This window comes from Pinus tabuliformis, chromosome 7, assembly GCF_031772625.1.
Source record: "Pinus tabuliformis cultivar Carrire ecotype Pingquan chromosome 7, CPIR1, whole genome shotgun sequence".
Classification (NCBI taxonomy): Eukaryota; Viridiplantae; Streptophyta; class Pinopsida; order Pinales; family Pinaceae; genus Pinus; species Pinus tabuliformis.
The window spans coordinates 561,065,574-561,137,662 of NC_142293.1; positions in this window are offsets into that span (position 1 = coordinate 561,065,574).

Sequence of the window (72,089 nt, forward strand, 5' to 3'; positions counted from 1 at the left end):
TTTGAGTATCAAATGCTGCTCCGAATCCTTGATACCCAACTTTGTGCGAAGGGTATGGAAAAGATTGGTGAACTATGGCATGTCTTGGTCCCTTCCCTGCCGCAGCGTGGTCCACTTTATGTATTCATCCTCATAGCTTCCGACAGGGTAGTACTGCTCCTTGATGGCATCCCGGAATGAATTCCAGGTGGGTACGGCCGAAAATAGTGAGCTGGTACTTTCATCCTTCTACTCGAAGTAGGTTTCCCACTAGTCCGTGACATGGGGAGCTGCTTTGAGAAGAGCAAAAACAATCTTTTCCCGACTTGAAAATTCATGAACAGAAAAATAACCCTCTAGCAGATTTAACCATTTATCTACAGCATCTGCGTCTATCTAACCCTCGAATATGGGGATTTCAAAATTAACCTGTACCTTAAAGGGCATGGCGTTTCTAGAGTAGCTGTTGGAAGCCAATGCGTTGCTTCTGGGTAGCTGCTGAAGGATCTGGGCAAAGTTGTCCATCATCGCATTCTGTTGTCGCTCAAGGGCTTCTTCGAGCAAGATTTTGATAGGCTCTCCTACCCCCTCGTCTTTCTTCTCATCCGCCATGGGAGGCCATCGAGATTTGCAAGGCTGGTCTTGCAAAGGTTCGACTAGTTCAAGCCCTAACTCCTTATATCCCGACCTCGTTGGGGACATGTAAAGAAAAAAAAAAAAAAAGTAGACTACTTTGATACCACTAATCCATACTTAAAGAGGAACGTAACAAATTACAGAGATAACCATAAACACAGATATGTAGCGAAAATAATACTTCATTTCATTAATGTAAGATGCTAAAATATGCTTACAAACAGTAATGGAAATAAACCAGCTAGGGTGATGGTAGCTTATCTCTGAGAAGAGATGTGGTGGCTACATGCCTCTGAACTGTGTTACAATGAGGCTCGAAGGCCTATTTGTTGTTGAGAAACAATGGAAAACCCTTAACATTCCAAAACCTAACCCTAGAAGATGAAACACCAAACTGTCGGCCCCGTTTGGGTAAATTAGTACATCAACTTCCCGGGGTCGTAACTTTGGCATACGATCTCCATTTGACATGCACAATAGCTTGCTAGAAAGATCTATCCGAACACTACCACTTTGGGAAGGGAAACATCGGTCCATGGACCCATGTTGCCCCCAGATTTCCCAAAAAACGTCGTTTAGGGCCTTAAAATGGCTCCGGAAGTTCAGGACCCGAAAAACTACTAAAAATAATAAGTTGTGCTACAATTAAGGAAACTTAAAATACTGAGAGAAACAATGGTGGGGATCTATATGGACTTGGAAGATGGCCACCAATATCCACCTGGATCATGATGCATGGGTTCGCAAGGCCCCCACAAAACAACTGGAATTTTATTTGGAGCACGCGAAGGAAACATTTATGGAGGCCAAGAAGAACTTCGCAGAAGCTTCTACTTCAAGTAGCAAGGATCAAACAGAGTCGAAGAGGGATACATCTATGCTAACTACCTTCTTAGATATATGCATGAAGCTAATACAGGATACCAAAGCGGTGCAGGGATTGCAAGAGTTAATAACTCGATACGCAGGATCGGATGAACCTCGAATGATCCGGAATTTGGGCAAGCATGCATTTCAAACCGGGCGGGAAATGCGCTTGACTGCCTAGATTGGGGACTATGAGATTGATTAGGTTGTTCTAGACTTAGAGTCAGAAGCGAATGTCCTACCTAAACAAACCTGGGAATGCATGGGCAGACCCAAACTGCAATGGTCCCCTATCCAACTGTGAATGGTGAACTAACAAAAGATCTTGCCTATGGGGAGACTGCAAGGAGTTACAGTAGACATCGATGGTGTAAGCAAACTAATCGATTTTGAGGTTATAGAAAATGTGGATGGCAGTAACCCATATCCTACATTTTTAGGGATAGACTAGGCAACAGACATGAATGGAGTCATCAACCTCAAGAAACGAAAAATGATATTCGAGAAAAAATCTCTCCGCATAGTGGTTCCACTGGACCCAACCGAAGGGGCACGTTATATCGAACTCGTGCACGATGACAACAGTGATGATGAATTGGACTGTATCTACTAGATCATAATGCAGGATCAGGACCGAGTGAATCTGACAGCGAACGGAAGAATCTCATGGGACCGTGAAAATTCCTGCACCTCGGACTCTAATGAAGAGATTGAGCGATGGCAGAATCAACTGCATGAGGTAACAACGCTGAATTGTAACAACATGGTTGGGGAGCGACCAGTTGTTGAGGATGCCACGAAGGAGGAGCCAGTCGACCCATGCGAAATGACGAGTCTGATACGAAAGTCACCGAATGGACCCACAAAGACACCGTGCGCGACAACAGTCCACGAATGGAATACATGCCCAAAGATTTGGCATGGATGTCAAAGGCAGGTGCGCGTATGGGTTAGAGGGAAATCCAGTTCGCCAGTAGTCCATGATAACATCAGGAGGGGAACAGGGGGAAGCACGCTCTGTGACCATTCGAAAAAATGACCCACTAGAAAGTTGCGGATACCATGGGTGCGATGGGCCTATAGTAAAAAAAGGCACAGATAAGAGTGTCAATAATTAACTAGGAGGGAGCCCAGAATAAGTGGGGTAGGAGCAAGCCTCATGAAATTAAAGCACTATGGGCCCAGCTAAGAAAGAAAAGTGCACTAGGTGGGGAAGGAAACAACAAGATGAAAAGTAGCGATGCCCATAGAGGTCTCACAGATCTACACCTAAGGAAATCAGGCCTGGTCAGGTATGCCGCATAACGGGAACGTGCCACGACCCTGCTATCATGGCTGCGCCCACACCTAGGAAGTGTACACCCCACATAATGGCACGCAAAGAAAAAATGGCTATAAATACACTCGAAAGGTGCTCGTAGCTAGGGCTAGTAGGCAAAAATCACACCAGGGGTGCGACCACCTAACCAGCTGTAGACAGAAAGTCTCAATGCCCCAAGCAATTGAAAGGAGGCACGAGACTCTAAACAAGTCTGTAGGAGGACGGCGCAGAAAAAGGGTTCGGTACAGAGTCATGTGATCCACAAATTCATGGCTACGACCGACAAATGGCGCTACTGCACGGAAAGGTCGAGAGGTGACCATTAACACCACTATTCCTGACAAGAAAGTTGAGTTATGTAAAAGAGGAGTAGGCGGCAGGCCATTAAGATGAAAATTCTGAGCTAGATACGAAAAGATCTGCCATCTAGACATTGTTAATAAGTGGGAAGGGTAGGGGCAGGATCCATTCAAAACTACATGTTCCCCTAACAACCTGTGGATGGCACCAAGATCTCGAAGCTTTGAACCAGTAATGACCAGCAAGCAGTCGGTTACCAGGTATTCCATGAGTACCATGGCGAGAACCTGAGCACGATTCATGGAAGAACTATACTCCACCCAGCAGGAGCTAGATAAAGTCGCCACGATCCCTGAACTCCCAAAATCCCCACGCACTCCGTAGCCTTGGAAAAACAAGCAGCCAATGGGGCCAGTGAGGATATCGCAGAGATTCAATAAGTAATCAAGAGCTGAAAAGGGCAAAGCAATCACCACCGAGCCAAAGGAGGACAACAAACATTTGCAAGCTTTGATCAATCAGATTGATGCACAAGATGAGGAAGAAGAAGATGCTTTCCAAATCCCTTCATGACCCCCATATATCTCCCCATGGACCGGGACGACCAAGATACTGAAGGACTTGGACACAGTAAAGAATACACTCCAGACCTCACTTCTTCTGGATGAAATACAGTTCGATGGGTTGTTGCTAGGCCGAGTGCCGAGCATCAAGTTCAAAGATTGGGACCTTGGAGACAGTGACAAGTTCCCCAAATTGATAGAAGACATATTACTACCGCAGAAGTGGTTACTAGGTGTGGAGAAGGCGGGATTACTTAATCTAAGGTGGATACCTCACTATCACTGCGTGGCCATCACCATATTTGTTATCCAACAGTTACTATGTCTAGTACATGATGGGCATCTCTGGTTGGAGGAGTTGATTCCTATCAGAGTTGATTTAGTACACCGGATTACCCACTTGCCTGTAAAAGGGAATGACCCCACAAACATAGCTAGAACAAGTAGCGATGTGGGTCTCGCAAGGGAGCTCCATCAAGATTATGATAATGTGAGAGGGACCACACAGATGGTTTCTATTACGCAGTGCTTAGCCACGATGAGGGAGGCCCAAGCCCTGAAAATACAAGTTGATGCTACCCGATAGAAGGAATTGTGATTAAATAACATCTCCAATCGTGGCTTGATGAGGCATTCACGGTTTCCACAGCCATCAAATGCAAGATGGCACACATGCAGGCAGAATATGCAACCAGTGAAGTAGCTGAGGCAAAGGTTGATGTGTCGGCGCCACGCATTGCATAAGTACAGCAGATGACGGAAGAGTTTGCTGCAAGTACCAGTGAAGCAAAGAAGCTACTAACCAACTTCCGCGCGAAGATTGTCACACCAACCGAGTGACTCGGGATGAGTCACGATGATTGTGTTGGGGGACTATTGGGTAGCAGTCGGCCCGTGAAACAGTTTTGGGGCTAAAAGCCTGTAATTTTGGGAAAAGGTATGGAAAGGACTCCCCGAAGTGCGCAGAGTGTGAATTGTAGAGTCAAGTCAAAGGGTTGTCCACCCAATAATAATGTAAAATAATAGCAAGTGAGTCAGCCTGCCCATGGTCTGCGGACCATGGAAATGTATAAATAAAGCAAGGCTCTAGAGTTAGAAGTCAATTTTTTTGGTATGTACTTTTGGATCTAGAATGTAATGGGTTTTTGAAAAGAGAAGTCTTAGAGCATCTATAAGTTTGAGTCAAGGATTTTGGTAGGTAGATAGAGGCTCTGTAATTGTGTGCGCAGAGGCCTGGTAGAGTCCACAGGTGTGTGCGTGGACCCCTGCAGCAGAGTGCGTAGGGAGGATCTGGATGTATTGGTGAGAAGGTAGAATAAAGATAAGTTGGTTCTGGAATATTGTGTTGAATCTAGAATATTGTGGATCTGGTTAATTTATGATTGATATATCTTTTTTATCTATGTGCTTATGCTTATGTTATGAGTTTATGAAAATCTATAACTTTTTTGGGTGTGCAAATTGGTTATCTCTATTAAATGTTTGCTTAAAGACTGTAAAAGGTAGATCTGATCTATAACAACTCATTAGTAATAAGTATCAAGGAATTGCCATGTCCAGAATCTATGCAGAAGCAAAGTAGCAGGAGGCCACAAAATGGCTCGCGAATCCTGCAGACCACATCAATACATCCCAAGGGTGCGGAAACCTAGTTCCAGCACCCTCCTCTGCTACCTCGAGTGAGGCCTCAGTCCACTCTCTGCGGGTTGTTACCTAAAGGGCCAGTAGTTGCGGGATTTGTTTGGCTAAATAACTCTTCTGAACCTAGGTCAAGCCCATATAATCTAACACAGAGGGAAGATATAATAGGGAATATTGGATTCCCAGAGTCCAATTTCATCAATTTTTTCTGCATGCTTGTCTTCACACCTGTAGTATAGCTCTAAAAACTCACAATCACACTAGGTTTCACTGATCCGATAATCCATGTCGGCTAAAGGAATGTTATCTAAATCTATGGAGAGAGGGATCAATGGATTGATAGGTTTCTCTTAGGTTTTGCTCTTTAGAGGCATGGTGTATCAATGAATAATTAAAGTGAGAGAAAGGAAGGCTTACCAGGAATAGTTTAAGGTTATAAGCCACCAAGGGAAAAGAATAGAGCGTTGAGAATTCAATCAGGTCAAGTTCAACGAGTGTTTGAAAATGGTCGTTGTGTAAAAGCTGTGAATTACAGAGAATGAGCAGTGAAAGGGAGAAATGTGATGTTTCAAAATTGTAGAATTTTCTCTACAAATCAGCTAGCTCACTGATATCATGTAGAAATTTCACATGCAGATCCAACTGATATATGCAATGTACTAAAGCATAATACTAGATCTACATCTACCATAAACTCAGCGGAAGCTTAATTGAACATGAGCAACATCAAGCATGAACACATATAATTGATAAGAAGGAATCAATCACACATAACATAGAATATATCACTGGGGAAAGCACCAACACAAAATACCAACACTATATTATTAATCAAGTGGAAATCCTCAACAACATACAAAAAGAATCAGCTCAAAAGCTATCCTGCTCTCTCTGTACTCTGATGATAAAGCTCATGGACTACCTAGCCCTTTATATAAAGGTTGCACCTCAGGTCCAAGATCCTATTTCTTTGCGCAGTTTTGATTGGGGTCCAATTACAAAACACATGTAAATTGGCCTGATCATACCTGCTATCACCTCAGGCCCAACTACGCAGTCATAGAAGGAAGAAGCTTCCTTCCCCATGCAAGGAATACTTACTAGAAATATCCTAGCATCTGATAGTACACTGTCCCACATCTAATCTCAACTGGGTCTCTGACAAAACTAACATGCATCAGTTATCCATGAGTGAATACATAGTTATCTGAAAATAATAGTTGTCACATGCATGCAAGCATCAACAAACTGTATCTCCTTAATTTAAAAACTTGTTAAATTAATCTAATTGAACTTGACTAAGTTAAACTAAGTCAACTGATCCTCTCAATATAGAACTCATCCTTAATTCCTTAATCAGTGGAGCAAATCAAGGACACATTCCCCAATCAATGGAGAAATCATTGCATGTTCTCACTAAGACTTCAAGTTTACTTTTCCTTAACTAATTAACTCATGCAAAATTAATTAATTAATATTCCAAACTGCTGGTAAGACCAAATTTGAATTTTACTTCCTATTTCTAGTACAGGGACTGACTAAAATAGGAATCCACACTGCACTACTAAAAATAGAACTTCTATTTTTAGCACTTCCATTTTTCATTCCTTGTTGCCCAATCCAACACTTATGCCCAAACTACTATTTTTAGCAGTGTTATTTTTAGCAATTTCTTGTTGCCAATTTTCAACAGAAAGCTCTTAAAGGAAAAGAGGTGAAATTCGTTCGAGGTTTGGCATGGGACCATTAAGTTTGAACAGTCACTCAGGAAGGTGAATTGAATACTGAATGGTAAAGTTTTTGTTGAGAGAGAAATTAATTGGGTAACGACTAGGCGACATGGCGTGAGGTTAGTGGTGAAGGTGTTGTGGTAGGGACATGATCACAGGGATGAGGGGAAGGCAGTTTCGGAGGGGGTAGAGAGTGGTATGTAGTATCACAAGGGGGGGTGTGAAATAAAGAGAGGGCGACATGTAGGGATGGGGCCCATTGGGAGAAACTGCCTTTTCGAACACCCCCCACCCCCTCTGACAGTAAAGGTAGGATTAAGGAGGGGGGTCAAAAGTGAATGAGGGTTGTGGATTGTGAGGGACGGGTGATCCCGATGTTCTGACATTGGTGTCCTTTAACCAAATATGACAAAGAAACCTTCATCCATATGCACCTTTATTTTTTTCTTTTGAAATTAGGATAAAGGTGAAATATGAAATATATAAAAACACTTTATCCATTTGTGCCTTTTTTCTTTTTGAATTGTCACTAAAAATTAGGATAAAGGGACATAGGCATATATTTATAAAACCAACTATTTTACGTACCCTTTAACTAAACTAACATTTTTATTCTACTAAGGGGTGCACTTACACTAGCAAACACACATTATTTTCTTTTATAAAAAATGAAAAACTATCTAAATCCTATCACTTATTTCTCCTATTGATTCAGATTAAACAGTTCAATCAATGTCATTTTCTACCTAACTACTGATTTACCAAGATTAAACTAGTTCGAAAATATTTCTGGATTTAAGATATCTATGGTATATATCTTTAGACTTAGTTACCGAAGAATCCACAGTAAAAACCATTTTTTGTCAACGTTTCAAATCCCAACCGGGATCCATCATCAGGACTTTATGAATGCTGATAGTAGAAGAGCTTAATTGAGGGATTTAAATAGTTATGAGGAGAGTAGATTTAATGATGAGATGAATGTTGACTTTGTTTAAAAATATTAATTGTAGATTTTGAATAATTTTTTATTAATCACTTATGAGTTAATTTATTAATTTAAGTTATTATTATAATGTTTAATCTTAATGTCACTAAACATTAATAATAATCTTAATAATTAATATTAATAATTAAGGTAGTAATCTTTATTATAATTATTAGTAATTATTAAACTAATATTTCAAATAAGCATTTAATATTTAATATATGTTAGTATAATATTATTAATTACATATTAGAATGTGAAATATTTATTTTTATATATATTAGTATCTAATGAATAGTGATATTAGTATATCGTATTACTATTAAAAAAAATTAATTTTATTAATATTAATAATAATTAATATATTAAAATTAATTGATATTAATAATATTAAAAATCAATATTAACAATTAATAATAATTAATTAATTAATTAATAATAAATAATCAATTAATTAATAATAAATAATTAATTAATTAATAATTGATGATGGATCCCGATTGGGATTTGAAACGTTGACAGAAAATAGTTTTTACTGTGGATTCTCCAGTAACTAAGTCGAAAATATTTATTCTCTAGTCTAATTTACAGAAATTTAAACATTTTTAACCATGATTATACTGTATGATTAAACGAATAACTAGTCATTGTGACATCTTAAACAAGCTACACACAACCTTTATTTATCAATGATGAAGAAAACTATCTATCAGTAGTGACACTTAGACTTGCAACACTTTCAATATTATTTCTTTTTTGTTTTTCTTCTGATGGGGTTCTATCTTTCATTCTTTTTCAATATTTTTATTTTTCCTCTTTTTTTCTTATACCCTCCTTTCATTTCTTTTTATTCTATTTTTCTTTTATTTGGAAATCATTTGCAGATTGAAAATTATTTACAATATGAGATTTCTGAGATAAAATACTCAATCACCTTGAGATCCTATAAATTATAGGACCCTAACAGTTTCTCCAACCGGGGATGGCACTCTCCCTATGAGGTTCCAAGAACATTTGATCAGTGGCCTTGAGTGTTCTATTTCAGCAATATCCACACCCGATTTCTTTTGTTGTAGTACTTATGTTAACATATGAATTGAAGCTTAGGGCCTTCTCTGTGGGCTTCAACTTCTGTCAATAGGTCACCCAATTAAAATAATAAAAACAATGATATTTACAATGATTTGATGTTAGAAATCTTCTATTGCTAAGAGAAATAACGCTTCAACATTTTGTCATTCACGGGTCCAATAGGCATTTCTGTTCCATCTAGATGTTTGAGAAAAAATGCATTGTGTCCTCTGAAAGCATGAATGATATAAGGTCATGTCCATAGATTGTCAAATTTTCTATGCTTTCCTTTGTCCTCACTTCTGGAATCCCACTTTAAAATCTATCACCCAAAGTGAAACCATCTGCTTTAGTTCTTCTATCAAAAATCTTTTTGATATTCTCCTAGATGACCTGAGCTTTATTATAGACTTCTTTCCCGGATTGTTGCAATTGAATAGTCTGGTCAATCCTCCTATGGATGTTATTTGGCTCAACTTACAATTCCTGAATTATCTTCATAACTCAAACTCCTAAAGAGGATGGGGAAACAACATCCATTCCATAAACCAATTTGTATGGTGTCTATCAACCCAAAGTGCATTTATTAACTTGTTGTGCCATGACTTTTTGTTCTCTTCTAACAGCTTTTTAATAATGTTTACCAAACTCTTATTTGAATATTTGGCCAACCCAGTACCCTGTGGGTAATAAGCAGTTGAATGTCCCAGAGTAATATGGTATTTTCTGTAGAAATCTATCATTTTATTGGATTTAAAAGTTGCATCATTATCTGTAATGAGCTTGTTTAGACAACCGAATCTAGAAAATATATTAGTTTCTAGAAATTTGATAATAATAGCATCAATAGCCAATCTAGAAGGTGTGGCTTCAATCCATTTGGTGAAGTAATCAGTAGCTATGAGGATCCATTTTTTTGGGGCATAGGATGGTGGATGGATTTCTCCAATGAAATCCAACCCCCATTGTTGGAAAGGACTTTCAACAGATATGGGTTTCAAAGGCAGAGGTAATAGTTTTCTTTTCCCCTCAAATATTTGGCATGTGTGGAAAGAGGTTACCTTCTTATAAGCAACAGGGAAAAGGGTAGGCTAATAAAAACTAGCTCTAAGGATCTTATTAGCAGTGGTTTTCCAGTATATATGTCCACCGCAACCACCTTCATGGAATTCGTGCATTGTTCTTTTTGCATCATCTTTTAATAGACACTTTAGTAAAATACCACTAGCATATTTCAAATATAAAACACTATCTATGATGCAAAATTTCATTGCTTTCAATTTTAGGAATCTATCCTTTGTCTTAGTTAAATGAGGGGGAGCATTTAAATTGAATAAAATAAAAATGAGGTCTTCATACTAGGGTGAGGTCATAAAAGCCTCATTTAATTATGGAGTTGCCTGCTCCTCTTGATCATCTAATGTAGCTACCAAGTTGATATCCAATGCATTAAATTTAGATTCAGCCATCAATTTGGCTAACCCTTGTCCTTTGATAAGCTTGGTGGGATTTATTTCCATGTCATACTCAAGAATGATGGCAATCCATTTGCCTCTTTTACCATCTGGTCGATTTTGGGTTAAAATATCCTTAACCACAACATTTTGTACATAAGCAATTATGTGAGAATGGAGGATGTACATCCTGAAATCTTTGATTGTTTTTATTAGTGCAAAGGCTTGTTTTTCCATTATATTATATTTAAATGCAACATCCATTAAAGCCTTTCTAAAGAAAGCAATGGGATGTTCAAATCCACCATTGTCTTTCTGTAAAAGGACAATTGCAACAATATGTTCAGAAGAAAATGAAAAGATTATAAAATCCTCAGTGAAATCTAGACTAATTAGGACTGGTGCTTTTGTTAGTGCTTGTTTAGCTTGATCAAATGATTTTATAACTTCAATGTTCCATCTGATTTTTGAATCTCTTTTTATCATATTCATTATATTTATGAGACGTTATACAAGGTTGGGGATGACTCTCCTTAGGAAGTTTATTCTACCAATAAATGATTAAAGTTCCTTAATGTTTCTAGGATGGTTGATTTTCAAAATAGCTTCAATCTTTTTGGGATCAATTTTAATACCTTCCTTAGAGATGATATGACCTTGAAGTTTTCCCTCTTCAAGGCCAAACATTGTTTTCTTAGGATTTAATGAAATCCCAAACCTTCTGCATTTCCCAAATACTCTTCTAAGATGTAACAAATGTTCTTCATCAATTTTAGAATAACAATAATGTCATCTATATAGATCATAATAAACCTGCCAATTTCATCCACAAAAGCAATATCCATTTCTCTTTGAAATGTGGCTCCAGCATCCATTAACCCAAAAGGCATCTTCACATACATGAAGGTACCCCATGGAGTAGTAAAGGTTGTTTTATCTTGATCATCAGGGTGAACTAAAACCTGATTATAGACTAAGAAACCATCTAATAAAAAAATCCTAGAAGATCCAGCTACCTTCTATAGAATATCATCCATTTTTGGTAAAGGGTAGTTGTCCTTTAGGGAAACTTTATTAAGGTTTCTAAAATCTATACATAATCTGATTTCACCAGTTTTATTCCTAGTTGGAACTATATTGGAAACCCATTTAGAGTACCTAAGAGGAACTATGATTTTAGAGTCATATATTCTTTTAATTTCTTTCTCAATTAAAGGCATCAACACTAGATTTATTCTTTGAATTTTTTGTTTAAATGGTTTCTGATCCTCTTTAATTGGAATTTTATGTTGTATAATATCTATATCATAAGTTTTTAGATCTTCATAGCTCCAAGCAAAACATCGCTAAATTCCTTGAATAAATCAATGTATTTTTAAATAGAGGAGGAATGACCTGTTATAGACTTTTATGAACCCAACGTTTCGGACTACCAAGTGAGTCCATCATCAGGGTCTGTGACAATAGATATTCTAGAGATATTAATGATGTATCCATGAGCTATATTTAAGGTTATATATATAGGTTGTGAAAGAAAGTAATCTAAGAAATTAGGTCTTACAATCTCCAATTTTGTTAATTTAATTTATTTATTTTTAATTTGTTTACTTAATTAATTAATTTGTTTAATTAATCAATTAATTTGTTTTAATTAATTAATTAATTGTTAAATTAATTAATTAATTGTTTAATTAATTAATTAATTTGTTTTAATTAATTCCCTAATTAATTAATTAAACCAATTAACTAATTAATTTGTTTAACTAATTAATTATTTGTTTAATAATTAATTTAATTGATTTGTTTACTTAATTAATTAAGATCTTTAATTAATCAATTAATTTGTTTAATTAATTAATTAATTGTTAAATTAATTAATTAATTTGTTAAATTAACTAATTAATTAATTTGTTTAATAATTAATTTGTTTAGTTGATTAACTAATTTGTTTAATTGATTCACTATAATTTCATACATAACTATATGCTTAATTTAAATACAAGTGTTAACATGCTATTGTAATTAATAAGTTATGATTTTAATTTATTTTAATGTTATCAAATGATTAGATATGAAATAACCAATTATTTGATTTATATGTTTATTTATGTTTATGTTTTATGTTTATATGTTTATTTATCACTAAATTCCTTGAATAAATCAATGTATTTTTGTTTTTCAGCAGTTGGGAGTGATTTGGATAGCTTTATGATTTTGGGATCTTTTTCACTACCTATATTGCATTCTTAAACCACTGCTCCTGTGGGCTCAATCTTAGGCTTTTTAGCCACATCATTGAAATCAAATAATTATTCCAGTGGAACTAGAACTATAGGTAAAACATTATCCTTTAATTGAAGCGTTTCAAACTCTTCGTTTTCTGGATCTATCTCAAACAATCCTAATTTATTTACAACTTTATTTATGTGTATATTTACATCTATTTTTTTCTAATTGTCATTCTAGATTAGAATGTACAACTATTTGATTTTCTAATTAAGATTCCAAATCTATACAATCATCTTGAAATTCATGTTTAGATTGCAGAAAACTTTCAATTTGTTTATCACTACCAAACACCTGCCAATAATTCATGTTATCTAGTACAATTGGTCGATGTTTCACTTCCACTGTGTATTCTCAATTAGGGTAAGGCATTTTACAAGAGCTAGCTAAAAAAGACAGACTATTTGGAATGCTATTTTGTTTTCTAGGAATTGCAGAAAGGTCATATTCCAGAAAATTCTCTAGAAAATCGAGCACAACATTTTTGTATGCTCTCATTCTAGGGTGTTTAGCTGAATACTCTCCTTTAATTTGTTTTATAATTAACTCAACATCCCCTTGAATGGAGATTCTCTTGGCACCTAATTTTTTAAACAATTGCAGTCCTAATATAAGGGCTTCATACTCAACTATATTATCGGTACATTAAAAATTGACTTGTATGAATGACTTCAACATGATTGTTTCTTGTGTTTACCACCCACACTCTTGCTCCAAAGCCATCTTTTCTACAAGAGCCATCAAAATCATGTTCCAAAGAGGTTCAGGAAGTGTGTTTTGTTCTATTGTTTGTGTTTGGTTTGGATTTGTTTTAGAAATATTAGTTTCTACTTTGATCACCTGAGTGTTGATGTCTCCATCATTAGAAAGAATGAAAGAGTCTAAATTTGAGTGGACGGAGTAAAGAGGATAGTTGTGAGGCTTCTTTTGACTACTCACCATGAATTTCATCAATGTTTCCCCATATAATCTTCTTTGCTGCCCAAAAACTTGTATGGTGGCAAAGTTCATATCCATCTGTAGGGTTCCTTGTAATTTTGCTCCCCATGAGCATGACAACAACATGCCATACTTAGGGGGGATATTTGCAACCACTATGTCCATTACCAGAATTTTGATCAGGATTTAACCTAAAGTAACACATGGGTCTTTGATGAGACCTAGACATCTTACTTTACTGGAATCAAAGGAATATAGGTCTTTGTAAATTCTGGTAATATTAAGTCCTAGCTTCTCCATAACAGCTTTAGGCATTAAATTGTGGGAAGCCCCTGAATCTAACATAGCATTATGGAGGATCTTGTCAAGAATATTTAGGCTAACATAGAATGGAGGAACACCCCCTTCCTATGGCTTTCCCTCAACTTCCAACCCAAGTAATAGTTCAGGCTAGACATCATTCAAATTAATAGAATCTATGTTTTCCCCTATGTTTAAAGCTTTCATTACTTGAGGTCTGTACATATTTTTGTTCATTAACTCTGTTAGGGGAATAGGGATTTTCAGTTTTGATAACTCATTCTCAATGTTGAACGATGTTTGAATCTTAATCGGGTTGCGAAGATTAGATTGATCTATAATTTCTTTTCATATAGGCTCTTTTCACTGACTTGTGGTTGGAATATCAGTTTGAGTAGTTTTGGAAACACTATCAAATATATTTTTGACATGAGCTTCTACTTTATTATTTCCAGAATTATCAACAGTCTTCTTAGGAAAACTATCTATGATTTTATTAGCATCAATGTCAGAGGATTTCTTAGCAAGATACTCAAAGTTCTTACTGTTGAGATTATATTAATTATTTTTCCTTCTAAGGTTATACTACCTATGGACTTCCATGATGGCATCTTCAAAACCTTGTTTATATTCATCTGATTCCTCATAATCAAGTTTAGTTTGAGCTAGGAGGAAAAGTTCTTGCTCCTCTTGAGTGAGAAAAATAGTTTCATCATCATTTATTCCCATCAGATTTATTTGACTGTCATCTAAATCTTCAATAATATTACCCTCGTCATCAGTATAGTTTTCCTAAATAGGAGGTTGGACCTACTAGTTTGACCCCTTTTGTTCTCGTTGTTTGATTTGGGGAACATTCCTTTTGAAGTTTTGGTTCCTATTTTGAGGAGTATTTTGGTTTTCTCTCATTTGAACTTGATCATTTATGTTTACTCTTTGCATCATATTTTCCACTACCCTCACTAGGTTATCAATTTTGTGATCAAAGGTAGAAGTGGAAGGCTCTTCTTTAATGGTAACCCTGCGTTTAGATTTTAGTTTGGCCTTCTTGGCTAAGATGTTAGCTTCAACTTTTATAGCATTGGCTTTCATTTCTTCCAAAGTTGTTGGGTCTCTCTCTATCTCTAAGTTGATATTCCATGTCTACATCAAAACCATCAGGATAATCAATCAAAGCTAGACCAAGGGAGGGTTTGATGTCTTGAGGAATTCCATTGTAAATAGTATTAAACTGTTCACAGTATTCCTCGATAGTTTCATTTGGATTTCTTTATATTATTTTGTATTCATTCAGGAGTTGGAGTGGTTTTTTCTTGATTTCCATTTAGGTAAGAAAGTTTGATGGAAAACATCAAGGTTGGCTATACTTCGTGTAGGTAAACTCCTAAAGCCAACATCATCTGATTTATGGATTGTGCAGTAATGGTAAATAGTATGTCATCAGATTGGGCCATAATAGCTCTTTGGGCAGGGACATAGCATGCCTGACATTTTCTGGTGACTTTAGGGGCTTGGAAAGTCAGAGGGAAGATATAATGGGGAATATTGAACTCCCAGAGTCCAATTTCATTAGTTTTTTCTACATGCTTATCTTCCAACCAACAATATATCTCTAAAAACTCACACTCACATTGAGTTTCAATGATCCGATAATCCCTGTCGGCTAAAAGAATGTGATCTAAATATATGGAGGGAGGGATCAATGGATTGACAGGTTTCTCCTGGGTTTTTCTCTTCAGAGGCATGATTGTATCAGTGAATAATTATAGTGAGAGAAAGGAAGGCTTACCAAGAACACTTTAAGGTTATAAGCCGCCAAGGGAAAAACATAGAGCGTTGAGAATTCGATCAGGTCGGGTTCAACGAGTGTAAGAAAATGGTTGTTGTGTAAAAGCTGTGAATTACAGAGAATGAAAAGTGAAAGGGAGAAAGGCGATCTTTCGAAATATCTTAAAGGCATAGAGGTGAAATCCATTGGAGGTTTGGTGCAGGAATGTTAAGTTTGAACGATCACCCAGGAAGGCAAATTAAATGCCAAACAATAATTTTTTTGTCAGGAGAGCCATTAATTTGGTAATGGCTAAGCGACATGGTGGGAGGTGAGTGGCAGAGGTGTCGTGGTAGGGACATGATCACAGGGATGAGGGGAAATTGGTTTCGAAGGGGGTAGAGGGTGGTAAGCTTTATCGCAAAGGGGGTGTGAAATAAGGGGAGGGCGCCATGTAGGGATGGGGCCCAGTGGGAGAAACCACCTTTTCGGACCCCCCCAGTAAAGGTAGATGGAGAGGGGGGGGGGGGGGCCAAAAGTGAATGAGGGTCGTGGATCATGAGGAACGGATGATCCCGATGCTTTGACAATGGTGTCCTTTAACCAAGTACGATAAAGAAACCTTCGTCCATATGCGCCTGTATTTGTTTCCTTTTGAACTTAGGATAAAGGTGAAATATAAAATATATAAAAACACTTTATCCATTTGTGCCTTTTTGCTTTTTTCATTGTCACTAAAACTTAGGATAAAGGGACATAGGCATATATTTAGAAAACCAACTATTTTACCTACCCTTTAACTAAAGTAACATTTTTATTCTACTAAGGGGTGCACTTAGACTAGCAAACCCACATTGTTTTCTTTTATACAAAATGAGAAAATATCTAAATCCTATCACTTATTTATCCTATTGATTCAGATTAAATAGTTGAATCAATGTCATTTTCTACCTAACTACTATTTTACCAAGATTAAATTGTTTGGAAAATCTTTATTCTCTAGTCTAATTTACAAAAATTTAAACATGTTTAACCATGATTAGAGTCTATGATGAACTGAATAACTAGTCATTGTGGCATTTTAAACAAGCTGCACACAACCTTTATTTATCAATGATGAAGAAAATTATCTATTAGTAGTGGCATTTAGACATGCAACACTTTCAGTATTATTTCTTTCTTGTTTTTCTTCTGATAGGGTTCTATCTTTTATTCTTTTTCAATATTTTTGTTTTTCCTCTTTTTTTCCTATACGCTATTTTCATTTTTTTTTATTCTATTTTTCTTTTATTTGGAAATCATTTGTAGATTGACAATTATTTACAATATGAAATTTCTAAGATAAAATACTCAATCGCCTTGAGATCCTATAAATTATACAATCCTAACAAGATGAATAACAAAAGGAAGTAGATTATTGATGCGGAACCCAGCGTCGTTGTTGCCACCGCCAAGGTCCAGAAGAAGGAGCCCGATGATCCAGAGGAGGGGGAGCGTCTTTTCCATTCACAAATGTGGGTGAAGGGTTCACCACTACAATTCAATGTCGACAATGGCAACCAAAAGAACCTCATTTCAGCAGATGTCATGAAGCGGCTAGACCTACTTATGATACCACACCCGCAGCCATACAGCATCGGATGGCTTCACCAAGGACGAGTTCTCCAATTCATCCAGCAATGTCGCCTTCCCTACAACATAAAACCCTTCACAGATGACGTATTGTGTGATGTTTCTCCTCTCGACATTTGTGACGTGTTATTAGGACAACCATACTTGTGGAAGTGACATGCTTTATATGAGTCTAGACCTCGCTTTGTGATTATTTATTTGGGTGATACGTTATATAGAATACCGTAGGTAGCCCCACCTACCACCACCTCTTTGATCACTGCCAAGAAATGCAGTAACAACATCTCCTAGATTAAGAAATTTATTTTCTTTCTGGTTCACTCTCAAAGTAAGGGGAAGATCGTAGCCACATCCATAGCCCTCGAGAAGGGTTCCTCCACGTAGCATAAGTACGTGGATACGGTTATGAAATAATACAGGAACATCTTCTCCTCACCCATAGGGGTACCATTGCACTATCAAGTCAAGCATTCATTCGATCTGAATCCTAGAGCACCTCTACCCAACGGGTCGATATATCATCGCTCCATTGTGGAAAATGCCAAGTACAAGCAGTGAAATGATCAACATCAGGTGCCACATAAGTTTCAGGTGGGCGATAAAGTATGGTTACATTTGCATAAATAATGCCTTACAAGAGCCCATTGGAAATTCATACCACTCTCATATGGTCCTCACACCATTACCAAGGTTGTGGGAAACAATGATTTGGAGCACAAGATCCATTCCTTGGCTTGCACTGAGTGTTCAATGTGGACCGCCCTCGACCATGCTTCCCACCATTATTGAACACATCAAAGATTGCAGGACATCTCACCAAGGACCAGGTTCAACAGAAATTTGCTCACCTCATGGAGCCTATGCATGCAATGGGGACCGTTGCTTCCTAAGCGGGGAGGGATGATCCAGGTGGATATTGGTGACCACCTGTCTATTCCACTTGGAACCCTAAGACTGTCTCTTTCAGTTTTTTTGTTTCCTTCATTGTAACACAATTTACTATTTTTGACAATTTTTCAAGTCCTAAACTTCTGCATCCGTTTTGAGGCTCTAAATGAGGTTTTTAGGGAAAAAAGGGAGTCCAAAAACGACCCAAACTACAATTTTATTTTTTTTTCAACCTTCTCTTCAGGATCTTCGAAACGAGGTATTATGATAGCCAAACGGAGATCATATGCCAAAGTTACGACCCAAGAAGTTGATGTACAAATTTACCCAAAGAGGGCCTGTTACACTGTAATTTGTCACTGCCTTCATCCCAATCTTCCTACTATGTCATGAATCCAAATCATTCATGCTCATGCTCTCTGATGTTGCCAAATGACCCACTTTGCCAAAGTTTCTGCATCATCGCGACTGTTGTCAAAATAAACGCGCTGATGAGCGCTCCAAAACAGACCATACGCGTTGCCATCGTGGAAGTACACGTGATTCCCGCGATGGTCGGATTTCATGATACAATGCGACTGTTGCTTATATTTGATCGCGATGACATGACCTTCTCCATTATGCAATAGCGATGTCAGTGCTCCAGTACAGTTATGTACCTGCGATGATCCAGTCTGGGCGAGTTTGTTCTAACAGCCGGCCTTCCAGATGACTCTAGACCTGGTTGTTGGCCTTGTTTATGTCGCCCTCCCTTCTCTGGCATTTCTGTTACGTCATTTGAGATACATTCCTTGGAGATAAGCTCATCTTCCCACCATTCATGGAGACTCCCTCTCCTATTTAAGCTTTCACCATTGCTATGAGATGCTAGTTTGGAATTCTTAGTCTTTGGAGTGTTGCTAATAGTGTTGTGAGCTTGATAGGTAGTTGGTGTGACAAGTGTGGGATTGTTTGAGAGCTTGAGGAAGGTTGTGAAGTGTTTTTGATCTTGTGTGAAACTTGTGAGTGAGAGAGTTTTGTCTTGGGAGATCTATCTTCAAGGGTGAATGCTTGAGGAACTTGCTGGCTGGACCCTCTTGAGAAGGATTTGATGTCAGAACTATGGTTGTATTCTTCTTTGTTTGTCAATAATAGATGACTATCATTATGGTTCCACTCTTATTGTCTTTGTAATGGTGATTGAGTTATATCCTTTCTGACTGATATATAGTTACATCTATTGGATTTTATGCTTGTGTTTGTGTCATTCTTTGCATGTGCAGGTGTTTGTTCACGAGGATCATGGGGATTGTGACCAGCCGAAGCAAAGGAACGGGAGTGACGACTCTTCTACAAGTACTAGCATTGGAATCTAGGTAGGCCCTCATCATCGGTCTTTAATTTGCAATTAGGAACCTGCGTGTTAGCATTTTTTGATTGTTGCTAGACCCCATTTGGGCTAGTAGGGATCGCCTCTGTCCGTAGAGGGGATTTACCTCCACAACAATTTGGCGACCACAGTGGGAGATTAGCTTTTTGTTTGATTTGTAAACTTTAGAAGGAGCCTGAAGTACGGCCAGATAGCCTTCAAAACGCTATTGCTCTGCATTAGCGAAGTAGATCAATGCCACTTCAGTCAATCTCCGGTTTGGTTTACGAACTAAATAGCTTGGAGCTGGCCTTTGTCCCTTTTTGTTCATTCTTCCCTTGAGTTTTTGTTTCGGTCTCTTTTCAAAAATTTGGGGATTAGTTCTCTGTTTCTTGGTTTCCTGGTTTGGTCTGGGAGATGCTTTGTTTGTTTAAAGATTGACTGTCTTGGTTTGGGAGTTTTTTGGCTTGATTGTGGCTATCTTTGAACATCATCGCGTTTTATAATTAAACAGTCGTGTTGTCATCGCGCAACCCTTTCTGTGATCTCTTGTTCATCGCGTAACCGCACCTAATAGACACGACGGTTCTGTGAATCGGACCATCGCGAGAAAGGCGTGTACTTTTGCACTGTCATCGCATTGTTGCTAGGCGTAGTTCTTTATCAGTGCATTGTTGCTATGTATCACCCGCGTTGATTCCTGTAGAATTGAATTTCTTCAATTCGGCCTCCTGAACCTATTATTCTTGCTATCCCCTATTGTTCTCACTTGGTTTATGACTTGTTTTTCATTGTCTGTAGGTTGAAACACTCTCTTGTGAGTTTTGTTGAGCGAATCTTGCCTTTTTGCTTTGTGACCTAGTTTTATTGTTCCAAGTTTGTTGGATCAGCTTTGCTTGGTTACTTGTTTGCAAAAGTTCGTTTACTGCTTGATGTTGGTTTGATTGAGCCTTCCCCTTTGCTTGATTTTGGTTGATTATTTAAGTGATCATTGTTGAACCAATCTTGACATTGTTTCGATTTATTTTCACTACCCGGACATAGATCACAATTGTTTGGGGTCAACCGGTTTTCCACATTTGTTTGTTATCATTTCTCAAAGTTTTTTTAATGCACTTTGCCGTCAACAAAAGGAAAAATGTCTTTTTCTTTGTATTAGTTAATGAGAATTAGAAGCTTTTCATTTTGATTAGTGATTAGTGATCTTGAAGAAAATTTTGTTAATTTCCATTAGTTGCATTAGGGAAGTTATTTGTTGTTTTTTGATCATTTCGTTTGCGTGAAAGCCCTCAAACCCTCTCGTAACTAGCATTCATCGAATGAAATGACATATTTTGGCATATAGTTTGCATTTAGGGAATTTTGAGAGATTACATACGGTAAGGCCTGAAAACTGAAACCTAATACAAGATCAACTTTAAAATGAACTGAATGAATCTAACAACGCATTGGAACATAACGCACACATTTAGAGGTCTAGGCTAGAGACGTGCTCCGGCGTCGTTAAACCTAGTCACTTTCGTTTCACTCAAGGTTGGGTGATTCCTCCTTCCGTGATGTAATAGTGGTCTGGCACGGATTTGAGCTCCCACGTACCGTCGAGTATATGGGGATACCCCACTAGGTTATCATCCTTTATCCATAGGAAGTCGTGTCTGCCACTTTACAAGCCATAACACACCAAACACAGAATTTGGGAACATTGACTGCCGTACAGAAAGTCCTTGGTTTTCATATGACTACCAAGGTGTATATGCAGTTTTACGGATTTGTTTGATAAACCCTTTTCCCTAGCTCTCCAGAGTAGTCACTTTTGTTCCCTTTCGGACTCCCTAAAAGAAAAGGTCCATCTGAGCACTTGTCACTTCAAGCTCATTAAACATTCGAAGGCGACTAGAGTCATCTTTTTGTCCTTTTCTCGACTCTTAAAAAATGAAAACGTCAAGTTATGTCCTTGTGTCTTAAAATTTATTCGGCCACGATTCACATTTACCTGGTTAGATTTTCTTTGCGTTTGCTTGAGTAGGGTCCTTTCTCGTTAGTTTCCTTAGGATCTTTTTAAGTTGTCATCCTGGCGGAATCATTGATCCCGTCTCCCATTCCAAGTGACCAAGGGTCTCCTTCTTCTATTGCTCCTGAGGTACTGATTGTGAGTGTTACTCTCCCTATTATTCCGAGTATCCAACCGATTAACTCTCGCACTCCAGACAACGAGGCTTACGAACTTCATTGGAACCCCCTTTGGGAGCCTTACGAAGACGATATTCCTTTTACTCCTACTGGTGTTTTGGTCCCAATGTCTTCCTCTGACATGGATGACACATCTCCTAGAGCGAGTGAGACACCTGTTTTTTCAAGTATCGAAACTCCTATCCCAGCCACATCCCTGGTACCCTCACGCTATAAGTCTTTGAGGGATAATATGGGTTCTAGGAACCCCTATTCAAGTACCATGTGGGATCACCACATCACTCCCACTATGGGATCTTTTATTCCACAAGTTCACAATACACCCGTCACTTCAGTTCCGACTATTCTGACTGTTTGTGTAGCGTATTCGACACCAGTTGTTAGTGCCATTATGGCATCTTCGACTGTGACTACTGTTGCTAGTCCGGCTCACGGCCTAGTAAATAGTGGCCAGCTGGCTCATACACCCAGAGTTGTTCATCCTGCACAAAGTGCCCCACCTTCTTCTGGTCCCACTCCAGCAGGGGGGGCATATGATCGGTACTTGCAAGCTGTCCAGGATCTGAGCTCGCAAGGTCCGTTCTATTACTACTATTCCATAGGACAGTACCTTTATCTTTCCAGTCCCTTGCCATCTCAACCTGCTATTGAGGTCTCAGTGCCATTATCCGTTGCTTGGGGCGCCACCACTTATCATGGTGGCCAAGCAATGCCTGCACAGCCTCAGGGACCGCCTAATCAAGGCCAACCGTCTTACGTGCAAACCTCTCAAGGGAAGGAGTATTACAGGCAGTCTTATCCAGGGAAACCTGGGGGCCCACAAGGACAACCCTTTCAGGGACAACCTTCGGCCTCTGGTGGTCCTTCCTTTACTTATTTCGCTCAACCTTCTGGGCAACCGGGACAACCTTACATCCAACAAGGTCAACCTGGTGTCCAGCAAGGTTACCCATCTAGACAAGCGGGACAACCTTATATGCAACCTGGAATCCAGCAAGGGTACCCTTCTCGGCAGGGCAGTCAACCTTACGTGCAGCAGGGCCAACCCACCGCCCAGCCTAGTCATCCATCTGGACAAGTTGGTCGACCTCAAGGTCAACCAGCCATCCAGTCCGCTCAGCCATCTGTTCTGCAAGGATAACCCTTGGTTGTACAAGGACAACCTAACACCCAGCAAGCTCATCCTGCTGGGAAAATGGGTCCATCCCAAACTCAACCAGGGCAGCCTTCCGGCCAGGTGGCCCAATCTCCATCCTTTCAAGGACATCCTTCTGAGCCTGCTCAACCGGGCACTCAAATGGTGGTTGCTTCTCAAGCTCAACCCGGTTTTCAGCCCCAGGCTGGGCCCCAGACTCAAACTGGTCTTTAGATGCAAGGTGGGTTTCAATCCCAACCTTCTTACCAAGTGCAGCCTAGTCCCCAGGCTCAGTATGGAGCCCAACAACCATATGGTTACCAGCAACCCCAGGGGCAAACTCAGTTGACCCCGTACCAAAGTTATCAACAAATGCAGGTCGCCCCTTATCAGAATTACCAGCAACAGTATGTTGCTCCTGTGAGTCAAGTTGGTAATCAATGGGGTGCTAGGGGGTAGATCCAGAGTTAACCGTCCAGTTATGGCTACAACCCCTATGGACAAAATCCCTATGGACAGAACCCTTATGGGCCAAGCCCGTCCGGACAAAGTCCATGGGGGCAACCACCAACTGGTTGGAACTCTGGTATTACCTCTTATCCACGGCCACAGATGTCCTTCAATCCTCAGTTACCTTTCTTAGCAACATTGGAACTGCCGGATGTGTCCAAATTGACTAATGATCCTATTCTTCATAATCCATACTGGCCACCAGTTCCAACCAAGATACTCGGTGATTGTCCCAAATTCGATGGCAAAGCTGGAGAAGACCCTCAAGCCCACGTTATGACTTATCACCTTTGGTGTTCGTCAAATTCGTGGCTTGATGATTCCATCCGGCTCCGCCTTTTCCAAAGGACTCTCACCGGCTTGGCTGCTAAGTGGTACATTGAGTTGAATCGCGGATCCTTTCAAGATTTCAACTCGCTGGCAATGGCATTTCTAACTCACTTTCAGTTGCCCATTCGGTATGAGACGGGAATGCATCTCCTCACGTCTCTTAAACAAGACAGGCCACGCACATATCCGATCATATACATGAATGGAGATGGCGTCGTCGTTTGATCAAGTTCTGGATTCCTAATCAACTCCTGACCGATTGGTTTACAACCTCCTTTGTCCCTGCAATCGCGCGAGACATTGCTATGGGAGCTTGTGTAACTGAAGAGCAAGCTATCGCATGTGATCAGTACCTTGACTTAGTTTATTCTCAGTCAGGTACCTTATATGATTATTTTCCTGATGCCCCGAGACCCAGAACATCCAAAGCTCCGCCAAAGCCATCTGTTGACGGTGTTATTGGCTCTTTAAATCCATCTCCGAAGAAATCATCCGCGAACCCTGGGAAGCAAAAATCAAATGCTTCAAACGAAAACACTTCTCAGGGTGTATCTAATTTTGGAAATACTTCCGAGGTCAATGCTGTCCAGTCCACCACGACAGATAAAGCCTCGAAAGGAAAGAAGAAGGGGAAAGAGAAGAATAAATCTGAGCAGCCCAGACAGGACTCCCCTAAACCTCCACCTGAGGAAGGAGCCAAACGTAAGCCCAAGTACCCTTGTCTTATCTGTGACGAGGATCACTATACCAAAGACTGCCCCAGGCGGTCTGAAGTTAGTCGATTGTTGAAAGGTGCTCCCGGGACTCCTGCTGTGCTCAAAGAACCTTTCCCCTCATAGTAAACGCAAATGGTGGTTGATCCATCTCAACCCTCTTCTTCATTTGGCTCTTAAGTATTTATGGCTGGGACGATCCCCGTCCACATCAGTACTCGAGCAAAAGAGTATCCGTCGCATGCCAGGAAAGAGCCTGAGGTCCCCTCCAGTGCTCCTCCATCCAGTTCTGGTCCACGCCATATCGAGAGACCTAGCACTGAGACACCCATCCGACCCCCTCCAAAAGGTGTACTCCATAAATCTTCTTACAACCCTAATGCTCGTGTTGCCCAGCACTACAGCATCATTAAGGACTTAGCTCAGGTTCCGTCTGCTATGTCCACCTTAGAAGTACTCCAGATCTGCCCCTCCCAGAGGAAGTCCTTGCTATCGGCCATCGGTGGCATAGACCCAGCCGACTCGGATCTGATTACTTTTGACCTGGAAAGCCATACCCCAAGACTGCCACACCAAATCGCCTTCTTCATACAAGTCATTATCAACACCAAAATGATTCATCGTACAGTAATTGATGAAGGTGCTTCAACTTGCATCATGTCTGTTGCCTGTTGGAAGGCTATTGGTTCTCCAACACTGGGCTAGTCTCTTACAACCTTGGAAGCCTATGATGGAAGAGAGTCTCACCCTTATGGTATACTCCAATGTTTGCCCATTTCTTTTGAAGGGAAGACGGTCGAAGTGGAAGTTGAAGTTGTTGATGCTAATCTTACCTACAACCTCCTCCTCGGACGTAGCTGGACATACGCCATGCAAGTCGTGGCTTCATCTCTTTTTCGTGTCATTCGTTTCCCTCATCAGGGGAATATTGTCACCGTAGACCAGCTCTCCTTCTTCGCCTCCTCTTCCGAAGGCAACGTGCCTTTTGTGGAGCATACCTCCAAATCATATGAGAGTGTGGGAGCTGGACTTCTTAAAGATCCGGCCCTGATGGGTGTATTTTCCCTCCCACCTCCTAACCTCGCTCCTATTAATATGATTTTTGTTCACTCTGATCTGTGGGTTCTTCCCCCCGCTGATCAGATAGAATCTTGGGGCGATATGATGTCGTTGAGTCCTACCAAGCTCAACTACATTGAAATCGTTGCTGCATCGACTCCCCCTCCTGAACCTGCTCCTTCAAGCAGGGCTCCCAACTCGTATGTTCATTCCCCTTGGCTTGGAGATGATGCTTCTTCGGATCCTTTAAAGGAAATATTTCCTCTTGATGAAGCCATCATCGAGACCATGTCTCTTGAGGAACCTCCTTGGTCTGATTATCACCATCATTCCTCGTTTCTCCCTGCCCATTAGGAAATGCTCACTTGTCTCGAGCGGTTTGCTCCTTGTTTCCCATTTCAACCCCTTCAAACACCTATTCAAGTTTATCAAGTGTCCTCTGAAGGAAATATGGGAAACATCATGTAGATCCAACCCATCAACATCTCTACGAAACCAGGGATTGTTGAGCACATTCACATTGGAGTTACTTGCACTCCGGAGGAAATTCAGCTATATACCGATCTTTTTCGCGAATTTCATGATGTCTTTGCTTGGTCCTACGAGGAAATGCCCGGAATTGACCCTAGCATAGTGGTGCATGAGATACCTACGTATCCGGGTGCTAAGCCTGTTCACCAATGTATACGCCCCGTGCACCCCCGAAAGGCTACATCCATTAAAGTGGAAGTTGAAAAGCTTCTCACGGCTGGTTTTATTTACCCCTTCCACTCACGGATTGGGTCTCCAATATTTTCCCTGTGAACAAAAAATAAGGTACCATTCGAGTCTATGTTGATTACCGTGACATTAACTGGGCCTGTCCTAAGGATAACTTCCCCACACCCTTCATTGATCAGCTCATTGATGAGTGTGCCAGGAGCGAAATGTATTCGTTTATGGACGGTTTTTCTGGGTATAACCATATCAATATTGTGCCCGCTAATCAGCGTAAGACTGCCTTTATCTGTCCTTGGGGCACTTTTGCTTACAAAAAGCTCCCTTTCGGTTTGAAGAACATTGGTGCTACGTTCCAATGTGCAATGTCCTATGCTTTCCATGACATCCGTCACATTGTACAACCGTACCTAGATGATCTACCAGCTCATTCAGTCAAACGCCAGGACCACCCCACCGATCTTCGTGAAATCTTTCTCCGCTGTCGACACTACCACATCAGGCTTAATCCTCATAAATGTGTCTTCTGCGTTGAGTCAGGCAGACTTCTCGGGTTTATCGTCTCCCGAGAGGGCATCCGTTTGGATCCCCTTAAAGTCGAGGCTATTCTGAGTATTCCTCCCCCTGCTTCTTTGCAACAATTACAGAGCTTGCAGGGCAAAGCAAATTTCTTAAGACGATTCATTCTGAACTATGCCAAAGTGGATAAAGGCTTTACACTGTTATTGAAGCGAGATACCCCTTTTCAATGGGATGCCATCGCTCAAGAGTCTTTCAAGTGTCTCAAGGGTCTCTTTGTTTTTGCTCCATTATTGCGTCCTCTGAATTACCATCGTGATTATACTCTGTATTTGGCCGCTGCCGATACCACTATCGGCATGGTTCTCATCCAAGACGACGATGATGACACTGAGCATGTCATATATTACCTCAGCCGCAATCTTTTAGATATGGAAACTCGATATGCTTATGTCGAGAAGTTGGCATTGGCCGCTGTTTGTGTCGTCCAACGTTTCCGGCATTATATCTTGTTGCATACTACGATCGTGATTTCTGATTGCAACCCAATGACGTACATTTTGTCACGTTAGTTGCTAGGGGGCAAGTACTTAAAGTGGATCGTCATCCTCCAAGAGTTTGACTTGGAATTCACCACTGCCAAGTCTAAGAAGTCCCTGGTCTTTACTGAGTTACTCTACTCTTTGCCATCTCCTACCGCGCCCTCTCGGCCAGAGGACCATATCCCGGACGAAACTCTATTCCTAATTAGCACCCTTGATCCCTGGTCCGGGGATATCATTGTATATCTGCAAACGTCCTCTTTCTGTCCCGTGGTGTCCAAGGATGCTCGACGACGGATCCGTCATCAGTCTCAGCCCTACCGTATTATCGGGGACACCCTGTACCGTCTCGGCACTGACTTCGTTCTCCACCGATGTCTAACTCTCGAGGAAGCTGAGCGATTCCGGAATGACTACCATTCTAGCGCCTGTGGTGGTCACATGTCCAGATATGCCACTGCTCAAAAAATCCTCCGCGCTGGTTATTTTTGACCCTCCATCTTTAAGGATTGCATTCTTGTCGTTCGCTCCTGTCACGAGTGCCAAATATATCAGCGGAAGATGCGTGCGCCTTCAGCTCCGTTGCACCCTGTTGTCACCGTTGGCCCTTTTGCAAAATGGGGCATTGATTATACGACCTGTAACCCTCGCTTGGCTAGGGGGAATAGGTATATTATCGTTGTCGTCGATTACTTTACCAAATGGGCCGAGGCGATGCCCACATTAACTGAAGACGGTCACACAGCGGTGCAATTTTTGTTCAACCATGTTATTTCACGGTTCGGAGTTCCTCAGGACATCGTCACGGATCACGGGAAGCATTTCCGTAATCACATGATGATCAAACTAACAACCCAGCTAGGCTTATAGCATGATAGTTCGACTCCATACTATCCTTAGTCCAATGGCCAGGTTGAATCCGTCAACAAGGTTTTGGTTACAATGCTTCAACATACCGTTGGCATGCATAAGTCCAATTGGCATTTGATGTTGTTCCCCGCCTTGTGGGCCTACCGAACCTCTGTGAAGGATGCCACCGGTTTCACTCCATTTCAATTAGTTTATGGACTGGAGGCTACCCTTTCTATCGAATGCGAGATCCCTTCATTAAAATTAGCCGTCAAGTTACTTCCCAACACTACTCCGGTAGAGGAACGCCTTCTTTACCTAGAACGGTTGGACGAGACCCATCGCCTAACCTCTCTAGCTATTGAAGCACAGAAGAAGAGAGTGAAAACTCACTTCGACCATACCATCCACCCTCGTTCCTTTATTGAGGGAGATTTACTCCTGCTATATGATCAAGCGAATGATAAGCTCTGTGCAGGCAAACTTGAGCCCATGTGGCTAGGCCCTTATATTGTAAAGAGAGTTTTGCAGAAAGGGGCATATGAGCTAATTGACTACGAAGGTAATCCTCTCGATAGCCCCAAAATGGGTTGTACTTGAAAAAGTACTATGCGTGAATTCCATGCACTTCAGTTTGTACATGCGTGTGTTTTAGCAGGTGTGTTGTGTGTGTGTGTTTTCATGTTTTTGGCTTGGTGTGAAGGCGTGATTGCTGCTTATTGTGTCTTTTGCTTCTTGTGTAGATGTCTGGTGCACCTTACATTGGCTTCGCTGATGGTGCCTGCCGCAGCACCCGTGACTTGTCTTCTGCGGCGTGGGTGATCTACGATCCTCACAGTGAGTTGATAGACCTTCAAGGTGTGTCTTTAAGTTGCACCACAAACAATGTCACTGAATATAGTGCAGTGATTGAATTACTCGCCGAGGCGATTAATCTCAATATTCGTTCATTGGTTGTGAACCTGGACTCTCAATGTTGGGTTGTGTTATGTTCTTTCCACGTAGTTAATAGGGGGTTTGAAGGGCACCCGTAACCCCACTTTATGGGGTTCGGGGCAACGCCCCGGAAAATTTTGGTTTTGGACCATATGTTAGGTTGGGCGGACCCACCTATGGTTTTGTGCATGATTTTTGCACATGTTTTTTGGACGCGATGGTTTTCGGTCCATGGTATTGGATGCTTTGGCATGTATAAATATGTATTGTAACATTGAAAGGAACATAATGAAAAATCAAGCTGGTAGTCCCGGTTTTGGGATCCACGGAAAAATCTCTGTGCATATGTGTTTTATGGGTTATGCTCTCGCATTGTTTATTTTCTTTGTTTAAGAATTCGTATGTAGGTAATTTCTGTACAGGGTTAAAACCTACATTTGGTATCAGAGCTGTTTTGGCTTCAAGGGGACGCCTTTGTTGCTGAGGGGTTTCGCTCGGGCCTGTGGTAGACCCTGTTCAGTGCGAGATCTGCGAGATCGATTCTGGTGGTGAAAGAAGATGGCGAGCAGTGGAAAGATAGAGATTGAGAAGTTCAATGGTCAGAATTTTGAGTTGTGGAAACTCAAGATGGAGGATCTATTGGTGGATAAAGATCAGTGGATCGCGGTAGATCCGGGTACTAAGCCATCGGGAGTGACCGATGAAGAATGGAAGAAGCTGGATCGAAAGGCAAAGAGAACAATACAATTGTGTGTCTCAGATTCAGTATTGCTGAATGTATCAGGGGAAGCTACATCAAAGGCTTTGTGGGTCAAGTTAGGGACTTTGTACCAATCTAAGTCTCTGGTGAATAAACTATTCCTGTGGAAAAAGCTGTATAACCTGAGGATGAAAGATGGAGACCGGTGACAGAGCATCTGAATGCGTTTAATACTGTGGTAAGTCAGTTATTATCTGTTGATATTAAAATTTCAGATGAAGATAAGTGCATCAGTCTGTTGTGTTCTCTACCAGATTCGTGGGATAGTCTGGTTATTGCAATAGGTAGCAATGCAACTGCTTTGCAGTTTGATGAAATAGTCTCAGCCTTGCTGACGGAGGAGATGAGACGGAAAAATATGGACAACCAGAATGGTGATGCCTTGTCTGTACGAGGACGGTCTCAGAACAGAAACAAAAATAAGTCATCGAGTGGGAGATCTAAATCTAGAGGGAGATCTAAATCTCTAGGAAAACCTACAAAGGTGGTGTACTGGAAATGCGGAAAGGAAGGGCACTTCAGAAGGGATTGTAAATCTAAAGCTCCTGATAAAGGAAATGGATCTGATGATGCTCCTTCTGCAGAGGTGAAAACCACCTCAGATGAAGGTGGGCATGTGTACTTGGCTTCTTCAAGTACACATGTAGATCATGAGGCATGGTTGATTGACTCAGGTGCATCCATTCACTTCACTCCCCATAGAGACTGGTTCTGCGAGTATGAGAAATACGATGGTGGTGATGTCTTCTTAGGAGATGATAGGAAGGCTAGAATCATTGGTCGGGGAAAATTAAAGTTGAAGTTGCAAGGTGGAAGGGTTAGAACACTTCTGGGTGTTCTACATATTCCTGCATTGGCCAGAAATCTGATTTCTGTAAGCAAGTTGGATGATGCAGGTGTAAAGACGATGTTCGAGAAAGATACCTGCAAGATGGTTCGAGGAGCACTGATATTGATGAGGGGAGTTCGGATTGGAACTCTGTACAAGCTGCAAGGTAGCACTGTTGTTGATGGGTGCAATAGTTCTATGGTTCCTGAAAATGGAGTAGAAAATCTAGTGGTCTCTGGAGAGAAGACCATGTTGTGGCATCAAAGGCTTGGACATATTGGAGAGAAGGGCCTTCGAATACTTCATGGTAAAGGTATGGTAGAAGGTATGAATGACAGCTCTCTGGATTTTGATTTCTGTGAAAATTGTGTGTATGGGAAGCAAAATTGGGTGAGTTTCCCCTCTGGTGGTAAGAGGACGAAACAAATATTAGAGCTTGTGCACAATGATGTGTTTGGACTTGTGAAGGTTCCATCACTGGGTAAGTCTGTGTATTATGTATCATTTATAGATGACTTCTCAAGGAATACATGGATATATTTCCTTAAGAAGAAATCTGAAGTCTTTGACAGGTTTAAAGAATTTAAGGCTCTGGTGGAAAATCAGACAGAGAAGAAGATAAAGGTGTTGAGGACAGATAATGGTGGAGAATTTTGCAGCAAGGAATTTGAAGAATTCTGTAAGAAGTGTGGTATAGCACGGTAGAAGACTACTCCATATACACCTCAGCAAAATGGAGTCGTAGAAAGAATGAACAAGACGTTGATGGAAAGGGCAAGAAGCATGCTCAGTGGTGCTGGGTTAGGACAGGAATTCTGGGCAGAGGCAGTCGATACTGCATGTTACCTGGTCAACAGGTCACCTTCATCAGCGTTGGAGGATAAGACTCCACAAGAAGTATGGACTGGTAAGAAACCCTCTCTTTCACATCTGAGGGTATTTGGATGTGATGCATATGTACATGTTCCAAAGGAGAAACGAACCAAGTTGGATAGTAAATCTGAAAAGTGCATCTTTATTGGGTATAAGGATGGTTTAAAGGGTTATAAGCTTTGGAACCCAGTCACACAGAAGGTTGTGTACAGCCGAGATGTGGTGTTTAGAGAGGTAAAAGATGTTATTCAACATGAAGTCCAACCAAAGCAACCTGAGAAGATAGAGTTTGAGCCAAAGGAGGAAGAATCAGACTCTACAGTAGAGGAGGAATCAGAAGATGAAGAGCCACAAACTCCGGCTGTGAGAAGATCAGTTCGAGAAAGAAGGCAACCAGAAAGGTATAGTCCATCTGCTTTTGCTTTGTCTGTTACTGATGATGATCCCAGAACTGTGAAGGAAGCAGTGGATTCAGAGGATGGAAAAGTCTGGAAGGAGCCCATGGTTGATGAAATGGCATCTTTGCACAAAAATGAGGCTTGGGATTTGGTGGAGTTGCCAGCTGGAAGGAAACCCATTGGCAGCAAATGGGTGTTCAAGAAGAAGACAAATGCAGAAGGAAAGGTGGAGAAATACAAAGCTTGGTTGGTAGCAAAAGGTTATTCCCAAGTGCCGGGAATTGATTTTGGTGATATTTTTTCTCCTGTTGCCAAGGTAACTTCTATTAGATTACTTTTATCTGTTGCTGCTACTTTTGATTTTGAGGTAGAACAAATGGATGTGAAGACAACATTTCTTCACGGGGATTTGGAAGAGGAAATCTACATGAAGCAACCTGAAGGCTTTGCGGTGAAGGGTAAGAAAGAACTGGTATGCAAGTTAAAGAAGTCTCTGTATGGGTTAAAACAGTCACCAAGGATGTGGTATCAGAAATTTGATACATTTATACGGGGACTTGGCTTCACCAGAAGCAAAGCAGATCATTGTGTGTATTTTAAATTAATTGGTGACCGTGTTATTTATCTGGTCTTGTATATGGATGATATGTTGCTCGTTGGAAATGACAAAGAAATTATCCAGGATTTGAAGACCCAATTGTCCTCCAAATTTGACATGAAAGATCTTGGTGATGCAAACTATATTTTGGGCATGGAAATTAAAAGAGATCGGTCAAAGAGGAAGCTTTGGTTAAACCAGAGGAAGTATGTCGAGACAATACTGCAGAGGTTTAATATGCAGGATAGTAAACCGGTGAAGATTCCTATTCCTGTAGGTGTGAGGTTATCTGTTGAACAGTGTCCCAAGACACAAGAAGAGGAAGAGGACATGTCTCGTGTTCCATATGCAAGTGCAGTGGGTAGCCTGATGTATGCAATGGTCTGTACTAGACCAGACATTACACATGCAGTGGGAGTATTGAGCAGGTTTATGTCAAAACTTAGGAAGGAGCACTGGACAACAGTGAAGCGGGTTTTCAGGTATTTGCGTGGCACTAGTGATTATGGTTTGTGCTACCAAGGAAGACCAGGATTGGACAGATTGTTGGCTATTCATGGCTTTGTTGATGCAGACTGGGCTGGAGATCTGGATCAGAGAAGATCTACAAGTGGGTATGTGTTTAACCTATTTGGAGGTGCAGTCAGTTGGATGAGTAAGAAACAATCTATAGTGGCACTATCAACTACAGAGGCAGAAGACATGGCAGCCACTCATGCAAGCAAGGAAGTAGTTTGGTTGCAGAGATTGTGTTCAAGTATGGGGTTAGTACAGGGAGCTATAAGAATAGACTGTGACAGCCAAAGTGCAATTTTCTTGGCAAAGAACCTTGCTTATCATTCAAAGACAAAGCACATTGATGTTCAGTATCACTTTGTGAGGGATATGATAGAAGACAGAAAGGTGTTGCTGGTAAAGGTGGACACTTTGAAGAATACTGCAAATGCATTGACAAAATCTGTGAGCTCTGAGAAGTTCTCTTGGTGTAGAGAAGCAATGGGAATCTCAGGGCTGAAAAAAATGACTAAGCTCTCCTGTGGCCCCCTGTGGAAAGAAAACAACAAGTGGGAGATTGTTGGGTTGTGTTATATTCTTTCCACGTAGTTAATAGGGGGTTTGACCCATCTATGGTTTTGTGCATGATTTTCGCACATGTTTTTTGGACGCGATGGTTTTCGGTCCATGGTATTGGACGCGATGGATTTTGGTCCATTTCTATTGTATGCTTTGGCATGTATAAATATGTATTGTAACATTGAAAGGAACATAATGAAAAATCAAGCTGGTAGTCCTGGTTTTGGGATCCAGGGAAAAATCTCTATGCATATGTGTTTTATGGGTTATGCTCTCGCATTGTTTATTTTCTTTGTTTAAGAATTCGTATGCAGGTAATTTCTTTACAGGGTTAAAACCTACACTCAACTTGTCGTCCACCAGCTCAATGGGCAATATTCCATCAAAGACCATCGTATTTTAAGGTTGTATTTACGTGTTAAATTGTTAGAGAGGAATTTTGATTTCATTACATATCAGCATATTCCACGACAATTGAATACATTATCTGATGCATTGGCTAATCATGTATTGGACAGACATTTGTGTAACATATAATCAAAACATCATATAAGCAAGCACATAAAGCACAATAATAGACCATAGGAATATGTATATATATATATATATATATATATATATATATATATATATATATATATATATATATATATCGATATCGTGTGGCGCACTGAGGTGCTCAAAAAATAAGTGTACATGTCTAAATAGAGCCTATGTTCTCTGTACATCTGAGACACATGTCTCTCAAAAAATCACTAGTAGGAAATAAAGACCTAGGTATCTACTGCGGCGGGTTGTGCTCCCTATACTGCATAGCCGCTTGTGCCACCCGCCTCAACAGGCGGTGCATCCTGGGTTCTACTCCTACTGTATGGATCTGGGACGCTATGGGGACCTCCTCTATCCCCATGTAGTCTGGAATCCCTGTTAGCAGGCCCTCAAGGTTCCGGATCACTGTCTCCATCGTGTCATCTCCCGGAGGAGCCAGGGCTAGAGCTCCAATGCCCTGCGCGTCCCTCCGCGCCTCTGGAGCTAGTCCAAGGGGTCTCGCTGGTCCTACATCTGCATACCATAGCGTTCATCATTAGGACATGTACATGAAAAAATCAAAAACATCATAAAAATAAAAAATCAAAATGAGATCAAGTGTCTTACCACCGTCATCCCACTACTCTCCAGCGGGTAGCTACATGTCAAGATCTCCGCGGAAGTCCAAGCCAGCATACGACCAATCCTCCGCGAAGATCGTCTGTTGCTCCAACCACTCTCGGAAATATGTCCCCCATGCCACTGGTCGGCCGCCACCTCCTCATGGCATGACGTGGGCCCACCGTGTGGCCCTCGTCTCGCGTGGCTTGGGTGGGTCCAAAACCATGTCCTGCAACTGTAGTGACGGCACCCGCTCCAGCAGTAGGAGTAAGATCGATCCATAACCAAACTGTTTCGTCTCACCGTGACGACAGTTGGTCAGTTTCCTCTTCATGTTTTCCACTACTGCCCCTGCCCAGTTAAACATGGTGGGATTTAGGCATTCAAGTGCCAGTCGGAGATGAGTCTTCGAGGCCTCATGTTGGGCCTGGGAGCCCACTACCCGCATCACCATGAAAAGCATCGCACGAAGGATTATGTCCTCCACCGTTGGGATTGCCACCTTTCCGCTCCTCGACTTGCGTGCCTGTGGGCACACCTGAGCCATCAGCATATCTAAAGTATCACCCCCGGGTCGCTGCCCCTCCAGAATAGGCATCTCACCTCGACGAGACAACCCAGTGAAAAAATAGATGTCTGTAGAATCAAACTCAATATCCTGGCCTCGGATAACAAATTTCCCATCCGTGGGATTCCAGGCCCTGATCAGTAGCTCCAGAAGGTCAGGTTGTGCCCGTAAGTGTGGAGTTAAGAAAAATTTGAGTAATTCGCACCCCTGCAATGTGTTTCGGCACCCGGAATCAGCAAAAGCCGCTATATCATCATTATCATGAGCGCGTTCTTGCCAGACGAATGCCATTATAACCCTGCATGACAAAAAATCTCATTAGCACCCTGCTTGCAAAGTTTCAAACGTAAATTTTATTAAAAACTTGTCGCACGGCGTCATCACGATTGTTTTTAAAACAGTCGCGCTGATAATGGACGCCTGTGTTATTTTTCCCGGGTCAGCGCCGAAGTACATCACTTTTCCGCGCTGATCCGGGCGCGGCCTGTGGAAATTTTTATCGGTCATCGCGGATCCGATAGTGAAACCCGTGATGACCGAGAGCGGAATGTAAATTCAAACACCGCCCAAATAACCACATCCCACCGTTAAAATGCAGTAAAAAGACATCAAAACAGAGCATAGGGCAATGTGTGTCTACCTGGAACTGGTTTCGGGACGAATGATGCACATACGGGGCCGAATTTCGTTCGCCAACCTCAATGCTCCAAGTCGCTCCACAAAGGCTCAATGGTAACAATGGTAAAAAATATGGTTTAACCCCCCTATTTATGGTAATTTTGTGAAATTGAATATTATTTTCCATCAATGTTGGTTTTATCATGGTTTTTACTATATGCATGGTCAAAATATGGTTTTTCACTATGTTTTTATGCGCATTGTTTATATTATCTTGAACGGGTTTACGTGTACAATATTCTTTGTGCAGGATCTCAGATGGTGGAATTACGACAATTTTATACGCACTTGGTCCCGAAAAGTCGTCTTTAAGCTCTTTTCCGACGTGAAAAATGAAAAAATAGCCGAGTTTCCCTCTCAACTCGTTAAAAGAAGCGAGAGGCGGTCGCCTTTAATCTCTTTTTTCGACCGTTTAAACTTAAAAAGATCTTGTCATTTCAGACTCGTTATTGGCTACGAAACGACGTGCTTCTGACTGCGTTTTTACTTTTTCAGGTCGAAGTTACTACTTACAAAAAGTGCTCCTTGATCATACTGGTCGAGCAGTTCTTTCGAGCATTGTTTTATACTTTTTCGGGCTCGAGAGACACAAATCTACGAAAAAGGAACCCCCCTGGAGTTTCCTTTTCTGATGTCTTTTCAAACTCTCTAAACATGAAAAGACGTCGAATTCTTCCTTTGTCAGACTCGTTAAAACTTAATGACATCGGATTCCGTCGAAATGATGCCTTTCAAGCATATGCTATCCCCGTCAAGCTTGCCATCAAAAAATAACCGGGGTACTCGCCAGCAATGGTGGTGAAAATGGAACCACAATCATTGTCGTGTTGGCAGTATGTCGCTCTTGAACATGGCACTTGTCTGCATTTGTGTCTGGGTGGGGACGTCTCATCTTGTTTTTACACTTGCCTCCGTGGGTTTGGGTTATCCTGTTTGACCTCTCATCTACTCATTGCCTTGTCACCATGACCCCCGATCATTTAATGTCAAATACTGCCAAGTCCACTATCGTGTTGCCAATATGTTCAAGAGAAGTTGACCTCTGCAGAATACTCAACCTCCCTCTGATACCTCACACAAAACATCTTATCCTTCTCTGTCTCATGTCGATGATGTGGGAAATATTATGGCCCACCTTCGATCAAGGTCACTTCCTGTCGACATCAGCTCATTATCCAGGAGTTTGACCTAGAGACCCCCTTTGGTACCTTAGAGCTTGCATGCCTCAATGGAAAGTTCTTTGCACCTGACGGTTGGCTTTCATCATTGGTCATCGATTGGGTGATTCCACGAGTGTTTAACTTCAGCTCCCTTTTTTCACACTTCGTGGATTGTACTGGATAGTACCTTGAGAGCCATTGGCATTATTGGTGGTTTCTCTTACACTTGTTAATAGTTTTCATCATTGACTGGTAATCAAGCGATATTCTATCATGCTTGACCTCAGCACCTCTATTCGCATGGTAGGATTTGTACTATGATCGGATGGTTTCAAGACCCCGAACTCAGCTTACACATGTTCAGGCTGCATGGATTGGTTTTATGATTACATTACTCATTGATGGATGGCTGTGACCATACCTGAGTCTTCATGGATGGCTGCGACCATACCTTTATTATCATCATGGTCTCATTAGCTAGGTGGCTGCGTCCATACCACAGACCTATTTCGTATGTCTTTTGGATGGTTGCGCCCATGCCTAGACTACATGTAATTCATTATCAGAGATATTAGTTGTACTTACGTGCAGGTTCTTCCCAGTGGTGTTCCAGTTCAGTCAGTTTCGTAAAGCATTTCACCCCTCCCACTCTCTCGGGCTTCATACCTTAGGGGGCATCTGTTACACAGTAATTTGTCACTGCCTTCATCCCAGTCTTCCTACTGTGTCATGAATCCAAATCATTCATGCTCATGCTCTCTGATGTTGCCAAATGACCCACTTTGCCAAAGTTTCTGCATCATCGTGACTGTTGTCAAAATAAATGCACTGATGAGTGCTCCAAAACAAACCATACGTGCTGCCATCGTGGAAGTACACGTGATTCCCACGATGGTCGAATTTCATGATATAGCGCGATTGTTGCTTATATTTGATCGCGATGACATGACCTTCTCCGTTATGCAGTAGTGATGTCAGCGCTCCAGTACAGTTATGTACCCGTGATGATCCAGTCTGGGCGAGTTTGTTCTAACAGCCGGCCTTTCAGATGACTCCAAACCTGGTTGTTGGCCTTGTTTATGTCACCCTCCCTTCTCTGGCATGTCTGTTCCGTCATTTGAGCTACCTTCCTTGGAGATAAGCTCATATTCCCACCATTCATGGAGACTCCTTCTCCTATTTAAGCTTTCACCATTGTTATGAGCTGCTAGTTTGGAATTCTTAGTCTTTGGAGTGTTGCTGATAGTGTTGTGAGCTTGATAGGTAGCTGGTGTGAAAAGTGTGGGATTGTTTGAGAGCTTGAGGAAGGTTGTGAAGTGGCTTTTATCTTGTGTGAAACTTGTGAGTGAGAGAGTTTTGTCTTGGGAGATCTATCTTCAAGGGTGAATGCTTGAGGAACTTGCTGGCTGGACCCTCTTAAGAAGGATTTGACGTCAGAACTATGGTTGTATTCTTCTTTGTTTATCAATAATAGACGACTATCATTATGGTTCCACTCTTATTGTCTTTGTAATGGTGATTGAGTTATATCCTATCTGACTGATATATAGTTGCATCTATTGGATTTTATGCTTGTGTTTGTGTCGTTCTTTGCATGTGCAGGTGTCTGTTCACGAGGATCGTGGGGATTGTGACCAGCCGGAGCAAAGGAACGGAAGCGATGGCTCTTCTACAAGTACTAGCGTTGGAATCCAGGTAGGCCCTCATCATCGGTCTTTAATTTTCAATTAGGAACCTGCGTGTTAGCGTTGTTTGATTGTTGCTAGACCCCATTTGGGCTAGTAGGGATCGACTCTGTCCGCAGAGGGGATTTACCTCCACAACAGGGCCCACAATTTTGGCGCTTCATCTCCTAGGGTTAGTTTTTGGATTTTTAGGTTTTTTCATTGTTTCTCAATAATAAATAGGCCTTCGAGACTCATTGTAACACATTTCAGGGGCATGTATACGCCACATCTCTTCTTAGAGATAAGCTACCATCACCCGAGCTAGTCTCATTTCCATTTTGTTGGTAAGCATACTTCAGTATTTTTCTATTAATGAAAGGAAGTGTTATTTCTGCTGCATCTCTACATTTATGGTTATATATGTAATTTGTTGCATTCATGTTTAAATTCAGATCAGTGGTAATAGAGCGGTTTGCTCTTTCTTTTTTTTCTTTGCATGTCCCCAATGAGGTCAAGATATAAGGAGTTAGGGCTCCATCTGGTTAAACCTTTGTAAGATCAGCCTCACAAATCCCGATGACCTCCAATGGCATATGAAAAGAAAGACGAGGGGGCAACATATCCTATCAAAATCTTGCTTGAAGAAGCCCTTGAGCGACAAAAGAATGCAATGATGGAAAACTTTGCCCAGATCCTTCAGTGGCTACCCAAGGGCAACACATCTACTTCCAACAACTACTCTTGAAGTGCCACATCATTTAAGGTACAAGTCAATCTTCACATTCCCATATTTGAGAATCAAATAGATGCGGATGTCGTATATAAATGGTTAAATCTACTAGAAGGATATTTTTTATGTTCATTATTTTTCCAGCTAGGAAAAGATCCCTTTTGCACTTTTCAAAGTTGCCCCCCACAACAAGGACTGGTGGGAAACCTACTGTGAGCAAAAGGACAAAAGTATGGCCTCACTATTTTTAGTCACACCCACTTGGAATTCATTCTGGGATACCATCAAGGAGCAGTGCTACCCTATCAGAAGCTATGAGGATAAATACATAAAGTGGACCACGCTGCGACAAGGAAGGGACCAATATGTGCCAAAGTTTACCAATATTTTTCACACCCTTTGCACAAATTTGGGTATCAAGGATTCAAAGCGGCATTTAATACTCAAATACCACGGCTGCCTACACAGGTACATCCAGGACGAGATGGAGTTCCTAGACATATCCTCCCTTAGCATGGCATACCGATATGCTATCAAGATCGAGCAAAAGTTTAAACAAAAGAAGCGAGACTTTGGATGTGTGAATCCAAAGGACAAAAGACAAAGCCAAGGCAGGGTGAATGAAGACAACCCATTGAAGCTACAAGAAAATAACACCACCACAAATTCAAAGAAGGACACAGGAAAGTGGTGTGAGTTCCATAAGAGCCCCAGTCACAACACAAGTGAGTGTCGACCAAGTAGTTGTTGATGGCAGAGTTGAAGGCTTCAGAATCATATGCATGTTCCAACCCTGAGTCAAGACCCGACAAGAGGAATGAAAAAGGGAAGCGGATTATTGATGCAGAGTCCAATGCCACTCTTGCGACCGCCAAGATCCAGAAGAATGAGCCCGATGATCCAGAGGAGGGGGAGCATATTTTCCACTCACAAATGTGGGTGAAGGGTTCGCCACTACAATTCATTGTCGACAGTGGCAGCCAAAAGATCCTCATTTCAGCAAAGGTTGTGAAGCGGTTGGGCCTACTAACCATAGTAACCACACCCATAGTCGTACAACATTGGGTGGTTTCACCAAGGATGAGATCTCCAAGTCATCCAGCAGTATCGCCTTCCCTACAACATCAAGCACTTCACAAATGAGGTATTGTGTGATGTTGCTCCTCTCGACGTTTGTGATGTATTATTAGGGCAACCATACTTGTGGAAGCGACATGTTGTTTATGAGTCTAGACTTCACTCTGTGATTATTTATTTGGGTGATATGTTATATAGGATACCATAGGTAGCCCCACCTACCGCCACCTCTTTGATCTCTACCAAGAAATGCAGTAACCACATCTCCTAGAATAGGAAATTTATTTTCTTTCTGGTTCACTCTCAAAGTAAGGGGAAGATTGTAGCCACATCCATGGCCCTCGGGAAGGGTTCCTCCATGCAGCAAAATCAGGTGGATATGGTCATGAAAGAATAAAGGTACATCTTCTCCTCACTCATAGGGGTAACATTGCAATGTCAAGTCAAGCATTCGTTCAATCTGACTCCCAGAACACCTCTACCCAATGATTCAATATATCGCCTCTCCATTGTGGAAAATTCCAAGTACAAGCAGTGACATGATCAACATCGGGTGGCACACAATTTCTAGGTGGGCAATAAAGTCTGGTTACATTTGCAAAAAGAACGCCTTAAAAGAGCCCATCAAAAACTCAGACCACTTCAATATGGTCCTTACACCATTACCAAGGCTCTGGGAAACAATGATTTGGAGCATAACATTCCTCCATTCCTTGCTTTCACTGAGTGTTAAACGTGGACCACCCTCGACCATGCTTCCCACCATTACTGGACACATCAGAGATTGCAGAACATCTCACTAGGGACCAGGTTCAATATAAATTTCCTTACCTCATGGAGGCTCTGCACACAATGGGGATCATTTCTTCCTAAGGGGGGAGGAATGATCCAAGTGGATATTGGTGGCCACCCGCCTATTCCACTTGCACCCACAATAATGTCTCTTTCTTTTTTTTCGATTTGCGTTAATTGTAACACAATTTAATATTTTTGGGAGTTTTTTCGAATCCTGAACTTCCGAAGTCGTTTTGAGGCCCTAAACGTCGTTTTTAGGGAAACTGAAGAGACCAAAAACATCCTAAACTAGCTTGCAAGTTTTTTTTGGCATTTTTTCGAGCTCCTCGAAACGAGGTATTATGATAGCCAATCAGAGATCGTATGCCAAAGTTACGACCCTGGGAAGTTGATGTACCAACTTACCCAAACGGAGCCCACAGTTTTGGCGCTTCATTTCCTAGGGTTAGGTTTTTGGATGTTTAAGTTTTCCATTGTTTCTCAATAATAAATAGTCCTTTGAGCCTCATTGTAACATAGTTCAAGGGCATGTAGCTGCCACATCTCTTTTAAGAGATAAGCTACCATTGCCCGAGCTAGTCTCATTTCCATTCTATTTGTAAATATACTTCAGTATTTTTCTATTAAAGAAAGGAAGTGTTAGTTCTGTCGCATATTTGTATTTATTGTTATGTCTATAATTGGTTGTGTTCCTGTTTAAATTAGAATCAGTGGTATCAGTGCGATCCACTCTTTCTCTGTTTTTCTTTGCATGTCTCAACAAGATCAAGATATAAGGAGTTAGGGCTCGATCTAGTTTAACCTTTCCAAGATCAGCCTTGCAAATCCTGAAAATCTCCCATGGCAGAGGAAAAGAAATACGAGGTGGTAGGAGATCCTATCAAAATATTGCTCAAAGAAGCCCTCGAGCGACAAAAGAATGCGATGATGGACAACTTTTCCCAGATCCTTCATTGGCTACCCAGGGGCAACACATTTATTTCTAGTAGCTACTCTCGAAGCGCCACACACTTTAAGGTACAAGTTAATTTTGACATTCCCATATTTGAGGGTCAGATAGATGCGGATGTCGTAGATAAATGGTTAAATCTGCTAGAAGGATATTTTTTTGTTCATGACTTTTCCACCCGAGAAAAGATAACTTTTTCACTTCTTAAAGCCTCCCCCCACATCAAGGACTGGTGGGAAACCTACTGCGATAAGAAGGATGAAAGTACGGCCTCACTACTTTGAGCCACACCCACTTGGAATTCATTCTGGGATCCCATTAAGGAGCAATACTACCCTGTCGAAAGCTATGAGGATAAATACATAAAGTGGACCACGCTGTTGTAGGGAAGGGACCAAGACGTGCTAGAGTTTACCAATATTTTTCATACCCTTCGCACAAAGGTGGGTATTAAGGATTCAAAGTGGAATTTGATACTCAAATACCGTGGCTACCTACATAAGTAGATTCAGGAAGAGATGGATTTCCTGGACATCTCCACGCTTGGCACGACGTACTGATATGCTATCAAGATCAAGAAAACATTTAAACAAAAGTAGCAAGACTTTGGATCTGCGAATCCGAAGAACAAAGGACAAAGCCAAGGCAGGGTGACCAAAGACAACTTATCGAAGCTACAAGAAAAGAACACCACCATGAAGTCAAATAAGGACACAGGAAAGTGTTGTGAGATCCACAAGAGCCCCACTCACAACACAAGTGAGTGTCGGACCAAGAAGTTGGTGGTGGCCGAGTTGAAGGCTTCAGAATCAAATGCATGTTCTGACCCTAAGTCAAGACCTAGCAAGAGGAATGACAAAGAGAAGTAGATTATTGATTCAGAGCCCAGCGATCCAGAGAAGAATGAGCCTGACAATCCAGAGGAGGGGGAGCATCTTTTCCACTCACAAATGTGGGTGAAGGGTTCGCTGCTACAATTCATTCTCAACAGTGGCAGCCAAAAGAACCTCATTTCAGTAGAGGTCATGAAGCGGCTAAGCCTACTCACCATACCACACCCATAGTCATACAACATCAGGTGGCTTCACCCAGGACGAGATCTCCGAGTCATCCAGTAGTGCCACCTTCCCTACAACATCAATCCCTTCACATAGGAGGTATTGTGTGATGTTTCTCCTCTCGATATTTGTGATGTATTATTAGGACAACCATACTTTTGGAAATGACATGTTGTATATGAGTCTAGTCCTCGCTTTATGATTATTTCTTTAGGTGATACTTTATATAGGATACTAGAGGTAGCCCCACCTACCACCACCTCTTTGATATCTGCAAAGATATGCAGTAAGATCATCTCCCAGACTAGGAAATTTATTTTCTTCCTAGTTCGCTCTCAAGGTAAGGGGAAGATCATAGCCACATCCATGGTCCTTGGGAAGGGTTCCTCCACGAAGTAGAAGCAGGTGGATACAGTCATGAAAGAATATAGGGACATCTTCTCCTCACCTACAAGGGTACTGTTGCACTTTTAGGTCAATCATTCATTCGATATGAGTCCCGGAGCACCTTTACCCAACAGGCTGATATATCACCGCTCCATTGTGGAAAACACCAAGTATAAGCAGTGACACGATCAACATCGCGTGCCACAAAAGTTTCAGGTGGGTGATAAAGTCTAGTTACATTTGTAAAAAGAACAACTGACAAGAGCCCATCAGAAACACAGACCACTCTGATATGATCCTTACACCATCACTAAGGTTGTGGAAAACAATTCTTTGGAGCAGAACATTCCTCCATTCCTTGGCTTGCACCTAGTTTTCAATGTGGACCACCCTCGACCATGCTTCCCACCATTACTGGACACATTAGAGATTGTAGAACATCTCACCAAGGACCAGGTTCAACGGAAATTTCCTCACTACATGTATGCTCTACACGCAATGGGGACCATTGCTTCCTAAGGGGGAAGGAATGATCCAGCTGGATATTGGTGACCACCCACCTATTCCACTTGGACCCCCAACACTGTCTCTTTCAGTTTTTCGGTTTCCTTAATTGTAGCACAATTTACTATTTTTGCCAGATTTTCGAGTCTTGAACTTCCAGAGCTGTTTTGAGGCCCTAAACAAAATTTTTAGGGAAAACGGAGAATCTTAATATATGCCAAAGCAACTTTTTAGTTTTCTTTTGTCCTTCTCTTCGAGATCTTCGAAATGAGGTATTATGATAGCCAAATGGAGATCATATGCCAAAGTTACGACCTTGGGAATTTGATGTACCAATTTACCCAAATGGGGCCCACAGTTTTGTTGCTTCATACCCTTCGCACAAAGTTGGGTATCAAGGATTCAGAGTGGCATTTGGTACTCAAATACTGCGACTACCTACACAGGTACATCAAGGAGGAGATGGAGTTCCTGGACATCTCCTCACTTGGCACGGCGTACTGATACATTGTCAAGATCGAGTAGAAGTTTAAACAAAAGAAGCGAGACTTTGGATCTGCGAATCTGAAGAACAAAGGACAAAGCCAAGGTGAGGTGACCGAAGACAACTCATCAAAGTTGCAAGAAATAACACCACCATGAAGTCAAATAAGGATAAAGGAAAGTGGTGTGAGTTCCATAAGATCTCCACTAACAACACAAGTGAGTTTCGAACCAAGCAATTCTTGGTGGCCGAGTTGAAGGCTTCAGAATCAGATGCATGTTTTGGCCTTGAGTCAAGACCCGACAAGAGGAATGACAAAGGGAAGAATATTATCAATGCAGAGCCCAGCACCACTGTTGCCACCACTAAGATCCAGAAGAATGAGCCCTATGATCGAGAGGAGGGGGGGCATCTTTTCCACTCACAAATGTGGGTGAAGGGTTTGCCACTACAATTCATTATCAATAGTGGCAGCCAAAAGAACCTCATTTCAGCAAAGGTCATGAAGTGGCTGGGCATACTAACCATACCACACTCGCAGCTATACAACATCAGGTGGCTTCACCAAGGACTAGATCTTCGAGTCATCCAGCAGTGTCGCCTTCCCTATAACATCAAGCCCTTCACAAATGAGGTATTGTGTGATGTTGCTCCTCTCAATGTTTGTGATGCATTATTATGACAACCATACTTATGGAAGTGACATGTTGTATATGAGTCTAGACCTTGCTCTGTGATTATTTCTTTGGGTGATACATTATATAGGATACCAGAGGTAGCCCCACCTACTGCCACTGCTTTGATCTCTGCCAAGAAATGCAGTAAGATCATCTCCTAGACTAGGAAATTTATTTTCTTTCTGGTTCTCTCTCAAAGTAAGGGGAATATCGTAGCCACATCCATGGCCCCTAGGAAGGGTTCCTCCATGCCGCAGAATCAGGTGGATACGGTCATGAAAGAATACATGGACATCTTCTCCTCACCCACAAGGGTACCGTTGCACTATTAGGTCAAGAATTCGTTCGATCTGACTCCCGAAGCACCTCTACCCAACGGGCCGATATATCGTCACTCGATTGTGGAAATTGCTAAGTACAAGACATGACATGATCAACATTGGGTGCTACACAAGTTTCAGGTGGGCGATAAATTCTGGTTACATTTTCACAAAGAACGCCTTACAAAAGCCCATTGGAAACTCAGACAACTATTATATGGTCCTTACACCATTACCAAGGCTGTGGGAAGTAATGATTTGGAGCACAAAATTCCTCCATTCCTTGTCTTGTACCGAGTGTTCAATGTGGACCACCCTCGACCATGCTTCCTACCATTACTGGATGCATCAGATATTGCAAAACATCTCACTAGGGACTAGGTTCAACGGAAATTTCCTCACCTCATGGAGGCTCTGCACGTAATGGGGACCATTGCTTCCTAAAGGGGGAGGAATGATCCAGGTGGATATTGGTGGCCACCCACCTATTCCACTTGGACCCCCAACATTGTCTCTTTCAGTTTTTCGGTTTCCTTAATTGTAGCACAATTTACTATTTTTGGAAGTTTTTTGAAGTCGTGAACTTCGGGCCATTTTGAGACCCTAAATGACATTTTTAGGGAAAACCGAGAGACAAAAAATGTTTAAAATTAGCTTTTTAATTTGTATTTAGCCTTCTCTTTGAGATCTTCGAAACAAGGTACTATGATAGCCAAACAGAGATCGTATGCCAAAGTTACGACCCTGGGAATTTGATGTACCAATTTACCAAAATGGGGCCCACAATTGTCGCTTCATCTCCTAGGGTTAGGTTTTTGGATGTTTAATGTTTTCCATTGTTTCTCAATAATAAATAGGCCTTTGAGCCTCATTGTAACATAGTTTAGGGGCATGTAGTCGCCACATCTCTTCTCAGAGATAAGCTACCGTTGCCTGAGCTAGTCTCATTTCCATTTTGTTTCTAAGCATACTTCAATATTTTTCTATTAATAAAAGGAAGTGTTATTTCTACCGCATCTCTATTGTTTAGCCTCGAACCTGCACTTTCCTATACACCCTCTCAGCCTTCTTTTTCCACTCATTTCATCCACCAAGTTGATTAAATCATTGTATTTTAGTTTTAAAAAGAGCTTTTGACATGGTTTTCTAACTACGCTGATGACTGTTGTTTGGTTTAGAATTTTGTTCAGACAGCTGCGGAAGCTTCTCAGTTTCCGCAGCCGACATAGGTTTCCGCAGCCGACCTAGGTTTCTGCAGCCAGCACAGGATTCCACAGCCGTTTTTTCAAACACCATGCTACAGGTGTCCTCTGAAGAAACGAGCCACATGGGCAAGTTACAGGAGTCAAGGACATGGAACGTGTCCCTCCAGATCATCCAACACGCCCATAAAAGCCCGCGGTCAAACAAGGGGCAAAGGATAGTAAACAGAAGTGTTCAGCGGTGGCACGGCTCTGCGTAGCTCTGTTTTTGAGCACGTGAAGCTACGTGGCACAGTCCTTAGCCACGAAGACATCCTGGTAGCGTGAATCCAACAGCCATACCTCTCAGATTTAATAAACATGATGACAATTACCTAGATCCGGGCTGAAGAGTATTTACGTGTCTCTGGCAGCGTGGTTAATAGCGTAGATTTAGTTAATTTGTTTAGCTTTCTTTCCTTATAAATAACGCGTCCATGAATGCGGTAAAAATTAATCTCTTGTAATGTAATTCGAAGTTGTTGTATTTCCCCACTGCACTTTTACGTTTTTGTTTAATATATGAGAAGACTAGTTTAAACTTAAGCTTGTAGCTGTTCGTTGAATCGGCTGAAGTGGCAAAGGGCCCCTGCTCACTAAAGCCTTGTACAGTTGTCCTTTAACTCTTGCATTACTTTTTTTCCTGTTCATGTATATTAGTTGTACAGTTGTCATTTAAATGCTGTGTTTTATTTCATCATGTATATTAGCTGTACATAACAAAGCTTTTTGATTTCTGTTGATTTACATTTTCATTGCTGCTCTTTTATGGTTACAACTGATCAGTGTTTTCTGCAGGTTTTCTTAGGCAGCCCGGGGAAATTTTTCACCTTTTCTTTTTATAACTATTGGCATACGAGATCATCTTGTCTTTGTCGCTGACTCTTGTTTTCTGAAGTTTGATTTCCAGTACTGTCATTTCCTTAAGTCGTACATTTATTTTCTGCTCTTAGATATTATGCTATTCATCTGTTAACGGTTTCTTTCTATAATCAAAAAACTTTATTAGGAACCATAATATCACTCATTATAGCTTGATTTAGTTTGCTTTAGATCTCACATTGCTTGATTTGTTCATGATTGTTTCTCACAGGGTAAATTAAGCTAAAAGGCAAAAGGTCAAGAGAGTTAAAGTAGTGTGATTAGTTTCTTTTATGCAGTTTAACTTCTTTTAGATTTCACATTGCTTAACATTTCATGATATCTTTTCACAAGGAATATTGAGTTGAAGAGTTGAAATAGTGTGGATTAGTTGTTCTTACTTTTAATTGAATTTAGTGTAGATTTCACTTTCATTTTCATTCAGCAACAAAGAGATTGGGCCGATGTCATTAGTTCATTGTTTGATGTCTTTATTTCTTTTTAAGAATTGATTTCATTGCAGTTATTTTAAAGCTTTCTTTCTTTTAAGTTTTGGAAAACCACTTAGAGATCACCATAATCATCCATATTTCACTTGCTTTATCACCTTTTCATCATCTCACATTAGGGAAAGATAAATCCAAAAACAAACTTAAAAAACTAAAAACGACAAAAGACTAAGGAAATGGTTATCTAGTACATATAGTACACTTCACTTCGTCAGTTTATGAACCCTGGGTTGACATTTTAAAGTAGCAATTTAGACCTCACTAAATTGACCAAACATTTTGGCGCCGTTGCCGGGGAAGTGAAATTAGGTAGCCAAATTCTTTAAAAAAAAAAAAGATATAATAACAAGAAAATTTCAAGGAAGGAAAATTAATAACCTCTCAAAGTATGCTCTCCTCTTGCACCTACAGTGATCTGGAGGATCAGAAAAGGAATTATTACCCCGACTTGAAGAAAAAATAAAAATGACATGCATAGAGCAAGAGATTCTAGGGGAAGGTTTTTAGCTAGGGCTAAGAGTTCGATTTTTACAAGCCCATCCACTTCAAGGGATAGACAAGAGACATCTTCATCATCTCCAACCCACACTCCTAGTCCTAGGGTCCCTGGAATTCAAGAAGCAGTAGTTGACTCACCCACACCATCTATCGAGTCTGAATTAGGAAGAGACCCTTTCCTTCCTTCCAGAGGAGGACAAATTGTAATTGAAGAAGTAGAATCACCTGAGGAAGAAGAGGGAGGAATTCCTCCTCGTTCACCATTAATAGAGGAACCAGAGGACTCTGAAGTCTCTAGGGAAACTATCATGACAGAGGAACGAGTAAACGGATTTGGTAGAGGTAGAGGAGGTGGAGGAGGAAATAATGGAGAAGGTAGAGGTAACATTGGGGGAAATACATATGGAGATAACTCATTTGGGTTTCCCATAGTTGATGAAGACTCTCGAGCAACCATGAAAAACATCTCACCATCTGTCCTCCCAAACTTTCATGGGATAAGAAATGAGGACCCTGAAACATTTCTATTTGAGTTTGAGGCCGTGTGCCGAACTTATGATTATTTGGAAGACTCTCAAAAACTCAAACTGTTTCCTTCAACATTAAAAGGAGCAGCTTTGAAATGGTTCATGGGGTTACTCCCTCAATCCATTAGGTCTTGGAATGACATGAAACAAACATTTTTGGATAGGTACCTGGACTATTGTATGCCCACCAATCACAAGGATGAGGTATTCAAAATGGTGCAAGGAGAAGATGAAAACTTGGAAGATTTGCTTGAAAGATTCCAATACAACCTGAAAAGAGCAAAAATGAGTAATGTAGATGAGGATACCTTAAAAGCCCTTCTAGTAAAAGCCATCAGAGATGAATGGATAGATATTTTTGTTATAGACAATTTTGTGCCTTTGCAGCATCAGGCATGAATTGTCAATAATCCAAGGGATCCAAAGTCCCTAAACATGATGTTCCTACCCCTAGAGGAACAAGGTCAGCAAACCAACAGCTCTCAGATCAGTTCTCCACCTGAAAACACTCAAAAACAAGCAATCCTGAAATCAAAGCAGGTGCTCCACTAGGCTTCTGCGCTGAAACTCAACTCCTCCATGGTGTACCTGCGTTGCAAAGCAGGTAGAACAAAGGCCACCTGCGCTGAGCGAGATGGGACAAGTGGCACACTGAGTCATTGCTCTGGAATCTTCCAAAAATGACACTTGGATCAGGGATTTCGCCTTGTGATGAGTCAGAGGCTTTGTTTCTCCAAGTGGAAGCAAGGTTCTCCAAGTGGACTCAAGAACTGAAGATCAACTTAAGAGAGAGAGGACACAAGGCAGCTACACATCAGTTGCAAGCTGACTCATCCTTTCTCAATTCATCTATATATTGAGCTCTCCCCTATGAGCTCAGGAGGCTGGAATTTTGTGCAAAGTAAGGATATGCTGTTGGTTTCACTATAGAACTATTGGGTGATTGCTTGAAGGAGGTGAAGAGGAGAAATTCTTTCTGCTGGGAGGTGTTGCTGGATTGGGGCCTTCAATGGTTGTAACACTCTCAGAACTTTACTTCTTCTATTAATAAAAGCTATTGAGGTTCTTCTATATACTTTTGTTTCAATGATGTGTTGTGATAATTGTATATTTGATTTATGCTAATCCTTGAATCAGTTATGATTACATGCTTCTTGTAGTTTCTTTCTTTGTTATTTTACAGGATCTCATTGTAGCTGGGCTAGTAAAAGAGCAAGGAGCTGAGAGCAAGCAAGCAAAGAGAAGAGTTTGGATTCGACATTAAGCACAAGGCAACGGTTAGTGCATTTCTTCATTCTCTCTTGCTTTCATAAAGAAGTAAACCTTAAGTAGTTTTCTTTACAGTTGTTGCTGAGGTACTATCACCCTTAGAGTGGGATAGGGTCATCCGAATCGGATACTTTTCCCTACAACAAACTGGCGACTCCGCTGGGGATCGTATCTGTTTGATTGTTTGTAGTATTTTGCTATTCATTTCCTGAACAAAAGAGTACCAAATCGAAAAGCTTTTGACTATATCAAAAGCGAAGTAGAGGGCAGCTACTCTAGCTCATTTCTGAGCATGTTCATGATTTGAAGAGCTGATCTACAAGGATCCTTGTAAGCTCTTAGTGATAGCTTTTCATCTTCCTTGTCATCCCTTAGTGTGTACTTGACTGATAGCTTCTGATTTGAGCAAAAAATGTGAATTTTTGAGAAAATTGTGACCCGAAAACTGAGAAAACGCAACTTTCGTTTTCCAAAGCAGGTAGTACACAGGCTACCTGCTTTGCAACGCAGGTCCCGAAGGGGCTACCTGCGCTGAGAGCCAGTTTGGCTGTGCAGCACCTGCGTTGGCCCAATTTTGCCTTGTGCATTTGGGGTTTCCTCCCTTTTTCTTGCCTGTTTTCACTATAGATTTTGCAGCCAGTTACCAGTCTTGTACCTGTTCTGAAACCAACCTTACTTGCCATCATTCCGCCTCTGTTATATAACGAAATTGTACTTGTTCTTTTGTATTTCTTACATCATTTACAATTTCCCATAACGAAAGTGAACTAGTCTTGCTTTGGCCTCTTAGATCTGAACCTGTGTTAGGCATTTTGCTGGTCTAAAGAGTTACCTTGTTTGCTGTCCATAATTGATTAGTCTTTTTACTTTCGTCATTATGGTTTGATTTTATGTATTTCCAGTGATTAAACAAGTAAATCTTAAGGTGTCTTTTGATTTTGGACAAGCTTGTTTGTTTTCGCTTTAAATCGAAATCAAAGTTATATAACAACTTTCTTTTTGTAATACATCAACATTAAGAAAGGGAAAAGAAAATACATGCATTGTGCATTTTGCATTTGACTGTTTGCATGCTGATTTAGGAAATTTTGCATTAGTGTGTGCTCTATGATCTGTGTGAAAAGATTTGCCTTTCTTCTCCTCAGTAGTTAAGATTTTCAAAGTTGAAAGATTGAAAAGTTTGCTTCTCATCTTAGACTGCATTCAGGAATTTGTTACATACATCTCGTGGTGATCCTTAAAGGCAAACTGCTAAGCAAGATCAACATTAAAATAAATTCAATTTACATAACAATGCTTTGAAACATAACGCAAACACAGTAGAGGTCTAGGTAGAGACGTGAACCGACGTCATTAAACATAGTGACTGTCGATCTCTACGAAGGTGGGTGATTCCTCCTGAGGGACGATAGCACTAATACGGACTTGTGCCCCCGCGTACCGTCGCGTATATTGGGAGACCCCTATAGGAACAAAGCCTTTATCCATAGGAAGCCGTGTCGGCCGCCCTACTGATCGCGATGCAGTGAACACAGCATTCACGAAGATTGACCACACATACTGTAAAACGTATTCCGTGGTTTTGCGAAAGGTTTGGCACACCCTCTGCCTAGATCTCCAGAGCAGTTTCTTTTGGCCTTTTTCAAACTCTATAACTGAAAAAGTCCAACCGAGCATTTGTCACTTCGGGCTCGTTAAAACATCGAAGGAGACTAGAGTCATCTTTAGCTTTTTCTCGACTCTTAAAACATGAAAAAGCAAAGTTGTGTCTAAAGCGTCGTTAATAAAATTCATTTTAAACGGAACATAATCACCTCCTATTCCTACGTTGGTCTTCGAAGTTAGTCTTTTGGCATCGTAAGTTCTTGTAGAATCGCTAAGAAATCTTTTGGATAGACTAGATATGTCTGAACAACCGTCGACATCTAGGACTGTGTCGTCTGACACAGTAGCAGCAGAACCTCCTGCTGCTACTCCAACGATGTTCGCTGGTATACCATCTGTCCCGGCAAATTGTCAACAACAAGCCGGAGTCCAATCAGGGACGACAATATGGTTAGTTCCTTTTTCTTCATCCAGATTATCATCTGGTACTTCTTATGTTGAAACTCAACAAATTGATCCAATGTGTCTTCAAAGGCCAATTTACCCTTTAAGTACTGGATTTCCACCATGTGGAGGGCAGTATGCTCTTTCATTGTTCCCTCCTAGAGAACAACCATATGAGAGTTTACAACAGGATTCAGGTCAAACTAGAATTACATCCAGCGGTTGGGTACCAATACTACCTCAACGATCAGGAGTTGCGTATTCAATGCAATCAGTACACCCTGTGTCGGATATTCCCACCACACCTGCTATGGCGAATGCGTCACAAGTACAAGCGCTACCTGTTGTAATACAACAACCTCTTATCTCAGCGGCTCAATCACAATCTCAGGGTAGTGCCTCCTTATCTGGAGTGACTCAGGCTCAAACAAGTACTGTGACTCCTCATCTTGGTCAATCTTCCAGTATTGGTCAACAGAAAATGGTCCAACAACCAGAGCTGTTTCAATCTCAACAACCGCCATTCCAGCAATCATATCAAGGACCTGAGCAACAAGTCTTTGTAAGTAATGGGCAACCATGCTATAATGGTTATACCCATCAACCTTGTCAGAGTTGTCAGCATTATGCTGGTCTGCAAAGACCCATTGCTCAGGCGATACCATCTTATCCTGGATATGCTTCGCCTAACCTGAACCAACAGTTGCCCTTTGTAGCAGCTCTAGAATTACCAGATCTAAACCGGCTGACGAATGATCCAATTGCTTATGCCCCTTGGTGGCCAGCAATTCCGCATAAACTTCCATCGGACATTCCTAAATTCAATGGAAATCCAGGTGAAGACCCGTCGAATCACGTCATGACTTTTCATCTGTGGTGTTCATCGAACACTCTAAACAATGATTCGATAAGACTTCGCCTCTTCCAGAGGACATTGACAGGTCCAGCGGCTAAATGGTACATTGAATTGCCAAGAGCCTCTTTCGACAATTTCAGCTCCTTAGCCACGACTTTCTTAACCCATTTTCAATTACCTATCAGGTATGAAACAGGAACCGAAATACTGACCAACTTCAAACAAACAACAGCTACTCACATATCTGATCATATACATGAGTGGCGACGTCGTCGTAGGATGGTGAAAACTTACGTTCCCGATCAGCTGTTAGCTAAATGGTTTATAAAGTTGTTACTTCCGGCTATAACGGAAGATGTGGCCAAGGGGGGAGTCGTAACAGAGGAGCAGGTCATTGCTCGTGCTCAATATTTAGACTTAGTATATACTCAGTCTGGCACGCTCTACGACAAAATACCTGACGCCCCTAGATCGAATACTGACTCTCACACCAGCAATGGCGTGACTGGCAAACACAAAATTTCTAGTCAAAATGCAAATGAAGAATTTCTTGCCTCAGAAGTAAATGCCATGTCGACCGACAAGGGCAAACAACTGAAGCAACCAGGGGGCAAGAAGAAAAAGAAAAGGAAAGGGAAACCCCCGACAGGGTGTCATATATGCGATGAGGATCATTGGACGAAAGATTGTCCACATATAGCTGAAGTTAAGAAACTCTTCAAGAGTTCAAAAACCTCAGCAATATTGACTGATCCGTTTCCTAGTCCAAGGCAAAATCTGGTTGCTAATCAAAATGCTTCCCGATCCCAAGTGCTTATGCTGTCCACCTCAAAGCAGCAGAATAATGCTTTGACAAGGAATAAAGATTACAGGAATCCAAAGCAGTTGAACAACAAGGCAAATAAACAGCCTAGTAGTTCAACAACAACTTTGACCAAAGTCGTGCCACCCATCATTCCTGAACCAATGATAAAGTCGCCAAAGGGAGTAGTACACAAATCGACATTTAATCCTCGTGCAAAAATAGCACAGAATTATAATATAGTAGAGGACCTGGCCCAATCGCCGTCCGCTATGTCGACACTTGAGGTAGCGCAAAATTGCACCTCCCAAGAGCAAGCTTTATTATCAGCCATAGGTGGGATTGGCCCAATGGATTCCAATCTTGTGGCCTTTGATCATAAAGGATATGACCCTAAGTTACCAGCTCAACTAGCTTTCCTTATTCAAGTGAAAGCCCTCAACAAAACTGTTCACCGAACAATTATTGATGAGGGGGCATCTACATGTCTTATGTCGATGAGTTGCTGGAAAAATTTAGGCTCACCACCCTTGTCAAAATCGTCAACGACATTAAAAGCATTTGATGGACGATCATACACTCCATACGGGATTTTAAGTAACTTGCAAGTTGAACTGGGGGGCAAAACAGTAGAAGTTGATGTGGAAGTAATCGACGGAAACCTCGATTACAACATCCTACTGGGAAAGCCTTGGATATATGCCATGGCTGCAGTTGTGTCGACCTACTTCAGGAGGATTGTATTTCCTTTTCAAGGAAAAATTACAATCGTCGACCAACAAACATTTCTCCCCAACAGTTCTCAAGTTACGGGAAGCAGCACAATGATCCATGAAAGTAATCAATCGCTCCAAAATATTGGAGTAGGTCTCCTAAAAGACCCTGCCTTAATGGGTACTTTTGCCCTACCGCCGGCAAGTAATCTGGCGGAAGTAGCCACAGTGGAAACCTACAATATTAAATCTTCTATATCCAACGGATTCGGAAGATTCCTAAGTATTTTGTCAGCATGGATCATCGCCCTAATGGAAATACTGTAAATACAGTGGGCCCCGAGGACAGTTCTTATCTCGTGTCAACCTCGTTAAAAAATGAAACAAGGAGACATGAGGATAGTTCTTTAACAAATACCCTTTTCAAAATTCAAAGGTAAACCTTCATTCCAACCACCAAGTTGAATGCAATGAAGCTTGGGGGGCACCCTCCTTTGACATGCGTTATTATGATGCTGGGGGCATGCAAAAGAACGAGCAGTTTTGGCAAAGTTCATGCTCGTTAAAAAATAAACGCAAAATCGAGCAGTTTTAGCACACAGTTTATGCTCGTTAAAAAATAAATGCAAGATCTGAGCAGTTTTAGCACATAGTTCATGCTCGTTAAAAAATAAACATAAGTTGTGAGCAATCTTCCCATAGAGTTCAAGCTCACCCAGAAAAAATGAACCGGTAAATAACCTTGGTAAATGTAACCTTTGACAGCCATATTAAAGCCCTTGGTCGTGTTCTTGCAGTCTCACCTCCACCGTTCATTTGGCCAATCGTTCATCTCCATATAATTGTTTACCCATTTTGAGGAACAGCTGCGAAGAGTGATTTCACTAAGCCATCCTTATGACACTGCCGTGATTGGAATATTCCAACCTGTACCTGGAATCTGCTGCTGCCCTGTTCATCACTCGTTCCTCAAAAGACGAGTCTTCTTTGAGCTCTTTTCTCCTGACTCGTAAAATATGAAAAGTTTGCCGAGTTTTGGCCTTCCAGCTCGTTAAACGACAAGAAGAGCTATCCCTCCTTTAGATTTTAATCTTTTTGGACCTGAGGGATTATTGCACAAAAAGATCAAGCGCTTGTTTTGTTCGGCTCGTTAAAAGTACCGAAAACTCATCCCTTCTGTATTGTTTTATACTTTTTCGGACTTAAGGGATTAGATGACGAAAAAGGAATTCTGGAGTTGACTTTATGTACCTTTTCAGACTCTCTAAAAATGAAAAGGACCGAGTTATCCTTGTCGTTAGACTCGTTAAATTCATTAAATAGCGACAAACTTGTCTTTAGACGAGAACAAGTTTCCCTATCGCTAGGCTCGTTAAAACATAGCGATGGGCTTGCCAGAAGGGCAGGTTATAGAACAAGCATATGTTATCCTCCTCAAGCTTGACAAAAATAAAGAGGTACTGGTCAGCAATGACTGGGGAAAAATTGGGAGAACCTCACAGCTTTAATGGTAGCAAGTCGCTCTTGAACATGACACTTTGTCCTCCGTATCACATCGGGTTGGGTTGTTTCATTCACCGGTCTCATCACCATGGTCCTCGCCACACCATCCACATTTGGGGTAATGCTACCGATCCATCACATCAGTGTCGTTATATGTTCAAGAGATGTTGTTCTGCAAAGAGTCAACCGTGTCCCATCCACTGCCATACATTGTCCTTTATCCATTTCATGACCGCCACCCTGAATCATACATCATAGTTTGTTTTCACCTCATCACAATCACTAGCTCCGTTCCGTGTCACTGATGTGGGATTCATTAAGGCCCTCCTTTGACGGATCGCTCCTTGTCGACATCAGCTCATTATCCAAGGAGTTGATCTAGGAACAACCCCTTCAGTACTTTGAAGCTTGCATGCCTCAATGGCAAGTTTCTCACTTCCGGCGACAGGTATACATCAATGACCTTCGACCAGAAGATTTTGCATGGTGGTCGACGCCAAGTCCTTTATTCCCACCATGTGAATTGTACTGCTGTACCTTGAGGGTCATCATCCTTATCGGTGATTCCTCTCGCGTTTGTTAACGGTTTACATCATTGACCGGTAATCAAGCGATGTCTTTCCATGTTCGACTTCAAGAAATTCTCACATGGACCGACTTGTACATCGAGTGAAGATCGGAAGAGATTGAAGACCCCGGATCTAGTTTCATCCATCCGGGCTGCGATATATATTCAGGATATAAAGACATTTGATGTGTACATCATTGCAGCAGATGATCATCCTTCTCAAAGGATGATAATTTCAGCAGAGAATTATCAGTCTACCATCAGACGATCGTCTGTTCTATGTACCAAAATGAATTTATAAAGCTGAGCATGGGAATGCCCGCCTCAGCTAGATCATGAAAAAGTATGAAAAATAATGTATTGTATTGTATCTTATTACAGGACACTTCTCAGCAGATTGAATGAACTTCGGATCCTCCTAATAAAGCATTTCACCCGATAAACGACCTCATACTTTAGGGGGCATCTGTTATAGACAATTTTGTGCCTTTGCAGCATCAGGCATGAATTGTCAATAATCCAAGGGATCCAAAGTCCCTAAACATGATGTTCCTACCCCTAGAGGAACAAGGTCAGCAAACCAACAGCTCTCAGATCAGTTCTCCACCTGAAAACACTCAAAAACAAGCAATCCTGAAATCAAAGCAGGTGCTCCACTAGGCTTCTGCGCTGAAACTCAACTCCTCCATGGTGTACCTGCGTTGCAAAGCAGGTAGAACAAAGGCCACCTGCACTGAGTGAGATGGGACAAGTGGCACACTGAGTCATTGCTCTGGAATCTTCCAAAAATGACACTTGGATCAGGGATTTCGCCTTGTGATGAGTCAGAGGCTTTGTTTCTCCAAGTGGAAGCAAGGTTCTCCAAGTGGACTCAAGAACTGAAGATCAACTGAAGAGAGAGAGGACACAAGGCAGCTACACATCAGTTGCAAGCTGACTCATCCTTTCTCAATTCATCTATATATTGAGCTCTCCCCTATGAGCTCAGGAGGCTGGAATTTTGTGCAAAGTAAGGATATGCTGTTGGTTTCACTATAGAACTATTGGGTGATTGCTTGAAGGAGGTGAAGAGGAGAAATTCTTTCTGCTGGGAGGTGTTGCTGGATTGGGGCCTTCAATGGTTGTAACACTCTCAGAACTTTACTTCTTCTATTAATAAAAGCTATTGAGGTTCTTCTATATACTTTTGTTTCAATGATGTGTTGTGATAATTGTATATTTGATTTATGCTAATCCTTGAATCAGTTATGATTGCATGCTTCTTGTAGTTTCTTTCTTTGTTATTTTACAGGATCTCATTGTAGCTGGGCCAGTAAAAGAGCAAGGAGCTGAGAGCAAGCAAGCAAAGAGAAGAGTTTGGATTCGACATTAAGCGCAAGGCAACGGTTAGTGCATTTCTTCATTCTCTCTTGCTTTCATAAAGAAGTAAACCTTAAGTAGTTTTCTTTACAGTTGTTGCTGAGGTACTATCACCCTTAGAGTGGGATAGGGTCATCCGAATCGGATACTTTTCCCTACAACAATTTTGAACATGATGGGGAAGGGAGATATATCTCAACTTTCACTCCATGATATAGCTGAGCTATGTATCCATCTCTCAAGGGGAAAATCTAAAACTAAAAAGGGGCCTAGAGATCCTTCTCTCATTAGAGCAAATAAATCTGCAACTGGTTCAGTAAGTAGGGATGAGATTGGAAATATGCTGGATGAATTCAAAACTAATATCTTAGGGAGTCTTAGTGAACAACTAGACACCCTTAAGATACATAATAAGCAGAAAGCAGAGGCCGAGGCTTTGGCCATCTTTTGCCCAAAATGCCGAAAAAAACATGATCTAAGGGAATGTCCCTTGGATGCAAAAGTTGTAGACACATGTGTAATTTGTTCAAAAAATCATGAGACCAAGGATTGTCCTTCAATCCCTGGCCTTAAAGCTGTCTTTCAAGAAGATCCAAATACAATTGAGTCTCTATGTTTTGTGGCAAGGAGACCTTGGCAAGGGCAACAAAATCAAGGGTTTAACAACTCTATGAACTTTCAAAACCCACCAAATTGGAATCCTTGGCAATCTTGGTCCCAATCTCAAAATCCTTTTCAAACATGGGCACAAGGTATGCAAAATCCTTATGGAAGATTTCCTCAATTTTATCAATATCCTCCATCTTTTCCAAATCAACAAGCTTTACAATTTCCAAATCAAAATCCACAATTATCATTACCATTTCAACAACAACAACCTTCTCAACAGAATCCAAATTCTCAACTCTTGCTTCCATTCCAGCAGAAGTCAAATCAACTTCATTCCCAGCCATTGCCAAACCCCAATAATAAAAACCCTCAAAATGCTTATATGGTAGAAGGACAACAATTTCCTACCTATATGATTGTTCCTCTCAATGATGTACAACTCAGATCTGGTAGAATTTTAGATAAGCCTTCTATAGATGCCCAAAAACAAGACATTTTTGAGGAAGAGTCTCTTGAAGCCAATAAAGGTTATGAAGCATCTCTTCAAAACCCAAACACTCAAAAAGAAAAAGAAAAAGAGTTAGCCCCCACAACTCCCATATTTGAGCAACCTGCATCTTTATCCACACCTCCTTTTCCTAAAAGATTACAAATTGACAAAGGAGTGGAAAAACAAATTTGGTTGCCTGACTATAATTTTCTAGATGAATTGAAGAATGTCTGTATCAAGATTCCCTTGTTACAAGCCATTAAAGAGATTCCTATTCTAGCAAAAACAATAAAGGAGTTGAGCCTTAAAAGACCAGGAAAGAAACCAAGAGACACAAGAAGAATCCACCTGGTAGGAAAAATTGCAGATATCATGATGGGTAAAATTACCATGCAGAAGTATATAGATCCCGGTAGTCCAATTGTCAAAACACATATCAATGGAATTGAAATTCCAAATACTCTGATTGATTTAGGGGCTGCTATCAACATTATGAGTAGACAGACTATGGAACAGCTAAAACTTCCTAATCTTCTCTTTACACCTACTTTACTGCAACTTGCAGATCGATCAATTATCAAACCAGATGGTGTATTAGAAGACATTCCAGTCTCCTTAGACTCTTGGGAATATCTAGTCGATTTCATGATTTTAACTCCCAAGAGTAATCTAGGAGGACATCCTCTTATTTTAGGAAGACCTTGGCTAGCGACAGCTGATGCTTTTATCAGTTGTAGGTCTGGGGATATGTATATTTCAGATGGTAATTCAACAAAGAAGTTCAATCTGTATCCTCCAGCAAAGGCAATAACAGAAATAGAAGAAGATGAGTGGGTCGATGATGAAGATACTATACAACCTGTCCTTACCATTTCTGAGATTAGTGAAGATAGTCAAATTCTAAACACACTAGAAAACTTTGGAACACTTTCAGAATATGACTACACACAATTTCAGTTGGATGCCAACATTGAGTATCTATCCTCCAGACAAATGTCTCTTTTCTCTATGGAAGAGTTTGGTAGTTCCACCATTGAGATCCTTCCAGGGAAAACATTGAATATCAACAGAAACTTGGAAAGATCACAACAAGAAAAGTAACCAAACTCTTGCAAAAGCATTCTACTGCATTTGCATGGGAGTATACCGATATGAAAGGTATCGACCCTAAGACTTGCATTCATCACATCTACATCGAAGCAAACAGTAGACCAATTAGACAACCTCAGAGAAAGATGAATCCAAACCTTAGGGAGATAGTGAAAGAAGAGCTCCAAAAACTACTCAAGGTAAACTTCATTTATCCAATTTCAGATAGCCGATGGGTTTCTCCCTTGGTTATAGTACCTAAAAAGAATTGTAAATGGAGGGTTTGCAATGATTACAGGGAATTGAACAAAGCAACTTTGAAGGATCACTTTCCTCTACCCTTTATTGATCAGGTATTAGATACTTTAGTAGGTAAAAAGTATTTTTCATTTTTGGATGGTTTTAGTGGCTATAATCAAATTCAGGTAGCACCTGAAGATCAGGACAAGATCACATTTACCTGTCCATGGGGAACTTTTGCCTACCGAGTACTTCCTTTTGGATTATGTAATGCACCTGCCACATTTCAAAGGGCAGTACTAGGAATTTTTTCCGATCTAATACATGATTGTGTAGAGGTCTATATGGATGATTTTACAGTTTATGGTAATTCATTTGAAGAGGCATTAGAAAATTTGGAAAAAGTCCTTATAAGATGTAAAGGAACAAATCTTTCATTAAGTCATGAAAAATGTTTTATGATGTTTACTGAAGGATTGTTTTAGGACATCATATTTCAGTAGATGGGATTAAAGTTGATAGATCAAAAGTTGAAGTCATCTCCAAGTTACCTATTCCAAATTGTCAAAGAGATGTTAGAAGATTTCTTGGATTTACTGGATATTATAGAAGATTTATTGAAAACTTCACCAAGATAGCATCTCCGCTCTTCAAATTACTTACAAAAGACTATGAATTCAATTGGGATCCTGACTGTCAATCTGCATTTGAAACTTTGAAAACAAGAATATCTGAAGCACCCATTTTGAGAGGACCAAATTGGAAACTTCCTTTCCATATTTCTACAGATGCTTCAGATACAGCTCTAGGAGTTGTATTGGGACAAAAGGATTTAGTTCCTTATGCCATTTACTACACCAATAAAAATCTGACTCCCACTGAGTTAAATTATACTGTGATTGAGAAAGAGTTCTTAGCTGTTGTTCATGCAATCAAAAAATTTAGACACTATATAACTGGCTATGAAACTTTTGTCCATACTGATCATTCTGCAATTAGATATCTAATGAACAAACCTGTTACTAATGGCAGAGTTACCAGATGGCTCTTACTTTTACAAGAATTCAATATTACCGTGTTGGATAGACCAGGGAAACAAAATATGGTAGCTGATTTCTTGTCTAGAATCCAAAATACTAACGAAGATTCTCCTGTAGAGGATAAGTTTCCAGATGAATATTTGTTTGCAGTAACTACTAAAACTCCTTGGTATGCAGATATTGCTAATTATTTGGTTACAGGGAAACTACCTACACATTTATTTCCTAATGAAAGGAGAAGAATTATTCAGGAGAGTTCGAGTTATTCATGGATTTCTAATGAATTGTTCAAAACAGGGCTAGACTGTGTGATCAGAAGATGTGTTCGGGAAGATGAAATGCCTGACATCCTCAAGGCATGTCATGATGAGCCATGCGGTGGGCACTTCGCTGACAAGAGGACAGCTTATAAAATCCTTTCTTTAGGATATTATTGGCCTTCTCTCTTCAAAGATGCAAAACAATATATCAGGAGGTGTGACAGCTGCCAAAGAGTTGGGAGACCAACTCTTTCAAATGAAATGCCATTACAGCCACAGGTACTCATCGAACCCTTTGAAAAATGGGCTTTAGATTTCATTGGACCTATTAATCCACCATCTAAACAAAAGAAGTATATATTGGTTTGCACTGGTTATGTTACTAAATGGATAGAAGCCAAAGCATTGCCTTCTGCCACTGAAAATTCAGTTGTTCAATTTCTTTTTGAGGATATTTTTACTCGTTTTGGTGTCCCAAGAGAAATTGTAACAGATCAGGGAAGTCAATTCACATCTAATTTGATGGAGAAGCTGATGGAAGAATACAAAATCAAGCATAGAAAATCTACTCCGTACCATCCGCAAGCAAATGGCCAAGTGGAGTCTACAAACAAAGTCCTTGAGAACATCATCACCAAAATTGTTCATCTACATAGAAGAGATTGGGCAGAAAGGCTTCCTGAAGCCTTATGGGCCTATAGAACTACATGGAGGAATACAACAGGACATTCTCCCTATGAACTTGTTTATGGGAAAGAAGTCCTGCTCCCCATTGAGTTTCAAGTCAAGACTTTCAAGATGGCAGTTCAGTTGGGGATGAATCTATCAGAAGCCCAAAAGCACAAAATGGAGCAGCTGAATGAGCTAGATGAAATAAGACAAGATGCAATTTTAAGGACTAATCTAGTTCAGCACCAAAGAACTAAGTGGCATGACAGATATATCAAAGAGAAAAAGTTTCAAAAGGGTGATTGGGCGTTACTGTTTGATTCCAAGTTTAAAGACTTCAAAGGAAAATTTCAGACTCATTGGCTTGGACCATATGAGATTGACGAAGTCTTTAGCAATGGAGCAGTTCGAGTCAACACCATTGATGAGTTTCAAACTCCTCTCATTGTGAATGGCCACCGATTGAAAATTTATCATAAGCCACTCTCAAAAGAGGAATTTGTCAAAATGTTTCAAGAAAATTCTGCAATGAGGCTGGTGGAGAGGAATCCTTCTCCTCCATCAGCCTAGTCTTTGTTTCTTTCAGTTGAAAAAAAAAAATAAAAAAAAAATAAAAATCTTTTGTATAAGCCTGAAAACCAATCATAGATTGGCAGTCTTATACAGAAAATGTAGAGTGAAAATCAGGGGCACCTGACACTCTATATTTTCCAAAAAAAAAAAAGTCTCTCTTTCTTTCCATCTTCACTCCACCTCATTTGCCATTTCAGTTCATCCATCTCATTTTCATCTCCATCTTCACTCCACTTCATTTCCATCTCATTCCACTCATTTCATTTCATTCCATCAATAAAAGTTCCTCTCAGGACTATTTTATTTAGTTAGTTCTTCTCTAACTATCTTTGTGCAGTTAAAGGGGTGTTGTCTTAGTTTCTGCAGCTGGAAACTGTTTCCGCAGCCAGAACCAGTTTCCGCAGCCAGAAATGATTTCCGCAGCCAGCATCACTCTGTCTTTACAGCCGGCATCACTCTGTTTTCAAAAAAAAATCACAGTCAAAGGTTAGTGTCATCATCATCAAGTGCAACAAAGACATGGGGCATCTTCAAGATCAAAGAACAACAATGGGTCAGAAGCCTTAATCAAGAAATGATAAACTTCCAAAGGTATGATCAAAAATCTCTACCAAATAACAATTCAATGTCATTATTATGCATAGTTATTAAACCATGGCAAGTTCCACTAAATGCAATGATTTGATACGGCAAACCCCATACCACTCCTCTTCCACGATGTCATTCCACAACGGTCCCACGATCATTCTAAATTTAAACTCGAGATGGACTGCTCTCCCATTTATTGGCCGTACTTTTGAGACGTGACCGACTGTACTACGGCTCTCCTTCACCATAATTTCCGCAGCCATCTGCCGAGACGTGTGCGCAAGTCATCCGATCCAAAAGGACTCGGCCGTTATTCTGCCCATTTATCACTTCACTCCCGCATGCATTCGATGTTGAACTCGTTATTGTTGCTTACCCTTTACTACCTCGGTACTCATACCATTCCCTATTCTCCATTTCCGCTGCATCCACTACAGCTTGCTCCAAACCATGGCTACAGTCACCACATACATCCTGAACTTCAATTACGGCCACTCCAGTTACCCTAAGAATCCCGTAATCAACCCATTTTTTTTCCTGAACCTTCATACGCAGTAGAATTTTCAGTCGGAATTTAAAGCCGAGAATGGGAAAACTACTAAGAGCTGAACCGGAAGGACCAAAATACCTGGAGGGTTATCCTCAAACGAAGGATTCGTCGAAGAAAGCAAGGTGGCTGAGATTCATTCAAAAGTTCAGGGGCTATAACAAAGAAGTGACTAAAGCCTTTGCACGGTCCTTTAATGGACATGCAGTGGAGATAGGAGACTTCAAATTTACAGTGACCGAGGCCACAATAGCAGCTGCAACAAGTCTTCCACAAGAAGGTGAAAGGTGGTTCAAAAACAGAAGTGTGGACGATCAAGGATGGAGAATCATGCTCCAAAACCCAGGTATGGATACCTTTGTATTTACAAAAGGAATCCCTGTGCATGCAATAAAAGAAGAATGGTCCCCTCTGTTATTACTTATCCAGAAATTTATCACATGTGAGGGTCGTTTTGGTTCCATGTACATGTATCATGCCAGGTTAATGATGAATTTTATGGAAGGTTATACCCTTAATTTGCCTTATTTTCTGTTATCAATCTTGAAGAAAATGAGCTCTACTGTTCAAAAACACGTAGGCAATATTGAACCCCATCTTTACCATCACGGGTTCATAAAAGTCCTTATTGAAGATCAGATGAAAAACACTAAGGATACTTGGGAAAAGTTTTTGACAAGAAACCACTTCCAAGAACTGACTGAAGCCTCTGGAAGCAGTTCCCTAAAAATCCCAAAGAGAAGTAGGAGGAAAGAAAAGAATATTACAGCCCAAGACTCTCCTACAATAGACATTCAGGAAACTATTCAGAAAGAAGAAGAAGAGGGAGCTAAAAACAAGAAACAGAAGAAGGACAAAGGCAAAATAACCATTCAAGAAACCTATCCATCCCCTAAACCATCCATAGAGGAAGATTCTCAAACTTTGGCAGAAAGATTAGTACATCTTCAAGCTGCTACCATAACAAAGAAACAAAAAGGAAAACAGAGTGCACAGGAAAAGAGCACTAGTCCACACGTGAGGAGGAGCAGTAGGCTAAAAGGAAAGAAGAGTGTAACCTAAGAAAAACAATCACACTTTATTGATTTAGGTGAAGAAACACCTGAAAAAGCTCCAGCTCAGCCAAACATTGAGTCAAGTCCTCCACGTGATGAAATCCCTTTTTGGCCAGAAAGAGAGGACAGTCTTCCTCCTCCACCAGATTTTGATTTTGAGCCTAGCCCAAGAAAGACACCTGAAGTAGATCCTAATCAACAAGAGGTATATAACTACCTAGAGTCCTTGGAACAATCAGCTGCAGGACCAAGCACCACCTTGCCACTTGATGCACAAGTACAGTCTTTAAAACAGGAAGTGTTTGAATTGGAAGTCCTAAATAGGCACATCAAATAGAAAAACGAAGCACTCAAAGAGCAGAGTAAGGTAGACAAGATTGTCCATGATAACGCTATGCTCCATTTAGGATTGTGGCAAAAGAAGAACATGAAGCTAAAGAAAAAGTGTAAAAAGTTGAGCAGGGCATTGATTAATCTTAAGTTCAAATGTCTAGTCAGGAAACCAAGGACCATTTTAGCATCAAAGAGAAAGAGAAGAGGGCTAGATGTTCTTGCAGAAGCCTCAGAGCATATGGATTAAGGGAAAATAACTAAGTTTTGGTTGCATGAGGACATGCAACACCTTCACAGTGGGGGTATGTTGAGCCTCGAACCTGCACCTTCCTATACACCCTCTCAGCCTTCTTTTTCCACTCATTTCATCCACCAAGTTGATTAAATCATTGTATTTTAGTTTAAAAAAGAGCTTTTGACATGGTTTTCTAACTACGCTGATGATTGTTTTTTGGTTTAGAATTTTGTTCAGACAACTGCGGAAGCTTCTCAGTGTCCGCAGCCGACACAGGTTTCCGCAGCCGACCCAGGTTTCTGCAGCCAGCACAGGATTCCGCAGCCGTTTTGTCAAACACCATGCTACATGTGTCCTCTGAAGAAACGAGCCACATGGGAAAGTTACAGGAGTCAAGGACATGGAACGTGTCCCTCCAAATCATCCAGCACGCCCATAAAAGCCCGCAGTCAAACAAGGGGCAAAGGATAGTCAACGGAAGTGTTCAGCGGCGGCACGGCTCTGCGTAGCTCTGTTTTTTAGCACGTGAAGCTACGTGGCACAGTCCTTAGCCACGAAGACATCCTGGTAGTGTGAATCCAACAGCCATACCTCTCAGATTTAATAAACATGATGACAGTTACCTAGATCTGGGCTGAAGAGGATTTACGTGTCTCTGGCAGCGTGGTTAATAGCGTAGATTTAGTTAATTTGTTTAGATTTCTTTCCTTATAAATAACGCGTCCATGAACGCTGTAAAATTTAATCTCTTGTAATGTAATTCAAAGTTTTTGTATTTCCCCATTGCACTTTTACGTTGTTGTTTAATATATGAGAAGACTAGTTTAAACTTAAGCTTGTAGTTGTTCGTTGAATCAGCTGAAGTGGCAGAGGGCCCCTGCTCACTAAAGCCTTGTACAGTTGTCCTTTAACTCTTGCATTACTTTTTTTCTTGTTCATGTATATTAGTTGTACAGTTGTCATTTAAATGCTGCGTTTTATTTCATCATGTATATTAGCTGTACATAACAAAGCTTTTTGATTTCTGTTGATTTACATTTTCATTGCTGCTCTTTTATGGTTACAACTGATCAGTGTTTTTTGCAGGTTTTCTTAGGCAGCCCGGGGAAATTTTTCACCTTTTATTTTTATAACTATTGGCATACGAGATCATCTTGTCTTTGTCGCTGAATCTTGTTTTCTGAAGTTTGATTTCCAGTACTGTCATTTCCTTAAGTTGTACATTTATTTTCTGCTCTTAGATATCATGCTATTCATCTGTTAACGGTTTCTTTCTATAATCAAATAACTTTATTAGGAACCAAAATATCACTCATTATAGCTTGATTTAGTTTGCTTTAGATCTCACATTGCTTGACTTGTTCATGATTGTTTCTCACAGGGTAAATTAAGCTGAAAGGAAAAAGGTCAAGAGAGTTAAAGTAGTGTGATTAGTTTCTTTTATGCAGTTTAACTTCTTTTAGATTTCACATTGCTTAACATTTCATGATATCTTTTCACAAGGAAGATTGAGTTGAAGAGTTGAAATAGTGTGGATTAGTTGTTCTTACTTTTAATTGAATTTAGTGTAGATTTCACTTTCATTTTCATTCAGCAACAAAGATACTGGGCCGATGTCATTAGTTCATTGTTTGATGTCTTTATTTCTTTTTAAGAATTGATTTCATTGCAGTTATTTTAAAGCTTTCTTTTAAGTTTTGGAAAACCACTTAGAGATCACCATAATCATCCATATTTCATTTTCTTTATCACCTTTTCATCATCTCACATTAGGGAAAGATAAATCCAAAAACAAACTTAAAAAACTAAAAACGACAAAAGACTAAGGAAATGGTTATCTAGTACATATAGTACACTTCACTTCGTCAGTTTACGAACCCCGGGTTGACATTTTAAAGTAGCAATTTAGACCTCACTAAATTGACCAAACATCTATATTTATGGTTATATCTATAATTTGTTGCATTTCATTTTAAATTCAAATCATGGATATTTCCAAAGAGATTCAAAATAAAGAAGTTAGAGACAAGGTTGAAGCATGTGTGAGTTAGCTGGCAAGAGCGGTTGCAACCTTCAATTCCAATTTTGACTAGAGGACTGGAGAGGACCTACCTAGTTGTTGGGATTTACAACGGAAACTACTACCCTAGGAGAAATATGAACAATTTCTAGGTGAGGCCAACAGCAAGGTGGACACATAATGTGAAAGGATTGTCATTCTCAAAGGAAGTACCATAGTAAACTATTTGCAAAGGGACTTCCAACTACTACGGTTAGTGAAGACCTTATTCATTGACAATCCGACTTATGCTGAGCTCACAAACCTGAGGATGGCCTATAGTACCCTTATTCACACTCCTATACCAAACCCAATTATATGGAAAGGGTGTGACCAGCTGGTAAACCCACCGTGAATCGGGGTGGTGAAGCCCAAACCAACCTCTAAGGATCAAGCAAGTCAGAAATAAGGATCTCTCTTGATTTGAAAATCATATCATATATTTTTCATTTTGGAAATTTTTATATTTTTTAATTTTCAAGAAGGTATCAAGTTGTTAAGAAATGATTGCAGTAGTTAGGCATTCGATATGTTGGCATTGTTAATCAATTTACAAAACTGTTGTACTGGAATATATTTTTGTAACTATTTTTTGTTAGAACTCTCCCTATAAGAGGGAAGATGGAACTCATTCGAGGGGTTCAATTTTCTATTCAAGGGACCGCTATTTCTACCAATTTGGCTAGCTTCTAAGAAAACGGACATGTATATTGTTCTAAAATCCTAATGAAGAATTCTATGTTGATTCAAAGCATTTTTGTGTGGAGTATGTGTTCTCCTCTATCTGTATCATTTTCATGTGTTTCTTTCCTCTTAGAAATCATGTAATTGTAGCTGCTGGAAATAAATCTTGTATGTCAGATTTGTCTATGTCATGTTATGGAATATGGTACCTATAAATATAAGATTGAAAGCCTTAAATTTTTCTCCATGGTTTCTAACCTCATTCTCCTTTTATATATGTTACTGTGTTGAAATTAGATGCACATGATTCTATTGATTAGCCCTTTTCACCAGATTTCTTTCTTTATTTCTTCACTCACCTATATAATGAAAATTAACAAAGATCCACTACCTACGTGTAGGCCACCAAGGTTGAATGTTACTACTTTGGAATAGTTTATTGTCAATGTGGGTACCATGTCTAGTTTTTTAGTATGAATATTGAACCATTTTTTAATTCTCTCATATTTTAAGAAAACTTGAATGATAAAGATTTATCTGAGATGTCCTAGTCACTGGCCCTTAATCTCAACCTGGGGGTTGTCTCTAGGAACCACAACACATCCCATCATGAACATTATACTCATATGTACTTAAATTGTCATCATAATCACAAACAATTGTGAATTGAAAACTAATATATGTTAGAATTTTGCTAGACTATATAGTTTAGAAAATGAAACCAATATATAGATTATTTACAATAAATATAGTATAAAATATTAGATGTGTGAGCATTGAAGCCTCCCATTGTACTAGCTAGTGAAAATCCAATTATGTTCTTAAGCTTGTTCAGCTTCAAAAAAAATGTAACAGGTATTTTCAAAACCTTCCTAACAACTTACTTGGTGATGATAGCATCACACACCATTGAAATTCCATGCCCTTCAATCCAATTCACAACTGTGGGTTTCTTGTCTGCACAGAAATTGCTAGAAACACTCATTAGCATCCATGTCATGAAACTCATTTTGAAGGGAGTCCAAAACATTATTCACACCCTCGGATACCATACTCATCCCCATAGCATCCTTAGTAAAGAAATTTGGTCAAAGAATCTATGTAAATCCTTGGTTCATTACAATGTTGCCTAATAACTTGTTATTCAAAATATCATTTAATAGGATTGAAATAAATTCTAAATAATCTTTCTTTTATATTTATATTTATATTTATAGTTAAATTTAACAATACAAATATTGAAATATTATATGTTATAAGCCATTTTTATCTATGGGTGGTAATCTATTTATTATAATCCTACATTATTAGAGATCCACTGCCCCCCGCACCCCCCCCAGGCCTCCTAATCTATCTTTACTAACCATTAAGATTCATATAGATAGTTGTTCAAAGTTACATTAGCTTTAGTAGAATTATCAATGGTTTTATTAGATTGATATATTTTTAAACTTATAATTTATTGATACCGTTAGTTTTAATATTAATAATGTTAGTATTTTGTTATGTATATGTTGTGATATGTTTCTGGGTTATGGATAGTGTTTATGTGATGTTGCAAGCTATCTTAACACAACATTATAAGTTGTTTTTGAGTTATGGCCAATGTTTATGTGATGTTTCAAATTATTTTATCACAACAACATGTGCCTAACCATTTGGTGATGTTAACTAATTAGGCTTTACATATTAAGGATTGTTTTGAGATAGTGAAGCATACACAAAAAGGTTTGTTAATTTCAAATTAACCTTCTGGGTGTTAGGATTATTTCCACATTAATAATCCCTACATCGCAAATTAATAATTTCACCTCTCCTAACTCTTTGATGGTATCAATCCATAAACCATCACATATTGTGGTTTTTTTGGCCTAACAAAGCATACGTAAAAAAAAAAATTCAATTGAAGTTCATTATAGACAATAGGTTTGCTTTAGAACATAGGTATGTGAGTTATGTGATATTATCCTCTCTCATTATAATATTAGCATTGTAATTCTTACACTTCAGCTCACATTTATTAGCAACCTATGTGCTTATTATTGAAAGGTTAAAATGAGTCACTTCCAAAAATCTTAAATACAAAAGGAAGAGAGTATAGTGTGGAAACAAATCCATCTTATTACAATGGTACATCATCTCTGCACCTAAGAACCATTAAAAAAACTCTAAACATCCCATTTTATGTAAAAAACTTCTCCTCATGGTATATTAATGCATCCATTAGACATATAAACTACTTATGTGACTTAGAGAATTTCATAACACTAGTTCCATAGAGAAAAATATAAAGAATAGTACAAGAGAAAATTATGCATGTAGATATCAAGGACAAAAATAAGAGTAATGAATTGGATACCTAATTAAGAATTGGTATTTTTTTGTAGAGGAAGGCTTCACAATTTGTGTTATAAATATCATTTCAACTCTTTGTTTTTAAGCCACTTTAGAAATCTAGCAAAACGTTTCTTAATTTTTCAATCTAGAGCATTGCTTAATCACTTGAAACTTTGAGCAATTTTCACTTATGGATTATTGATCAAAGTGGTTGAATTATTGAATAAAGGTGTTGGTCTTTCAGCTATGGAATGAATATGATGGAGCCATGGAGAAATAAAGAAAACCACATGTAAAGCCATCAAATTATATCTATATGTGTGTGTGTGTGTGTGTGTGTGTAGACGCCCATCATATATTCAACGATACATGGGATCTATCACATATCTCACTCTTATCGGAAAGGAAAATTCATATATTTGACAAAACACCTACGAAAGAAAGCATCAGACGTGTGTCATTCCCATCGAACGAAATTGTTATTGCATTGAATATTTGATGCCCAACCATCAAACTTGCTACTAAAATCGATGGAATGACGTATCTGAGAAACAAAACTCTCGTCGAACTAATTTAATAT